Source organism: Podarcis muralis, chromosome 9, assembly GCF_964188315.1.
Source record: "Podarcis muralis chromosome 9, rPodMur119.hap1.1, whole genome shotgun sequence".
Taxonomy (NCBI): domain Eukaryota; kingdom Metazoa; phylum Chordata; class Lepidosauria; order Squamata; family Lacertidae; genus Podarcis; species Podarcis muralis.
Window position 1 is genome coordinate 34,622,893 of NC_135663.1, and position 72,089 is coordinate 34,694,981.

A 72,089-nucleotide genomic window follows, 5' to 3' on the forward strand; every position below is an offset into this window, starting at 1 on the left:
ACCTCTGGAATAAGCAACTCTGCTGAATGCATAAAGGACTTGGCAGGAAAGGAATCTGCAGCTGAAACAGAAGTGATATCTCAAGAATTGGAGGAGAAAGTACAGATGGGAAATACCAACAAAAAGCCTACAATGGTGGAGTGCAAAGAAAAAGACTCTTGGAGCACATGGATTACAAATCTGCAAAAGATGTTAAAGATGAAGGAGGGGGCCCCTGAAGTATCTGGAATACAGGAACTTAAAGGAAATAAGAAATATGACTGGGGCTCCCCTTTTGAATATGAAAGACTGGTTGATTCTTGGCAGCAGTTGTTATCAAGTATCCAGGTGGGAAGAAAAACTGGAGTGACGGAGATTGAACTGCTCCGAGACCTGACGACCAATACAAAGGATTTCCAACAAAACCGGCGGAGAGGAACTGAAAGAGATCGGAAAGCCTCGGACGTGAGGAATCCAGGCTAAAAACTATTGCTGACTTTTATTTGAGAAGGGACTAGAACCGGGGAAGGGGGGGAGGGGAAAGCAGAATTGTAAGCATGTTTATGAATTTTGGGTTGGGTGAATAGGGCCTATATCTAATATAAAAATGAAATCTGTGGAAGGGAACTTGGGTCGACCTTAGGAAAGAATCTAAATGTTTATAAGAGATGGGGATAAGAGAAATGTGGCTAATTAGGAAGAGTTATATCAAAAATATTAATCCATAGGTTAAGGAAGAGAAATTAGAACTTGCTGAACTAATTATGGGAATAGGGATGTATGAAGGGGGGTGGGGGGGAGTCCAGGGAATAAGGTTAGGAAAGTAAGGTTCTCAGAATATGCTTGTTTTGTTTTGTTTTGGTTGTTTTTTTGTGTGTTTGTCTTTAAAAATTGTGAAAACCCAATAAAATTTTTATTTAAAAAAAAACAAAACAGAAATTTTAAAGTGGTCCATGGGGTAAAATAGTCGGGGAGCCACTATCAGAGCACCCATACACTAAACTGCAATCCAATAAAAGCACAACTGGTTGAATGATGTGCAAAATTGATGTCTTGAAATCACAGACAGGGCTCATGGCTTCTTGTAGGAAAGGTGGGGTGCAATCCTTTTGGGAGAAGCCTTGGCATTAGTGATTGAAGTGCATGACACTTAACATTCCATAGACTTCCAAGATACCTATAAGACATTATTCTCCTCTGAGCTCATTCAAAGTGCCTTTGAAGAAATGCACCTGAGTGCATTTGTTTTTCCATTTGTCTCTTCTAGCTCTTTTCTCTTAAGGATCAGGTTAGCTTAACTTGAAACATAGCTGTATCTGGTATCAAATCTATGGTTTTATATATTCTGTAGATTGGGCTTGCTGCACATCTTTGGCAGAACAAAGCACCCAATTTTTTTCTAGCACACATGGAAATGAGCATTACAGATTCGTATGCCCTGTAAACACAATGGGAGGGACATTCGTTGTAGAAATGCTATATCTAGTTGAAACCATTTTATTTCAACAAAGCCTATTATATATCATAATTGCTACCTAGCCAGTTGGAAGTATGCACGGTGCTGGTATGAAACATTTTTGCTTCTGTACGGCTCCATATTCCCAGCATGAGGTTTCCCCCCTCCCTCCCTCTTCCTCTTCCCATTTCACTTTTATGTAGCCAAGTTCCTTGCAGTTTAGTCCCTGAGGCAATTTCTTATATTCCATAGCTAGATCATGAAAAACTCACACCCTTTCTTCAAAAATTGTGCTATTCCCTATGTGAGAAACAAGTGAGCCAAATGAACAATACCAGTTGATGCACTTCAAAAAGCCTACACATCTAGATCATACTGTTTGATCACTTCAAAGACCAATGCATTACCTTGACTTACTCTGGTGAACGCTACTGAGGGTTGGGGGGGGGGGGGATTTATGCAGTGTGAACAATCTTTAAGATGTGGAGAAAAGCAGGCAAAGTAGAATAGAGTCTTGATCCTATTGTAAACTCTAATCTGTTCCCAGAACAATGGAATAATTTCATCTTGTTTCTATATGCTTTCTATCTTTATCTGAAATGAAAGAATAGCGGGGCAGGGAGAGAGGGAACGATGGTGGTGGTAGAATCAAGATGGCAGCCCAAATATAAATGGTGGTAATTAGGCATGCCGTTAACTACATAAAGTGGAACATCATAATTTTATTTTTTTATATCTCCGTAGCATTTCCTTTTCCACATATAGTTCTAATTTACTTTGTTCTGTTTGGGAGTTATCTGTCTCAAAAGAGACACTCAAGGTGGCTTATATCTGTTCAATGTAAACAAAGGATGTCAAAACTGGCCTTCTGAGTGTTGGTGGATTTAAAACACTCCATCATTACTGACCATTGGCCATGCTTGCTGGAACTGATGGAAGTTAAAAGTTCAACAATATCTGGAGGGCCACAGGTTCCCCATACCTGAATTAAATAATTCATAATAGAATCATAGAATTGGATGAGACCATATGGGTCATCTAGTCCAACTCTCTGCAATGCAAGAATCTGTTGCACAATGTTGGACTCAAACCCACGACCTTGAGATAGCCATTGAGACAATAAATTGATTAAAGTATTTTAAAATAGATTACATATGCTTTATAAGACATACAACATCATAGAAAGCACCCCAGAATATGTTGCAGATTGCAGCAGTATCACGACTACAATCTTATGCACACTTTTACAGTAGTTGGGAATAAGCCCTATGGAACTGAATTGGACCTACATTTGATTAAACATCCTAGGATTGGACTGCATGACATTACTTTTAATATACTGAACGACTTTGCCTAAGTCCCTTAATACAAAATAATGAACTTTAAAATAGATTTCAAGCATGGACAATTCATAGTTTTCTGAGACAGGAGAAATATGGGGACAGGATATTTTTGAGACCAAGAGCTTAGCAAGATATTACAGCACTCTTATATTAATATGGATAACACTATCCTGACTAGCTGATGCTTAGAATTTTGAAAGGATGTTTGCATCATGCTTTGGAACTAAAAACAGTCTCTACTTATGAGGATTGGGGGTTTGATTTAATAAGGGAATGGGAAAAGAATCATAGTCTGCCATACCCTTTTATGGTAGTTTTAGAACAGGTAAGCCATCTGATGTGCAACTCAAATGTGAACTAGTTGGAGCTCTTGGCCTATTTTGAATAACAATCACTTAAAATGCAGATTTGCTGGTTTAAAATATCAGAAGTATAATCAATTGATATGTTCAGAATTCAATAAAGTTGGATACTTCAGGGGTGAAAAAATAGATTTTTAAAAATGGAAATGTGCACATTTCAGATAAATGATCGGTACAAAGTTCACAATGTCATGGGCAATTTTTTAAATATATATATATATCCCTGAGTCCCATTACATCTAATTAAATGTTCATATAGCTATAATTTTAAAAGAATTGGAATGGCATATCTGGAAGCATGAAGGACCCATTTTGTGCAAATCTGAGACTGTGTGAAATAATGAGTACATTGTTCAGTGTCTCAGTGCTCTTGGCGATGTGAAACTGAGTTTATCACATTGTTAAAATCAAAAATATTATCTCAAACACTGTGATTCTCTCCTGAAGTATATTCTGGTAAATCAGCTCAAGGTCTCTTTAGGCTTTACATATACATATATGATTCTGATTTGATGCCCATATTCTGGTTAGTTTCCTTGAATATATTAGTAAGAATGAGATCATTGGTGAAGTTTTTCAGTTTAAATGGGATTTAAAAACTGAAGTTTTAAAGACCAGGGAGCCCTATTCATGAAGGTAAATTTATGGGTTTCACCATCAGTAAGGTGATGGCCTGTTTACTTAGAGAAGGCTGCACTGTCTACTTTTGTTCCATTTTACTTTTGCACCCACACCAAAAATAATGAGAAAAGACGCCGGTCATTGGGTGAACTAGATCTAAAATTTTAATTAAATTCTACACAAAATCTTCAACAAAACCTAACCTAGTACAGGCAGCACTACTCAGTTGTGACCAAACTATTTATTAGTTAATAATCTCTCCACCCCAGTATCAATACTGTTTTGACCCAGTGACTCAAAACAGCGGCAGGCAAAGAAATCCTATCTGGCCCCTAGGCACTTAATTTTTCTACTAGGTGGATGGGAGCAGCTAAGAGACCCAGATCCAGGAGTCATGTAGACTAACATTTCCTCTCAAGCTCCACCCCAAAATCACCTCCATCAGCCATGTCCCAAATTCTTATGGATTGGGGAGCAGAGTCAACTTATATATATTTTTTGCCCATTATTCTTTTCTGTTGTTGTCCCAACCAATACAGCATGAGCTGGTTGCCTTTAAGGGTGCAAACAGAAATTTTGCCTTGCATTCAAATTGCTTTGGTTTGCTGCAAATTTTACTAACCCTGCTAAAGCAGAGACAATTGGATCTCATGGTATGTGAATAAGGTTGCAATTGGTAAATTCTGTTGCTCATATCAACCAGGAATTGTGTCAATGGTTTTAAAACTATAGGGAGCCAGGGTGGTATAATAGGGTTCGAATCCCCACTCAGCCATGAAGCTCACTGATTGACCTTGGGCCAGTCACTATCTCTTTCCCTAACCTACCTCACAGGGCTGTTGTGAGGATGAAATGAGCGGGAGGAGAACCATGTACACCACCTTGAAAATACAGGTGGTATATAAATGTAATATACTCACGCGAGAAGCGAAGTTACAGGGAACCAGGCAGAGGAGAGGGCCTATTCAGTGGTGGAACGCCCTCCCTTCAGGTGTCAAGGAAATAAACAACTATCTGACTTTAAAGAGACATGTGAAGGCAACCCAGGTTAGGGAAGTTTTTAATGTTTGATACCATATTGTGTTTATACTATTCTCCTGGGGAAACCCAGCCAGATGGGTAGGGCAATAATAATAATAATAATTGCCCAGATAGTGCAAGGTGTACAGAAGAGTGGGCAGCTGATTAGCCAATACAGACTAGTGTACAAATATATTGATTTGCTATTTGGTCACCTGGCAGGGATGTGTGGGGAAAGGAAGAGGAATAGGGGAGCATCCTGGGGTACCTTTACAGGTGGGTAGTGATTCCTGGCACTCACACCCAGGGCTTTGGGATCTGTGGGCAGAGGAGAATCTACAGGGCCAATCAGTGGGGAGGGGGCAGGAAGGTCACTAGGCCTGGACCTCCAGCTCATAGCTCCCCTTCTCAACCCAATTTAGAAACTTGTTAATTTTTGGCAACTTTTTTTGGGTGTGCATTGAACGCAAATCTGATTCTATTTCTCTCTCAGCTTAGAGCTGCAAATTTAAGCAAATGCGAGCTGTGGTTTGGTAAAAGGCATACCTTTTTTGTTAAATGATACAGATTTTGTCATATGAGATAGTTTAAAATGTTCATAAAAGTTAGTAAGAAATGTATTGGTTCATGATGGCACAACACAAGATCATGAGGAACGTGTTCTCTCAGACAAGCCGCTCAAACCTTTTGAGGTGCTGTGTGTGTGTGTGTGTGTGTGTGTGTGTGTGTGTGTGTTGTCATTTTTTTAAAAAAAATGTGTTATGGCTAGAAACTTCCAAAGCTGGAAGTGATCTGGGTCTCTAAGAGGGCTTGCTAACCTGTATCACCCATTTGGAGTTGTAGGACACCAAGGAGTGTGAAACAGGAAAGCCTCCCTCCTCAATGAATGAGGTGTGTCTTTGGGAAGCAACAGCATGTCCACCTCATCTTCAACAACCTAGATGGCTTGCCCATGATACTAATTAGGTAGGTTCCCCCTACAAAAAAATAGGTACCTGCACATGTACACTCCATGCAAATCCATCTATTTATTAATAAAATGGCCCTAGTTTATCCCAACTACAGTTGACTCTGTCGTTATTTTCTGCCTTCATTTGCAATTTGCGGTGTTCTCTATAACACAACCTCTAGTCAGGAATGATGCAGTTAAATTTGCTGCATGCTTCATTGTATTTCAAGGTGAAAAACTTTCCCTCCCTAATCGGATGAATCGAAGCTGCTAACTAGGAAAGAAAGTGAAGTGACACTCTGGGCAAAGTTATTAATGTAAACATATTCAGTGAACAATCCTGCAAAGGTCTCTTTTGAATGTTGTACTTTGCTCCAAACGAGACAGTTCATTTGTGTTATCACTCATGGTGTTAAAGAGGCTCTGCCAACTGTGAAGCATTCGACCTTCATCGAAAAGAAAATTCAGGCACGCTATAAAAACAATAACACTTCAATGAATTCAAAAATTAGCTGCATACATTAGGACTTGTGATCAAAACACCTCTGTCATTATAACACTTCTGCTGCTAAACTGCTGCTAGATTGTGCAAGGCATTTTTATCTGAGCTGGGGCATGTGTTGTATAATTATTTTGTTTCTGCAGTGTAAATATAAACTACATTTTTGCCTTCATTAGACACATTTGAAGGGAAAGCCTGAGAGGATTAGACATTATTTTAATCTCATAGATTGAGCAGTTGGAATGTTACCTTTATTGCTTGCTTTAGCACTCCCCGAGTGATTTCATTATTATACTTCACTGAACCTATCTGCATATTGTGGGCTGTAGTTTAAGTTTTCAGTCCCTAGAGGTCTCTACATATCACAGTTTGGATTACTGATATCATCTCAGCTGCAAACAGAAATTCGAAATTCAGTATTTCACTCCTAAACTGCACTGTTCTTCTTTAAAAACTCATGCCCCTACTACTGATGAGAATGTTGATTAATCCAAAAATCATGCAAGTGGACTTCTACTGCTGCAACTGTACTTTAATCTCTTGTCCGAGCAGTCCCTGCACACACATACCCCCTGCTCCAGGAAGCCTACAACCCTCCAGAGCCCAGAAATGGGATTGATCCTGCAATGGCATAAATTAAAAAGAAATTTCTCTTTTTCTCCTCCCCTCTGATGTTTTGTCCAGATGCAAGGAATGCTGGATGAACCAGCATGGAGTGTGGTGCTAGGGGGAAATTTACTATTCCTAGCACCAGACATGCAATGATAGCCTTGCTGAAATTATGTTTAATGTTACGTAAAATGCTGTACTTTTCATTGCATTGTGTTCAAGTTGCTGCAAATACTTTGGGCCTGTAATCAATATTTTTCTATAGGACTATGGTTTTTCTACTCAAGGGTGGGGTAGGCTACTTTGTGACTGAGTTTTATATTTGGATCAGGAATTGAATCACAAGGCAGTGGTGAGAGAAAATGTAACCTCAGTGTCTTTACTGGTGTTTATATATGCAAATGAAGTTGCTTGCATCACACAAGCAAATAAATGCACATAGCTGTTGGCATAGGTACTGGCTTCTAGGGACCAAAGCATTTTTGCCCCCCCCCCATGTTTTTGTTAGGGGGGGTCAGGCACCCACAGTTCAGAGGGCATTTGTCTCTGTCCCCCAGGCTCCTTGCAACATTGCACACAATATATCAGTTGGGTCCCCGAAATCACCCTGAGAAGCTGGTGTTTCGGGCAGTGGGGATTTTGAGTATTGGCTAGTATGCATGCAGGAGAAGGAGGAGACATAGTGTTTAGTAAAATATTGTTAAAGGCTTGCATTGGGACCGGTGTGAGGAGGTTTGTAAAACTGATAACAATGTATCTTTGTTATTTCACAACATTCAAAATTAAGTTCAGCAAGTAAAATTTTGAAACTTTTTGTTTCAAAACTTACTGTAACAATTTTAAGGTGGTTTATTTCAGGTCAAAGATCTTCCACTTTTTACAATACTCAACAAGCCAATCATTATAGGAGGAGGAGTGATGAAAGAGATCCACCCCACCAGAGCTCACACAAAATAGGAGGAGGTGGTTTGGAGGAAAAGGATATGAGTGGGAGTTATGGAGGCTGCCAGTTGTGGCAGGATTAGCATCACCTCCATTTGGGCCATATTTCAAATGGCATGATCCAATGTAGGACAGAGAAAACTCAAGAATGTGCATTGGAAATAGACAGAAGGATATTGTAAGTAAAAGTTGAGAATCCATAGTGTGAGCGAGTTTGTTCCAATGGGCTAAACAGGAAGTGTTGGTTGGAGGGAATCAAGTTGAGACAATTTATTGATGAAAGTGAGAGATAAAGAGAAGGTTGGTGGCAGCTTAGCTGATTAAGGAAGTCGGGTGACAAAAGTGTAACATGTCTAGTGACATATCCAGTCATGTTCGTCCCACAGAAATCAGTGGGACTTGGATAAGTCTTGTCTAACTCCTCCTGCTGATTTCTATGGGGATAAAACAGGGCTTGCTAAGGTTGCAATGCTATACACATTTATCTGGGAGAAAGTCCAAATGAAGCCAGTGAGGTTTAGACCTGAATAGGCATGTATGCAGTTGTGCTGATAGTCTGGATCGAACCATGGTAGCCCTAAATCCTATGCCCCAACAAATCATGTTTAATAGGCCACACATTCCCTAAGATTCACTTTCTCTTGGGCAAATGCCACCTTAACAACAAGGCCATTTTGAACTGTCAAGTATAAAATGACCAAGTAGCTGCTAAAACAAATACATTGTTATTAATTCAGAACTATTGACATTTGTGTCTGTATGGATTTCATTCACCTCTGCTCTTACAGTAGTCATACAAGCCTCCTACCACTTGAGGGAGCCATCTTCACTTATAACTGGAAAGTCACTAAAAGAAAGGTAACTGGGAAAGGAAGAGGGAGAGAAATAAACCAAATTATTTCACTGTTTAGAAGAGCTTTCCTGACATTTTCAAGCCCAGCTCTGCTTTTCTGTTTGTCAAGCAAACAGAATGGAATGTAAGTGGTTCCTAAATGCCTTCTAAAGAAGGCTTTGTAACTTTTTAAAGTGCAGGACGTTGGTTTATGTTTTGTTGTATAGACTATTGTGTTTCATTACTGAAGAATTGCTAGCATTGTTTATCAATGACAGGCTTATGTATTTTTTAATGACCAAGCATTCTTATCAAACTGGATGGGATTTTGCATGACAGATTAATAATACATTTGGATGGATTCTACATTGGATTACACTGAGTGCAGTTCCCCTTACTAGACTGCATGTGAATGACAACTGTGTGAAACAGATATAGTGTATTTACAAGGTGCATGTCACATAACATATTGTAAAAATTATAGCCAATTCACTGCACTGCTTCCAAAAAAGGTGCAGTGTATGAATGCCCCTTTCATACCTAAGAGATGTTCTTGAGCCTTATACTAGGATCAATGTATGTAAGAATAGAAATGTATAAATGAGATACTGTATCATTTTTTTAAATGTTTAAGCCAAGCTTCTGTAAGCAAAGCTTTAAAGCTTATTCTTTTTGTGCTGAGAATTAATTCCTACACAAGAAGTCAGATTAGAGATGGAACTTTTGCTGTGACATGGAAGAGACAGGAAAAAATATTGAAGTTGGGTTGGCTAGGTGCAGCTACTGGCTTGGAACTGGTGCAGAAAATAAAGGATGGAACCATCCCCCGCAACCCACTTCCTTCCCAGGGCAGTGTGAGCAGCATGGCCTCAGATGTGGCAGTACTTCCGCAGCTGCAGTCAGCCCCATAGATCCTGGATGAGAATTAGAATTGCTCTCCTTTTTCTCACCACCCAACTCCTTCAATAAACTCTCTCTGTATCCCGGGTTTCAATTTATCTCCCTTGCTCCAATCTCTCCCCATCCATTTCCTTGCCATGCTTCTCTCAAGCTTCTCTTCCCAACCCTCATGTTTGCAACCTTCACTCCTACTACACTTCCCTCTCTTTCCATCACTTGTCCAGTCACTTCCCTACAAACCTCTGGCCTCCCTTTCACCGCCCCCAGCCAAACCTCTCCCTGCCTGTACATATTCTCTCTCCCTATTTCTTCCCTCAAACTCACCCTGCACATTCTCTCCCCACCTATCATCACATCCTCCTTCTCCAGTATGTCCAGCCATTGATAGAAACCAGGAATCTTTCTCTCTTTAAGGATGGAAATCCCCACTGAGAGATGTGTACACTTAAGGTGTTGATACCCCTGAATCCAGCTGTCTTCCCACAGTTCTTTAAACTGCCCGAGGCAGCCCATCTTGAAACTTAAAAGATAATCGGGTTTGGCAGCATGAATGCTTGAAATCTTGCATTCCCCAAGGCTAATTTCCCTTCAGTCCAGCAGCAAGCTGTAAGAGCCCAAGAATGTAAGAGTCCTGCTGGAACAGAACAAAAGCCCATCCAGTCCACCATTCTGTTCCCACAGTGGCCAACCAACTGTGGCCAACCAACTGTGGCCAACCAACTGTGGGAAACCCACAAGCGGTGCCTGAGTGTGATAGTGCTGAGGACCTCTGTCTGTTTCCCTGGACACAGTGCATCTGCTTCAGGACATTTTGGACATCCTGCCTGAAATTAGGGGGAGCGATCATGGAAGCCAGAAGAGAACAGAGATTACTTAACATAAAAATAAAAGCAGTCCCTTTCTTGCATCATTGCAGAACTGGGCCTTGTTTACTCAGACTCTTCTTTGACAAATCCATTCCTTCTTTCTGAACAGCCTGTAATTTCACCATCTTGCACTGTTGGAGTTAAACTAAGCATAGAGAACACCAGATGATGTATGCTAAGAGAAGAATAAAGAAATTTCTTCCAAATAAATTGTCACATTAAATGTTGGAAGAATGTTAATTTACCTGTCCAACATCACTATTGCTAAGAGTACAGGTAAAAAAATAATAATGTCATACTGTATATCGTTTAACTTGAGTAGCCATTTTCCTTTGGAAAAAGGTTTCCCAGTTATAAAGGCCCAGTTTATTATAGGATTATTCTCCCATGCTGGGATGGCAGTGTGTCCCACTTACAGAAGACAGTCCCCTATTTGAAGGGCTTTGGCATGCAAATATATATTCTAATTATGTATTTTCTTGCATATTCATATGTTTTTTCTTTACACAGTTTTGTGCCTTGTTTTCTTTCTTTTTTTTTGTATCACTCTGTTGCTTTATAATTGAAATATTTTCAATTAAATGGCATTTTCTTGCATTGACTTATAATTATATTAGGAATCCTGAGAAAGATACATAGAATGGAAGAGAGAGAGGACATCCATTATTCTTTAAGTCCCATTAGTAACAGCTTCATCAGTACTGACATCCATATATTATTGAAGGGTAGGAGTAAAGTAGGTTCAATTCACCACACTGAGAAATATGTATAGGAAATCATTCCAATTTATCTAATGATTAACTATCTCATGTAAATAAAGACTGAATCTCTGGTATTGAGATATCTAATTAGTTGAAGGCCTGTGCCAATATCACAATGTGATCCATATACCATACAGCAAATAAATTCTGCATTGGAAGATATACAGATACTATGCATGTTGTGAATGTAGATGAAGGGGGGGGGGGACCCACTTATTTGCATAGTTAAGCAAAGTTGTGTTGTCAGGAGAAGTATTTGTCATCTTCAAGCTAAATGTTAGCACACGTACAAGAATTCTCCGGATGGCTGTGGTATGTTGGATTTTTGTTCCCAACTGAAAAACAAACCCTTGGTTATTAGTGAATGCATGAGTGCCCTGATGATGATTGCTCTGGAAACTGCTCTTGTATTAATTTCGGTACTTTCCATAATGTGCTGTTTTAATCCCCGTCAGATTTTTCGCCCTGGAGGGTGGAAACTTCATATGAAAAGAAAACCTATAGCATTTAACTCCTAGAATATTTGCAGATTTAAGAAACGTTTGTGCAGCTGCCTGGCGGAGTCATTGGGTTCTAGTGGTGAGAGATCACAAGCAACCAATCTCTTTTCCTCTAGTTATAGGTTTACTTCGAGGATTACATCAAAATATTAGCATCACAAAACCACAAAAGGTGCTTTTATGTAGCTCCTTTTAATATAGGGTGATGGTGAAGGAGGCATCAGTGCAAACCATATCACACCATCACCCAATCCCACAGGAAAAGAAAGTTATGAATGGGTGCTTCCCCAGGACGTCATCATGTCATTGTGGGAAAACCCTCAAGGGAACCCCCAGGGGAAGAAGGCTCAGAGCCATGCATCTCCTGCCAATTTTATTCAAACTCACAAGGGCAGTTAAGGTGTCTATACCTGGGAGGTGTGCCATGGGCTTTTGTATGTAACAAATTTCTGGAGAGCTAACAAATAACAATGCAAATCAACCTGGTTTATACAAGATGTTGTCCACAGGTAATACCACCTGGGCGAGTCTTATTAAACGCCAAATGTCACATTAAGTTGGCTCTTCAGATCCAATTTGGCTCAGACCTCCCATTTCATAGGCTTGTATCTAATGCTGCCATTTCCACTCATGCAACAGACTTCAACTTGAGCAATGGATCTTTCCCTTCCTTTCCCCTGTGGACACCTGTCCACCACCCCACAAAGCCTCAAAATCTGATCCAGAGTGTTGAGGGAGCAGATTGGGGTGGGAGGAAGAGAAGATGGAGGTAGAAGTCCCATTGCTTGAGTGGAATGCTCCTCATGCCCTATGATACAGTCCAGTGTGATGTCTTAACTTTCCCTTGGAGTGTTAACTGTCTTAGTCCAGAGTGTTGTAAATTTAAAGTGTGTTTTGGTCCTTACAGTTGCTAGCCTAGATTTCTCTGTGTTTGCTGGGTTCACTCTAAAATTATTTTGAAATACATTTCTGAGATTCAGCTGGAAAACAACAATCAATACCTATCCAACCACTTCTTCTGTGCAGACTAACAGGCCACAAATAATTCAGAACAGCCCATGAATGAAGACAGTCCATAAAAAATATAGCCATTAATCGTCATCATCAGACAGATTTTGGAAATATTTGCCATGTCTTTCACTGCATATGAACAACAGAAATTACAAACTGCATCCAATTATACAACTGAGGCATGGGGTGCGCACCATGTGAAACATTTGGTACCAAAAGTACTTTCTATATGGCAGTAAACTGTGTGGTTTAAATTGGTATGTATTCCATAGACTCCTAATTACATAGGAAGGAACTCAAGAAATGTTTCACACAAATGTTCTGATGGGACTCACTACTTTAAGCTGAGCTAGTTAATAAGAAACATAACTTCTTTTTCCACAGCTTGTTTTAACCAAGGGAAAATAAAAGGGTTATAATTGTAGAAATAATGAGAATCTATTATTAATCATTTGGACTGTATTCCTATACATAATTAGGTACAACTTGAGATCCATAGACGTCAATCTTGTTCATGCACAACTCTGAACAGATTGCAGCTTTATATATCACTTTGAACACACAGCATGGTTTACAACCTTTGTGCTCATCCTCATAACAAATCTGACATCTCATGCTTTCATAATTAATGATTTTAGTGAAAAATTGCAGCAATTATCTCTTGACATCTGCTACAGATAAAGGCTTGGATTTAATGACCTCAGATCTATCATTGCTTGGTTCAAATAATCTGCTTTTCTACAAAAACCTACAACAAATATTTTTCCATTAATAAACATAGTTATTCCCCATGCTCTTGTATAGTGTCATGTTGTAAAACACACCCACCCACACACCCATAGTTAGTGCAGAGCAAAAGGTCTGGCAATTATAATTGGGCATAGAGTAGTCGGACATACTTGGTTTTTCCTTCACATCTTTTTCTTTGGGTTGAAGAACATTTTTATTTTGGGAATCATAGAGCACTGTGATATTTTCTTTATTACATTTTTACCCACTTCATTAAAAACGAAAAACGAAAAGCCCACAGCTTAATTCCTTGTGCCCAATCTAGGCAGCTAATGCAGCCAGGCCACTTTCAGACAGCTTTCTGGATCATATTGCCAATTTAAGCTAGAGGTAATAAAACCACTCCTGTTACGAGTGCTGTAGCTCATTTGAACTGTAAAATAATTAAGTATAGCTACAACAACAACAAAAAATCAAACCCCTATTGTTTCAGACTTCATTACCTTTTCAGGCATACACTAGCTGTAAATAATGACTGTAGAGATGGTGTTAGGGGGGCTCTGTTCCTGATCTTCATATGTTACTTAGAATGCCTTGAATATCTCCCATATATACAGCTAAACACAGAGATGTTTATACACTATTTTTAAAGCCTACCTGCTCACCTTTGCAGTTATTATCCAAACATACTTAATGTCTTAAAGGGGTTATTAACATTAGGTAAAGGGACACCTGACCATTAGGTCCAGTCGTGGCCGACTCTGGGGTTGTGGCACTCATCTCGCTTTACTGGCCAAGGGAGCCGGTGTACAGCTTCCGGGTCATGTGGCCAGCATGACTAAGCCGCTTCTGGCGAACCAGAGCAGCACACGGAAACGCCATTTACCTTCCCACCGGAGCGGTACCTATTCATCTACTTGCACTTTAACGTGCTTTCGAACTGCTAGTTTGGCAGGAGCAGGGACAAAGCAACGGGAGCTCACCCTATCGCGAGGATTCAAACCACTGACCTTCTGATCGGCAAGTCCTAGGCTCTGTGGTTTAACCCACAGCGCCACCCGCGTCCCATGTTATTAACATTAATGATATTATAATCCAGTAAGAGGAAGCTACATTTTCTGTATTTACCTGTTATAGTAGAATAGATACCTATATTACACACACACGCACACGCATGCATGCATACACATGCACTATGCATACCTGTTGTTAATAGAAATACAGTTATGCTAATTGAGTCCATACTCTTGTTTCTGTTAGTCAGAATGATCAGGAAATGAACAGGTGAATGGAATCTCTCCCTCCTCACCACATACTTCTGCTGCTGATCTCCCTGTCACCATGGAGTTAAAGGAAGGGAAGATATCCTATGATTGGGGTGGTAGGGATGGCTTTTGGGGACAGAAAATGGAAATTCTTCTTAGGGATGGGGGAGAAATTTGATTAAGTTTGCCTTTGAAGGCCAGCCTACCAAATTTGTTCTTTATTGTCACAGACAGAGTGAAATGGCCATGCTTTGAAATTTGCAAATCTCCGAATATTGCAATGCAGTTGTCCAACCAATAAATGTATTTAAAATTGGATATACTAAGATAAAGTGCACCCTTTTAGAGGAAACCAATTTGCAAAACTGTCTACATTGGGCAAAATGTAATACAAAAATGTGTTTATTAGGAGATGTTTGCACTAAAATGACGACAATTTTTCATCAAATTGCTGCAGAAAGATGGAGAACTGGATTTAAGAATAGGAATCACAGGTGGGCAGGGCGCTCTTGCACTCATGTCCTGCTTGAGGGATTTTCACATCTTGTTGCTTTACTAAATGGACAGTTGATTCAGCAGGCTCACCTTATATTTTTCTATTCCATAAGCAGGGCATGAGCACAATAGCACTCAGTGCTATTCATTTGTTAGGATTTTTCTTGCCAAGCCAGGCTGCTTAGCTGATTTGTTGAAGCCCAGTAACTCTTTAATGTAGAGGAAAGACCCACACCAGAAGTGGATTTAGGGAAGTGTGAGCCGTTTGCCCGCACTGGACGCCAAAGCAGGAATGCGCTGCCTGGACTGCCACATCAATGGTGTAGAATGGAAGGTGAGAGGTCAGGGGGGTCCCAACTTTTAGTGTTACACAGAGCACTGTTGACATTTGAAAGTCCAAAGCCTGCCACTGCCCACACATGCTGATTGGCCTGCCAGTATCTAGTCATGAAGCACTCTTTTTTGAACTGTCTGGGCAACTTGGATGCTAAAGGTATAAGGAAAGCCCTGCTGGATCAGGTCAAAGGTCCACCTAAAAACCCTCAGTGGGTCAGTAGTAGCCACTGATATTAGCCATTGGTGGAGGCAGAGGAGAAGTCCCTGTAATTAGCTTCTTTCATCAACCAAAGCCTTTAAATTAGGGTTGGTCCTGGAGCCACAATGCAACAATGGGAAAGTCTTAATTCATCATTTCCATTACAGACACAAGGCTGGGTATATTTCTGAATTCCAAACCCAAAGGATAAATGCAGAGGAAGAATATTTTGAAAACATATTTAATTAAAGCTTAGTAGTAGCAGGAGAGCAAGGGGTTTAACAGCTGGAATTAAACTGTTGAGTTCAATGGGGCTTATTGCCAGACAAGTGTGAATACGACTGCAACCTCATGAAGGTAAAAAGGTAAGTTTAAAGAGCTCAAGTAATGACTAGCAGAGCCCTGCTGGAAGTCAATATGATAGGCACGATGAATAGGGCAAAATGCTAAGCTACCTAATACTTGCAGAATCTGCTACGTGAGCATCAAAAAGCAGGGAAGTTCTACTTTGAGAGGAAGCAGTCCTCTTCCTTTTCATTGTTTCACACCTGAGTCAGGAGTACAGAGTAAGCAAGCTGCAGATACTAAACAAACATTAAATGAAATATTAAAATATGTTAAATATCCAAACATACACTGCCAAGAAGAAAAACCTGAAAATGTAAAACTAGAAAGCTATTCAGTGCCTGTAATATGACACTAGTAAACATGAACAGAACAAGTCAAGCCATGCACTTTAAAATTTTCATGGGAAAGCTCATAAGTAAGAGAGTATAAAAAGGCAGTTTGCAGAAACTATATTGACATATATTGAATTTTAGGATGCAAATGGGAGGAAATAAGTCTTATAGGAGGGTGTGCTTAATATATTTCCCATCTAACATTTCTACACTATAGCTTGTCTCCTCCCTTAGATTCCCTTTTCATATGGTTTCAAATGCCTGTTTGGGAAGTTTGCAGCTTACCACGCGCTTTATAACTGGATACTGACATGCCAATCAGCACATGATTGTCCTTCTCCTGCATTTAAGAGTTACTGGGCCTCAAAATATATATTGACTAAGCAGCGTCATATGGCAAGCACCATCCTAACTACCAAATGCTGGAGCATCCTGACATGTTACATAGTTGGAAACTATGGACAGGCCATTTGTCTGACGCACAAGGGCTTCTTATGTTCTTAAGGTCATCCAGTAAGTTTCATGGTCATCAAGGAATATGAAACCTGATCATCCACATCTCACCTCAATCCTCCATGCACTGTACCATGTTACCCCCTATGATAACCCCTTTAAATGTTATGCCTAAGGTCACATAAGGAGATTTTAAGTGTTCATCTTAAAAGTTTTGAGAAATCTAAAGTACTCCTAGAATTGTATCTGAAAAAGAAGGTCAGTCTGTCAAAGACAGGTTTTGATTTTGAAGCTATTTATTGGATGGGTCTATTGACACCTGGAGAGATAACTAGCTCTATCAATTTGTAACCGAGTTGTGTAATTGCTCCATTTCAGATGAAGTAAAATGTAGAAAAGTTACACTTTTTAAAAAGACATCATGAGCATAATATTTCACATCGATTTCCCCCCTTGATGTTCTTGTCTCCTGGTGAGAAAATTTCATGCATTAGGCATTTAAAAAACCATTGTATCTGATCTGACGGAACAGCAGTAAATCTCCATGTACATGACTTCATCTTAACCAGCCACAAATCTGACAGTGTTATCATTCCCTTTATAATTCTTTTGTTACTGTAGTCTTTCTGCCTGCTGCAATTTCTTTTTGCAACATGCCTCCCGTGAACACTTCTTGTACTTTCAATACCTGATATGCAATGTGGGTTTTATGCATCATCTTCAGAAAGTTGTCATTGCCCTGAACATTTCATTCCAAAACACAATAAGCATCTGCCCCCTCAAAACATCCTAGGATTTCAAATGAGTCAAACAATTGACTTAGAACTGTTCCAAGCCAGGGGAAGAATATATCCCTTGGAAATCCTGTACCACACTCTGCTGGAATGATTTGCCTGACTAGAATGTGTCCGGGAAATGGGATAATACCTCATACATACATCGATGAAGACACATATGCATATGCAGAACCCTTTTGTTTAGCTGAAATGCAGCCCCTGTGGGAAAGGACATAGCTTAGTGGTACGAGAGCATCTTCTCTGCATGGAAAAGGACCCAGTTTCTGTGTCTGGCATCCCCGGGTATAAGGCTGGGACAGATCCCACCCTTAAGAGACACTACCATAGACTATACTGAGCTAGACTGACCAATTGTTTGATTTAATATAAAGCAACTTCTTAGGTAAGAGTCACGTCCATTGTGCCATTCACTTTTCTCACTAGTCCTGCCCACCACTGGAATGTGGGACATTAAAGGTTATCTTCAAGGGAATGTGGTCTTTTGACTGAAGAAGTGTTCCCACACCTTACATTGTGAAACAAAGCAATTTCCTTGGTTGCATATGCTTCCCCCCTCTGTATTAGTTATATGCAGTTTACAAGGAGGGCGAAATCCCCTGTGAAATTTGTTGACGCTGAAAAAGTAACAGCTTAATGCATAATGCATCAATTGTAAGTTTCAATTAGTAAATGGTACAGTCATAACTCATAAAGCATCTTACAATATACCACGATTGGAAAATCAAGTTCATATTAAATATATAGCTCAATTTGCAAATTATGTATATCAGCATCAGCTTAGCACACAGCGCGTTACCCCCATAATCAGTTAACGACAAGATTTTATCAGTGAATGACAGTATATCCCATTTTACCAGGAGCGCACACACACAAAATTACTTGAGTTATGAAGGAGAGTGTTAAGAACTGGAATATGAGTGTCAGGATTGAAATATGCAATTGGCCCAGTAAAATATTAAAAGAAATGGGTAAAATATGCAAAAATAAGAAACTCATTTTACCTTGATTATTAAATGAGGCAAATACATTGGCATGCAACTCTATCTGGGAAAGTATGCTAAGTGGAAGAGATACACAGCTCGTTTGGCAAGTCATGTAACTAATTCAGCAATTAATTAGTGAAGGGGAAAATTTTATGACCAAAAAAGGTGGGGGGACGCATGCTCTCCGCTAATGCCTGTGCCTGGAATAATTTTTCTTTAAAACAACGTCTTGTGAATAATTGCATACAAAATTGCAAGCCGCAGGAAAAATATAGACGACCTAATGGTTTAGTGGGGGGTGGGGAGCACACAACTCTTTGAAAACTGGATTATGCATCATCACTTGAATGCATTAAGGCATAAATAATTATAATAAGGTTATTTCCCTCAAGAGGTTTGGTATGATAATCCCAGGTGGCTTTGCATAGTGGACAACTTTTGAAGGAACATGAAGCCAACTTTCTAAAGCCAACTAATAGGCATATTTATCATCTTTAAGATCATACTGTTAATATGTTGCATGGTCTGCTTAATTCCTTAAATTTGCTGGTGAAGAATTGCCCTGTCGGGTTCAAGCAATAATCCATTTAGCAACATCTAATCTTGGCATATGGTTGTGAAAGGTATGCAGCCTCTGAACAGTGATTGGACGATGGGCTATTATAAAGTACTTGCCAATGGACTTAACTTTTCTATGTAAAAAGGATGTATTTCGGTACCTTAAAATGAACCAATTTATTATGGCACAAGGTTTCCTGGAGTAGCATCTACTTCCTGGAGTCATGGGATGTTATACGTACATGGGTTTGGAAAAAAGTAATGCTAGCAGTGATACCAGAAGGACATGGAATGCAAGAATATGGCCTGCGATGACTGTGGCTACATTCACATCATACTCTATGACACCACTTTAAACAGTCGTCGTCCCACTGCCCCTATTCCACTCAGGGGGACGGTTGCCACAGTGGTTTAACAATCAAACCCTCTTCACAGGGAACTCTCAGAATGTAGCTCAGGAAAGTGACTCTGTCCCTTTAACAAACTACAGTTCCCAGAATTCTTTGGAGGATCATAGAGTGGCATCATAGTGCTCTAAATGTATGGTGTGAATGTGGCCAGTGTAGAGTAATTACAGTGACCATACACAAAGTAGTGTTGATGACAACACAAGCATCTTGGCAAGTAACAACTGTGGAAATGCTGGCTGGGGCTGATGGAAATTCTAGTCGAAAACAGCTGGAAGGGAACACTGCAGTCCATTATACTTGCAAGAAGAAACTTTCAGATATTCTTAAACCACAACAGGGGTGTGTGTTTGTGTTTTCTTCCCTGTTAAGTTGTCATCTGAAGTTTAGCTGCTATAGGGAAGAAAATATTTGATTTCCCCATGTATATTGCTGTCTATTTTACTTGATTTATGACCCACCCTTGTTACTGAGGGTAATTAACAATCACATAAACATCACCATGCATAATAAAAACAGTGACATTTGATTATAAATATAGATTTTATTGTAACATTATAAGCCCAGAGTTATATCTGATCTCCCCCTGGTTTTTCCCCCTGTATCTGACAGGAAAGTCTTATATTGTATAGCTTCTGCATTAGATGTAGGCTTGGGAAAATATCAGAATGGAAACGTTAGAAGCACCTCTATTTATCCCTTCAATTTTAAGCATACCTGATATGTTAATACAGCATCTTTGGGTTGAACTTAGGCATTGCAATAGAACCCAGGAAAGAACTCCTTTGTTCATGCCAAGTGCCACCCTGTGTGAAGACTTGCTTCACTCAAGGTTACTTCATGGACAATGCAATCCTATTTTATGGATGGGTGGGTCACGGGAGGTATACTGATGGGTATACTCTAGGACTGGCATACTTTCTTGTTCCAGGGCTGATCAGGTAATACATATGCTTCCCACACGGATCTGATCAGTCACTGTGAGAACAGGATACTGAAATAAATGGGGCATTGGCCTGATCCAGCAGACACATCTTATGTTCTTATGGAAGAAGGGCTTTTGTACCTGGCAGATCCAAAGTTTCCCTGGCCACCTTGGAAATGCCTCCATTTGGCTTTTGCTGCCATTGCAGCAGCACCATCTGTGATATTCAGAGTGGCCTCCAAATATCTGAATTCAGGGGCAAACAACAGGGATAGCTGTTGCTTTCATCACGTGCTTGTGCATCTCAAAAGCATGTTCTGATGATGCCATAGGCAATGTGTCTTTTCTGGTGCAGTTCCTCCTCTGACAGTGGGCCCAGGAGGTCCAGCCCTGGTTGCTGTCCAAGAATGCCAGGGCCTGTGTTACTTTACAGTCAGGTCTTACCACTTTCAATTCTTTTTTTCTTTTTTTTTTCAAAATGGAGGCCAGCCCCTGATCTAGAAAAAGTTCAACTGCTGGAGCCAATTCTCCAAAACATGAGTGAAATATGTGATTCATCATAAGGTCAATTAAATTGTGGCTCCTTCCTATGTAACATAGTCTCTTTGTAGCATTAAAAAACCCAGTCCTTTCTAATTTATCACCTCCTTTCTCCCTTAGGCGTATCTGTAAATTATCAGGTTATAAATTGATGGCAAAGCCTTATGTTTTTTAATTATTGTACAGTTCCTAGTAACTCTAGGTGCTTTGAAAATAAAATATGACGACAACTAGAAGTATGGTTTTGTATCAGAGTGTTTCAAAGAGGGATGTAATTCAATGCCTGTCACTCACTAGATGTGTTATGTTGGTGGCAATATGAAAGTGAGGGATGGATTGCAAAACCGAGGCAAGTTAACTTCCACAAGGCTAGGCATTGCCATTTAAATTTTGTCAAACCTACACAAAATATCACCAAAATGGAAACATCTTAACATGTCAATTGTATACAGCTCGGCATGAAGCCTACGGAAAGTATGACTCCCTCAGCTCTTCAAGACCCTGGCCTCACACAGCTACAGAGTTTAGTTTTAGGAATAAGTAATGTCTGAATTGCATTTGAGTTCCTGTTAATATTGTCTGGAAAGCAAAGCATAAAGTTTAGCGTGAGCAACTGGAGCTTCAAGAAGCTATAGGCATCTTTTGGCTGTCTCTCAACAATCCAAGGCGATATAACATCAGCCCAAACGTCTAAGGGAAGCTTTATGCAAGTTTCCAAAGAAAAGGAAGGAAAGAAACAGAATACATTTAAGGGGTTGGTTCAATGATGTTCTTTACTTCACCCACACATTGCTTTCCTTAACACTGAAAAAGCTCTACCAAAATATATTTTGTATAGCTAAAATATTAGTTCAGAACTTAATGAGGGAAAATGCATTTTTCAACAGCTAACTTGTGGCATTAGGAATGCATTTGACTTAAGAATGTTGTGGACTTTATAATATATAACTTCAGCCTAAGGTAATCATCCTGCATCAGCTAATTAAACTCCAGTAAGCCAACCTCCCCACTGTCCTGAACCCCTGGCCTACCTGGCAGCAAGACATTATGTCAAGTCCCAAGTCCGGGGATTCAAGCCACACAAGCAAAGTCCCAAGTCCAAAGATCAGGAAACGCAATCTAGGGTCAATCCAAGTAGCCAAGTTGGCAGTCCAGCAGTCAGAATACAGCCCCGAGTCAAACCTGAAGCACAATCCCATACAGGTCGAGGAGCATCCAAGCCAAGGCCCATTAACATTGGCAGTTAAGCAGACACAGCTCTGCTTCCCCTTTGCCCTTTGCATGCTGATTGCAGCATCTGGGCTTGATGAGGCATGTGACCCTCACCTGTCATGAGTCTACTCCAGCTGAGGAATCACATCCCTCCTCCTCAAGATAATGAGCCCCACCTGGCCAGCTGGGCTGTGGGCCCTTGCCCGCCTTAGCCTCCTAGAGTACAACTCCCACTGTTCCCTATGCCTCAAAGACCACCGTATGCATAGGGACAGGGCCCCCTCTGGTTTTAGTGATGATCTGGCTTCATCTGGACGAAACAGTCCTTCAGGGATTGTTCACTAGTGAAGGAAGGGTGTTCCAGTGCCACATTAGGTTTTGCACTTGTGTATCCTATGTCCTGTCAGTACAAGGGGCCAAAATGGTCCTACTCTGTTTGGTGCTATTATTAGAGAGTGCCATCAGGCTAAGATTTCATAAAGTTGTCATATGTCTTCCTTCTCCCCTACTAGCTGATGGAGAACCTGGATGTGATGTTAATTTTTCAAAATAAAAGCCTGTCTCATAATGTGAAGTATGCTGCATTGCCTGGGAGTCTGATCCTCCTTCACGTTACTGCTGCTTGTGTTTTGGTGAGGAGAATAGGCCTCTCTCTCATGAACCAGAGAAATATGAAAGGCAGCACTGTATGTGTAGTGGCAGAGAAAATTGAAGGGCCAGTCTGTGCATGTACTACAATTTATTTTATTTTATTTTCTTTCCAGAACAGCACCAACCTGGGATGCGTCAAAGGGTACTTCTGAAAGCTGAAAGCTAAAAGCTGAAAGAAAGAAAAGAAAGGGAACTTGAGAGTGCAACATTGCTTGGAGGGCAGAAGGCTACAGTTCAGAAGAAAATCTAAATTACAGTTTTATCCGCAATCCCTTATGCAGACATAATTTAGGATATGCTCAAAAGTGGGATGAAGTCACCCCAAAGATGATAGTGAATAAAAATGCAATCAGGAAATTGTAAGGCCTTTGGGGAAACAGATGCTAAAAGTTGAAACAGTTACGAGGAGGAGACAGGGGAAAGAGAGAGAGAGAGGAGATCTTAAAGAGAGATACAAAAGATTAATTAGAAGGCTCAGAGGCACCGGTGACACATGCATCATAGTGAAAGCTCGGTTTTCAGCGTGGAGTGTGCTATCAATAGCAGTAAGTACAAATGTTGCTTTTAAAGAATCAGATGTTCCCTTATAATGAATTGAGCATTTTTATTGCACTGCACGGCTGATGCCATAGAGAGACATTGCAAAGAACAATGATAAGATGGTGAAGGAAGGCCCTTTGTCACAGCGAGCGACAGTAAACAACTTCAGCATTGTGCCGCAAAGTTGTTTTGCTTGGCTGGGAACAATAGATTTAACAGGTGTCATGTGGCTCAGACACTGGGTCTATCGCCATCTCCAGGGTGCCAAGGCATTCCTTAAAGTTTCTGTGGAAGGAATTTGTTGGTAGGATTTGGATTGTAAAGGCACGTGAGCATCTGCCGCCTGTTCAGCCTCATTACCATTTGCACAATTAAGTCCTGTCGGTTTCAGCCCACCAGCCAGGGCCCCTTTTGCTTCCCTCTCTCCATGATAAGAGAATCCAGCTCCAATTTACACAAAGCTGGTTTCATTGTCAAGTGAAACACCAGTATTTTAATAGTGTATTAGGAAAGTAGCCAAACAAACATGCATGGTGGGCAATATTAATCGAGTCATTTAAGTGCTTAACTGACGCAGTGCTTTTGTCCTGCTTCTAGTATTTAAATTAGAATCGAAAGCTAACCCAGAATCCAAAGCCACCCTAAACAAAGTGTTGGCAGACATATTTTTTAAAAAATATAAAATCAGCTAAATTAGTAGTCATTAATTCCACATGGCTGAGAGTTTGCCATGTGTGAAGTCTTTAGGAGGTTGACCTCAAACTAGGAATTCATTGAGGGTGGCACAAAGATTTTCTTTTCTGCCACCTACCAAGGCTGTCCCTGAAATCAGAGATGTGGAAAATACAAACCTGGCATATTCTGCTTTCCTCACAGTATAAAATATATTGTCTTTGTTCACGCAGGCAGCTTTTGAATACTTGAGGTTATTTATTTGAGCATTTGTCTAGCTTTATCATGCTTTCCTTATTACTTATACTAATGGATGGAGACTGTCCACGCCAAAACAACTTGTACTTCCCAGTTTGATAAAACCCTTTCCATAATAAAAAAGGTGAGAAATGTCAGAGGTTTATCTTGTCTGAGCATAACAAAATAAGGCATGGTGTCATCATACAGTTTACCAATAAAATAGGTAGCAATCATGGGGGCATCTGGTCTTATTCCATAACAGCAGGTGCAGCATGATCATAATACACAAAAATATATACAGTGGTACCTCGGGTTAAGAACTTATGGTAATTCATTCTGGAGGTCTGTTCTTAACCTGAGGTACCACTTTAGCTAATGAGGCCTCCCACTGCTGCCGCACCGCTGCTGCACGATTTCTGTTCTCATCCTGAAGCAAAGTTCTTAACCTGAGGTACTATTTCTGGGTTAGTGGAGTCTGTAACCTGAAGCATCTGTAACCTGAAGCATCTGTAACCCAAGGTACCACTGTACATAGCAAGTGGTATGTATGTCCATACATTAATGATCTACTCAGGGTTCTACTAAATCCCTGAAAAGGTAGACTCTTACAATTATTACTGGACACCTCCATCAACAGAAACTTGTGGTGCTCGAAACATTCACCCCTCCCAAAAAACAGGCAACCCTCCCCTGCAAAATCAAACATGGTAGAAAGGAATCAGACCTCTCCCTTCCAAAAGGAAAATCCCCACCAAACATCAAAAAGGCGTTCGTTGTTGTCGTTTTTAAACAACAACCTCATTTAATAAACAAAAATCAAAATTTGGGTTGAACAATAGAGCTTCACTGGCACGAAACGAGGTATCTGAGGGTGTTGTGATGGTACAGGCACTACACTGGGGGCTCCAATTCCAGAACATGACAGAGTCCCAACCTTGTTATGTTTCCACAAGCACTCAGCAAGCCATATTCTAATGAGGAAAAACGTGCCCAACTGTCAGGAAGTATAGAAAGGCTCTGGCCATTTCTCACATCCTATATAATGCCCTCAATCCATGCGCACCACCCTATGCTTGCCTGGTGTGGCACCTGCCTGTGGGCAAATGCTGTCGGGTGTGAAGCCTGTACGCATGTGTCCACTGCACTGGCAGTGCACAAGGCTAAGCTCATGGGACCCTTATGGTAACACTCCTCACCATCATCTTTGCATTCATAGGGACATCAGAAGCTGTGTTTGTAGCAGATCTGACTATTTGCCCTTCTTGCCCTTTGTAATTTGCTCTACCTGGCAATGACTCTCTAGTTTTTCAGGCAGAGGCCTTTTGTATCAACTGCTTCCTCTTCCTCATTCCTGGAGATGCCAGAGATTGAATCTGGAACCTTCGGCGTGCAACTCATGTACTCTGCCACTAAGCAACTGTCCCTCCCATTCAGGAGAACTGATACAGGCATAAGGGGAGACCAGATGTTTCAATGTATGTTGTGGAAGTTTAATGCTTATGGAAGACAGTGTCTGCTCTTGCAAAATGAGAAGTGCATCTGCTGGAGCTTTCAAATTAAATAAGCAGGTAGGAGCTGGCATTTGAAATTAGAACAGTGATCTCCTTTGTTATATATCATATATTTACAAGGTCAAACACAGCTGTATTGGTCGCTAGCCAAAAACACATGCAACATGTCATGTTTGAAGGCACTTTTAATTCCAAGCAGAACTTTACAGTGCTAGAGCATGTGCTAAAATCTGATGCATCTGCTCTTCAATGAGATCAGCAATGCTTGTGCTCTAATTTATAAGTCAACTCCGCTTTAATTTATGAAACCAAATATACATTCCTTCTTCCAGGATAAAACTTTATGCCTCTTTGACTGCAAGTATAACTTCTTCACGTGTTATAAAACTGACTGATGGAAAGTTTAAGCCTACTTTATGGCTCCATTTGCAGTATAATACGAACATTCTTTCAGATGTAAGTGTCTATGGTAATCTCTGGTTAAATCCATTCGGAATATGGTAGGCGAGGGCGGAGGGGTGTGTGGAGGTTTTCTTCTGGGGCCAAAGCAAATATATGTTGTTCATACGCCATTTAATACAGGTAAAGACTAAAATAAAGCTGTCTCTATGGCAACAAGTGTTAATTTATTATTATTACAACTACTAGCTGCTCCCTTTCACATCGATTGTTATCCTCAATCTGGACCAATTTTGCAGCCAATAAAATCGTGGAGGAAATATTTCAGGAATGTGTGCAGTTTTACTATACTTCATTAAAGCCAAATGTACACAGCAGGGTGGTACTTTCAACAAAGGCCGAGTGCACACTCTCAATTAAAGGCCACAAACATTGCATTATGGAAAGAATTAGTCACTATTGTGAGTTTTAACCGAGAGAAACCTCCCCCGTCCTCTCCATTGTTAGCGAGAAATAAGAAGAAAGAAAGAAAACAGCATTAAGTGGCTTCCCCACCCCTTTGTTTCACTGTTATGCATTTTTTAAGTAGATTGATTTTTGCGGTCAAATCACTACTTTCTAATCATCCAGGCCCCATTTTCTTTCTGAAAGAGTCTCAACATTCATATCTGTGTTCTGTTTATTGGTTTCTTTGGAGTATAGTGACAGATTCTCTTTTTTTAAAGGGGCAGATTAAGGTGAACTTCAATAAATACTGCAGCACAATAATATATATCAGCAGTTGGAAAGCCCTGGCCTATAGTCCAAATTAGGTCTGATGGGGCCCCCAAAGCAGGCCTACCTGTCCCACACCAGACATCACAAGTGATCTCAGATGTGGGGCAGGTAATCAGTAGCAAAGGAGCTAACATAAGCCTTAAAGTGTGCTCCCAATTGTTCCTTTCAACAGACTTGGGCTGTGCCAGCCATTTTATGCTGGAAACCAAGGCATTTTTATGAAGATATGAGTACTGGCACCTCATTTTTTTAACAACAACACACAGAGGCACAATATTTTTCAGTCAATCAAAACAAACTTGGCCCATTGTATTCTCACTGTACACTGACTAAAACAACAACTAAACAGTGTGAAAACTGATCTGAAATATATTGCTGGTCCTAAATTCTTAGCTTGATTTCTTGTGTTCAAGGACTTCAAGTGAAATGTCATCCAACAGTTGCTTCAGTTGTATTTTAAAGGCATATCTTTTTGCCCAGGCTTTACCTGATCTAGATTCGTCAGATGATAGATTTTGTGTTTTTGTAAAACTGCTTACTGTTTTATATGTTCTCTCCCATTTTAAAATAAAACTGTTGGGTTGTTTTATGTTTGTTTTGTATACTGCTTACAGGGTTCTTTAAAAAATATTAAGTGGTTTAGAAAGGTTTTTAAATAAATAAATAACACGGTTAAATTGACCTTCCATTTCCACTTTCATACAAGGCACCTACTCCAGACTAGTCTTGTTAAAGTTGATAGGGACTGCCTCACAGCAAATGAGCTTTGAAGACCATGCTGCAATGGGCATTGTTTGTAAAACAAACAAGAAAAGGCGCTTTCTTTCAGGAGAGCTTCAACATTGTAGTCAACCATTTCCAGATCTTGGGGGCCTTTCTTGGTCCACCATGACATGTTGTCACCGAGGGTACCTTCTGGAGTTGACACTGTAGGGTCAAAGGTAATCTAAGGTTTACTCAGCGATAGCCTCTCTGCATAATCCACGGAGCAGTGTGCGGGTGCTTTGTTATGATGTCAACCTAAGTAGCTTCAGCATGCTTCCTATTATCTTCTGCAAAGCCTTGATCTTCCAACTTTGTATGTGCTGCACAGTAGGGAGCACGTTCCTTCTGCAACACTTTTCAAGTGCAAACCAAGGTCACCCAGGAAAGGTTAAGCAGAAGGCATTGAGTACCCCATGGCTTGAAAAGTATCAGACACTTTGTGAAATTTTCTCGAAGAGCACAGAGATAGGCAGCAAAATGGACATAAGGAAGGTTAAGTATAATCCTCCAACACAATATCCAACCTTGTTTGGTCAGTTCTCTTATAATGACAAATGTCAACCATGCAGCCAATTCACTGCTAATCCATAGCCAAATTGTCCTGTGGACCTTGTCGTGTAAATCCATGCTTCCCTTGTTTGTAACCATACAAAATTCTATATATCACAAAACCTATCACAAAAATATATTTAAGGTGGAATGGAATAATTGGATGATGCAACTAGGTGCCTACATTTTACATAGCCAAGCGTTTGTAAATCAGTTGGCGTTACAAATGTGTCATGATTAGGGATGCTAGGGAATTCCGATGGAAACAGAATAAGGAACAAAGATTGCCAATGTTCGCTTATGTGTCCCATGTCAGAAATCAATCCAGATAATATGATTGGTATTTACTGTTGTTGTTGCTTTCCATTTGTTAAGGTTATGTAATTGATTAAGTCACCCCACCCCACCCCAAATTTCCATTGTGTTTCTTTTGCATTCAAATGAATGAGATTTTTTGTAAACTCTGTGATTTCATCACAGCATACAGCAAGATGGATAACAGTTTTTGGTGGAAGATGAACTGCAGTAGAATGGAAACATCGATGCATGTGATGAATACAGAATACAGGAATGGAAAATGTCACCTTCTTATATCTCTAGTCATATGCAAGTGGAAACTTCTTCAATAGCATATTAATATCTGCACTAGAAATGTTGCTGCAGACACCAATTCATTTTGCTGTGAATATAGATTTTAATAACTAAAGTCCAAGACTTTCCTAATTGTTCCCTAGGTTCCTAAACCTGGTCTCTTTAATATGTGTGGCTGTATTTTCAGAAGTACTAAGCACCTGCCATCTTTACTGGAAATAGTTAAGCTAAAACACATGTTTCCTCAGGAATCTACTCATAACTCCAAGAGTTTAAATATAGACATGTTGCTTTAGAATTTTGGCTGTGTGTTTGAAAGCCACATACTGTACTGCAGGCCAGCCTGCTTTTGTGTGGTGTTCCATGCCAAACTTGTGTATATTGGAAATGGGCTGGTTTCCAACAGCCCTATAAAAAGAAAGGTCCTTAATGTAGCATCTAGTCCTTTGAGGAAAGGAGTTGAAAGAAGTGTGAGGCAAATGCTGTGAATGGGTTCAAGTAAGCCAAATGTCTGAGTGATAAGAATCTTGCCATGCTCATAGTATCTCATAATTTTTTGCCAATTTTATAAAATAATGCTATAAATGATACAATCAATAGTTGGGGGGGGGGGCTTATTTTTTTAATGCAACTATATGTGAAGTACTTCAATTTGAAAGCAGATTTCCCATCCTGTACTCAAATTTCATCAGAAAAGACAGCAATATGTAAGGCACAAAACAGTGCCTAGGATAAATTGTTCTCACCATGGAACTATTATACCGTTGTATACAGCAGGGATGTCCAACCAGTCCAACCGGAATTGACTGCTCAATCCCCGGGAGGTTTCTGTCGATCACTGTCGATCGCGTGGTCTTTTTCCTTTGCGGAGGCAAAACAGCGCCTGGCCCCGCCCCCTCTCCCCGCCCTTCATTCGCACATGACCGCTAGAACAGAAGACAGAGCTTTTTCTGTGAGACTGATTGTTTCCTGAGCAATTTTTTGGGTGAGCGACTTTCCCCTTTCCCCCTTATAGATAGCTGAACATTTCTGTCTCTCCTCCCTAAAAAACCTCAACTACTTAGACCTGAACCCCCAAAAGGTGAAGAACTTTGACTTTCCTCCCTAAAAACAACAACTGTGACCTGAACCCCTAAAAAGGGGGGGGGGTAGATCACTGCCAGTTTTTTATTCTGTGAGTAAATCGCAGTCTCTTGGGATTTGGACATCCCTGGTATACAGCGTTGCACTGCGGGTGGTATATACATTTCCTTCCAGATACACTCATGTGTATCTCCCCACCCACCACAATTTTATATAGGCCTGGTCTGTTCCAGAGGATTTTGGCAAACACATAGATAGGAATTTTGAATAGATTAATAAACCTATTCCTAGATTTCTTGTCCCTAAATGGTTTGGATTCCTGCACATAAACCTACCTTATTGTCTTGTGGTTACAAAAGTCTTTTCACACATCCAGTGAATGTGTGAAGAGAAGCAAATGGGATTATACATTGCTGTCCCATTTCTGACCTCCAAATATTCATCTGAAGATCTGAATAGGGCCTATATATGCACAAGTTGTGTGCATGTGTGTGCATGGCTGAGGACTTTTCCCAGGCTTATGGTCATGTTGAGAGACATGTTGTATCAACACAAACTCTTTTCAAGACCCCTTTTCAGGCATTATTGGAACTTGTAGGTGAAGGCTGGATCATATGTGGATGATGTCCACACATATAAGTCTGTAAGAGCCCCAGCATCTACAGTTGCACATGCAGTCAGGCGTCTTGCTTTTCCAGGGTTTTCAGTTGCATGAAGAGAGCTGTCCAGGTGCATAGTTTATCACACTCAGGGGCTCTTTCAGACCTTATAGTGAACACATGGAAGATGGACATCCACAATCCTGCAAACACACCCTCCACGCATTCAGGTACAAGCTGCCTTTACACTCATACAAGTGCTTGTGTGTACCCTGGTTGATTTGTATAGCTCAACTACTGTGCACATACCCTACAATTGTTGAACATCAAGCTCAACTGTTTGTATATATATTATGGGTGGGAAAATATTTTGTAGTGCAGGGTCCACAGTCCCCTCAATGCAACCTGGAGGAAGGGAACGGAGGTAAAAGGCAGCACAATTAATGTTGATTTTATCATTGCATAGCAGGCTAGGTCTACATACACTCACACAGCTCCCTCTAGTCTCCAAAATAGCAAGCAAAGTGGCATTGTCAAAGTTCATGTACATATTCCAGCCAGGTCAAAACATTCAAGGAAGGTGAAAGCAGGGCCAGAGAGGAGTGTGGTCTGGGAAAAGAAGGCCTTGGAAGGGTTGTGACTGCCACATACAAAGAACTTGGGCACCTCTGCTATACACACTAAGTGCTACTGGGCCTAGTAGGGCTTATGTCCAAGTCAACATGCATGTAGGCTGGAGATGCAAGTTTCTGGAGTGATTCAAAGAGCATCTACAAAAGGGCTTCTCTCTCTGCCACCTGTACAACTGCTTGCTGAAGGTAAGTCCCCAGGGTATTCGAGGGCCTCATCCAGGGTGCTTTGGCTTTCACAGCTGTAGCCACCCCTGAGAACAGAAGCAGCACAGATCAACTGACAAATTTGAGTGGCCAATATTTTTCCTACCGGTACCATGGCAGAATATACTAATGCAGATGCTAAATTTCCTCAGTTCTCCTCTTTCTTACCATGCTAGGAAACAGTCCTTCATCGATGGGGAACTTGAGGCCCTCCAGATTTCACATGATCTTTGGGGTGTACAGTAGGGTTGCCACCTTTGGTTGGGCAAGATAAGGGACAGCAAACCTGGTTATTGTGATGAACTTTTGGGTCAACAGCTGATGATTGCTGTCATGGGCAGTACATTGACTTGGTACTGCTATCTCTATCTGTCATATCTCTCCTCTGGACTGAGCTCACAGGCTGACAGCTTGAGCCAGTTAGAGGGAAGTGGTACAAAGCAGATGATTGCCAAAGCATACCCACTAACACTCTCCACACAGAAACCAGGCTGCTGCTTGTACACAGGACACACAAATGACAATACTGAGGAGTCATCTTGGATATTTCACTAAAGTATGGGTTTTTCCCTATTATTGTTTATGTGTGGTGGTGGTAGAGGAAAAAAGCAATATTTTGAGCACATTAGAATACCAGCTGAGTAAGTGCAATGCTGTGTGGCAGTATACACAAAAATCTATAAAAAATAAAACAGTAACTGCACCACTACAAATGGTAAGTTCAGAAAGGCTCTTTAAATACATGTACATTTTTGTTAAGAACATAGGAGATTCTTCTGTTGCTTTGCCTTCTTTGCCTTCTGCCACGTATTTCATTTCCTTGTGTTGTATACCATCCTCTGGTCCTATTTCCTTTTTGCTTAACATTTTCTCATTAAATTTTAGTAACCAACTGATGTCTAGAGAGCTTATCACCAAAGCATTTTTTTAAAAAAAGTCATAGACAGCCTTCCAGAGCAGCTGAAACAAAAACCATCCTATGAGTTACATAAAGCTGTGTTTATAGTTCCATCTGTCATTGTTAAGATTTTTTGTATGGAATGGTGATAAGAGGTTGACTTAGATAGTCAAGTAAGAAGAAGAAGAAAATGTTTCATTGTAACTTTCTTGTTTATGCTGTCGTGAATGTAGGTCAAATGGAAGTCCACCATGGTGTGTCATCGTTTCCCTTCTCCGTGTAAGCTTACAACTGATGCCTGTAAGCTATAAATTGTCTCAAGCCGTAGCACATTTTGGCCAGTAGATGTCTCCCTTGTACTCATCCAGTGACTGTCATAAAAACCAAAATGCATAAATTCTAAACGGCCAATAAATACTTTAACAGAGATGCATAAAGTTTGGGCTTTGCTTTTAAAGGAACATATATTTATATTAAAAACAGCACTGTGGCTGCAGATATCCAAGGCCAAAATCTGATACCGCAGAACAGAACATGCAGGTCCCATAACTAAATTTTCCAGTGCATCCTGACCTCCAACAGGAGTTCTCTTCAGAGTTACAACCAGCATTTCTCCAAGAAGTGTTCACTCTCCTTTGTCTCTTCTGGGTATATTTCTTCTTTCTTTTCAGATTTACTTTCCAACACTCAACATTCCATGTCTGCTGAGCATGCTCAGACCTTCTTCAGCAGGGTTTTTTGTGGGTTGCCGCTTTAGATTTTTTTTTTAATGGTTTTTTATATTTCTTGTCTGCATGTCCCAGGGTTCCCTTGAGCCTCCTGTTAATTCCATTTTGGCTGCATTTCTTCTGGCGCTCACCACTTGAGTCTGCTAGTAGAAGGAGTGATGGAATGTTTTGGGGAAGATGAGTTGTTATTCTTAAAATTTCTCAGGGATTAGAAGATGGCATCTATGTCCTTAGCAACCTAGAAAGCTGCCTTATGCAGAGCTAGAGCAATGGCTCATCTAGCTCAGTTTTGCCTATATTGATTTCCAGTATTTCAGGAAGGAATCTTCCCCTACCTGAAGATGCCAGGGACTGAACCCAGGATCTTGTTCCTGCAAAGCCGAATGCTCTTATACTGAGTTACAACACTTCCCCATTTATTATTATGACATCTGATAGTCAGTTGCACATCCCAAACAGGTCAGCTATTGAGTTTTATGACCCCAGCCTAGTTGCCTTGAGATGTCTAATCATAGAATCATAGGACTGTAGAGTTGAAAGGAACCATGTGGGTCATCTAGTCCTGGATGGCTTCAGACTTGCATGGGGTTGGACCATGCCAGTTTTGTCCTCACATGGTTAACATCACATGAGAGGAAGAGCAGGGGTGCACATTCTGACCCTGGCCTCTTCGCCTCATAGCCATCTCCCAGTCTCATCACTTTTCATCTGTTGGAGGTCTGCAGCAGGAAGTCTGTTGTACTAATGTAGGCTCCGCCAATGACTAAGAGCCCTGCACCATCAGGTTTCTAAATCACAAAGGGAGCCTAGGTGCGCTGAGCAAGCTCCATGCTGCTAATTTCACCCTCTGACACCAGAAGGGCAATGGGGCTGGGCAAGAGGCAAGCACAGTCCCACACTCACTTTCACACATTCGGCTCTGGGCACCTGAATAAGGGTTCAATTGATGAGAAAGTGCTGTGATTCACATGCACCTTCCATGGCATTGTCTAAAGAGGAAATGCATGTGTTTCCTTTGAGTTGACAGATGTCTGAGCTGGACCCACATCTGGTGCCTGTGCCTTTCGACACCCGGAAGATGAATGCATTCCAGCTTCAGAGAGTCATAGTACAAGTGCACACAAAACGCTGAGGTTCAAAGTCATGTGTTCAACTTTCAAGCCGAGACCAAATTGGACATTAAAGAAAAAATGTGGGGTCCCAACACTGTCTTTCCTTTATAATGCTGGTAGAGAGAGTGAGAATTTTCAATTGAGAAATAATAGGTGGGAGAGAATTCTTAACACTTCCCCCAGCTGCCAGACTTTCTCTGCAAATGTCCCTCCTTGGTGAGTTTAAATGTAGTTTTGCTCAGCTGGGCTCAAAAACTAGAAGTGGGCAAAATGGTCTTTATGGGGCATTTGGAGGGCCAGATAATTAATGTGGCCAGATTACTACTGATTATTTTGGTCATGGTGTCACTGGGTGATAACAGGAATGTTCTATTTTGGGTGATAACAGGAATGTTCTACTTTTCAGGCTGTTTCACTATTTGTACCTTAAAATACTGTTCTGAAATTGAATGGAATAAAAGTCCAAAGAAAATACTGTTTCCCTAGAACATTCTGCTGCCTGAAGGAAATGCAAATTGTCCCCTCCGCCGCCACCACCCAAGTTATTTTGGTATGTGGGCCAGAAAGTCATACAAATGTGAGTAAAAATACTACAACTACTACAATAATAAACTAAAAAGTAACCTTTTGCTGACCTTTCATGACACCTTAAATCCACTTCCTGAAGTGGCTGCCTCACTCTGCTAACCATGAGAGGAACAGAAAATATCATGAAGGTATTCTGTTAATGCTTAGCTATCTATAAATATTCTAAATGAACGAATAAAGTTCAGCCCTTATGGATAACTCCAATGGACATTGCATTTCCCCTCTATTGTTTTACAGTGCCTTCCTAGCCATATCTAAACAGTCCTGCTGAATTCAGTGGGATTTCCCCCCAAGTAAGTGAGGATGGCATTGCAGCCATAGAGACTCTTCACCAATTATCATCATCACTTAAAAAAATCATCTATGAAGGAGCAGGTGGGAAACAGGTGTTTTATATGAGCATAGTCTGCAAAGAATTAGGATAGGCTGTAGTTTCACTGTGCATACACTTGAGAGCAAATTCAGATTTGCTGCTGTACAGCCCTAGTCCTATGATTTAGCAGAGTGGGGTGTCCACCTCAGGCAGCTGATTTGGGTCATCATGAAATAGCTGCAAAACCTTAGCTATTCAATTTATTATTCTTGCATTTTTACTTCCGGAGAAAGTTCCTTTCTGGATTTTCTGCCTTAAAGGCTTCAATAACTTATCTAGCCTTGGGTGATATATACTTTGGCTTAGGACAGGAAACATTTGCTCCTCTGCCTCAGGTGACAGAATGTCTTGGACTCACCCTGTTGTGGTAGAATGTGTGAAACAACAACCTAATAAGATGTTGGTCCTTTGCAAAATTATGTTCCCTTTTGCATTGCTAGGCTTTCTTCAGCCTTTTTGTTGCTCGGCCTTCAGAAGGAAGATTAAAGAGTCTCTGGACTTTCATGGAGAGTGGCTTGGTTTTCCTCAGAACTCTTGTCAACAAAAAAATACTCTATAGCTATGAAATTTCACAACATTCCTCAACATTGATCATGCTGTTTTGGATTTCATCAGTTCCACTACAATGGAAATCAAGGGCATTGAGAGATACCCTCTTTATATATTAGAAACAAAAACCCCAGGTAACAATATATTTATCTCGCTCATTTTGAGTGTATTCAATGGGGATGGGCACATTTTCTCTTTTTCATCTGATTTCAGCTACAATTGTGTGTGTGGATGTACTTGTAGCAACTTCTATGTCAGTTCCTTTCCCATTCAAGCTTCACCGAGTTAGATACATATGTGATCTCAACAACAGGTTATTTATCATGATGTTTGGTGATGGATGTTGTCGTGATTGCTTCCTATTCTTTCCTGACTGTAAAACTGAATTAGAAGCTACACCGTGGAAAGGGACACAATGCACATTGAAATGGCAGCTGGTGGGCTGTTGCTGGAGCCAATTCTGAGCCTTTTGCTGCTCACAACTTGTGTTTCTTGTCATCCTCTCCCCCACCCAGCACACATGCCAAAGAAAAAGCAAAAAAAAGTACCAGGCATTAGCACCAGCTGGTCTTGTTTCCCTTTAAACAGATATTCATTCTCTCTGCCATGCGTCTGAGTTGCTGAAATCTTCATCAATGCCGAAAGATTTCCATTTTCCCTTTCCATTACATTCAAATAGTTAGAAAACACTAGACACACACACCCACCCCAGGTTTTATGTTCAATACCTTAGTCTGCTTTGGTATATTTATATAATATACTTTAGCTTTATCACTCACACTTACATGCACACAAACACTTCAGTGAGTAAAACCCAAGTTTAAAACTTCTGCATCTTTTCTCCAAAGTGACTAGTCTGCTGGGGAAGAATAAATCAATACCTGTTTACAACTCAAAGAGGTTTAAAAATAAGAAATCCTTTTCCTATTATGTATGTTTCCTGACAACCACAGATGCTGCTAATTGTTATGCACATTTCAGACAGAGAAAGGAAATCACAAGGGGAGCAGATCAAGACTGTGAAACATATAAAAAACATGGTGCACATTAAAAGCAGCAGTCAAAATCCCCCCCTTCTCCTTCCCTCCTTTGTATAGCCCCTTTTTGTTTGTGTTGAGTTTTTGTTTGTGTGTGTGCACACACACACGTGCGCGTTACAGTGCTGAATAACTTCAAGGCTGATAACTCAAAAACTATTTCCAAGAAGGAAGTGAATACAGCAGTTCACTGTTCTATACATTCCAGTTTTTAAAACATATGGGGTGCTTAACCCCCACCCCCCAAAAAACACCCTTAAGTGTTGGAACTTGGTATTTTGGCCCTTAATTTTCTTCACTTAAATATACAACTGATAAATGCATTCTGCTACATGTATGTATTTGTCTATCTACATGATTGTCCTGAGGGATATTACAGATGATGACCAGTTTATTAATTTCCAACCCTTCTGCAAGAATCTAAAACCCCAAACTAAAACAGCCCTCTGCTGAGATGCTCTTTTGCATTTTGTCAAGGAGACAGCAACGGAGCATGGTCTCTTCACCTTTCCCCATTTTCCCATTGAAATGACCTTTTCATTTGAGCATCGCAAATTGAAATGTATATCTGAGCCCTGTGAGATTTTTAGACAGCTGTTTTATGCTACATTTGAGTAGCAAAGAATCCCTCTGTTCCACACATTCATTACTTATAATTGAAAGCACATTTCCTTGAACTCCTTCGATGTCCAGAGCTTCTTAAATGGAATGCTACTTGCTCACTTTTTAAATACAGTGTTAACTTTCCCTGCATGCTTAATGATCTGCATTATTTATGTACCTTCAGGGGAAGGTGCATAAACTGATGCAAGGGGAGTGGTCCCCAGTTGCTGCAACTGCTCCATAGAGCACAAACCTGGGAATAGCTGCGTAAATGCTATATTAGTGTGCGTAAGTCTCCAGAGCTATAGAATCTACTGTTATCTTTCACAATAAAGAGTTAACTTTCTGCCATGTGCATTCCTTGGCTGAGAAGCATCCTTGACACCAGGACAGAACCCTGTGCCACCCTACTTGTCACTTTTTTCAGGATGATGAGGAACCATCAGTGAGCACTCTTTGGGTTTGGTCAATCATAAATCCACCTAACAGGTAGCTCATCTGCCCACATTTTACCAGCTTCTCTGCAAGATTATCAAGTGGGACTGACAAAAGCCTTACAGAAACCAAGATAAACTACATTCACAGCATTCCCCTGATCCACCAAGTTTGTAACTCTATCAAAAAGAGAAGTGTGATTTGTCTGGCATGACTTGTTTTTGAGAAACCCGTGCTGGGATGTAGTAATCACATCATCCTTTTCTAAGTGCTCAAATACCAACTGTTTAATGATCTGTTCTAGGACCTTTTCTGTAATGATGTCAAGCTGACTAGCCAGTAGTTACCTGGGTCTTTTTCAACCAAGGGATTTCACCCAGTAATTCCTTGAGCTTTTGAAAATCAACCTTCCTTGCCTTGTGTATAATGGAATCCCAAGAGGACAAGATCACTTCCTTCCAAGGTTGCCAGTACTTCCACTTTGTCAATCAGTTGGTGATGATCAGGTCCAAGATGCTGTATATGATCTCCTTTTTGCTTCTTCCACCTTCTGGGGAATGAAATTGTCAATGAGTTTGAGTTTAAACAGATATTGGGGTAGATGAAGTCTCCCATGACTTCTATACATCTCATTTTTGAATGTTTGGTCATTTCTCTAAGAAGAAATCATCCAAGTCTTCAGTCACGCTTGGCAGTCTATAGCAGACACCCACAGTAAGGTCACTGTTGTTTCCCTCTCCCATATTTTTACCAGCACCATGTCTTGCACAGGACTGCTTTTTTATGCATGGGTGTGCAGCCATCTTCTTTGAATATGTAAATGACTATCTAGAGTCTAGTTGGGAGTCAGCTTCATGTCTTCAGTCATTATATTTACACAATTTTGCAGACGGTATGAGGGACCTGCAGAAGACATCTCATATCTTGCAAACATAATGCAAAAACAAAGCCTCAATAGCTATTGATCTGAAGAACAGAATTCTGATCAGCTAGGATCTGCAGCCAGTGGAAAGGCTGAATGACTAGGGCTATGCTCAATTTTATTGAACTCTTCTAATTTCTTCCCTTCTTCCCTTTTAACTTTCTGTTTGCTTTCCTAATTATTGCCAGGTACAAAGCTGATGGTTTCAATTTGGGGTTCTTCATCACTGCCAGATCTTTCTTCTCTTTCCAATTGGCATCTGGAATCTGATTTATTAGTTAACTTGGGGAAAAACACATACTTTTGCATTATTAATCCATCCAACTTGGGCTTCTTTGTTTTTAAAGGAAGTTTTAGGCAAAAGGCAACAATACCTTTTTCTCTTGCATGTGATATACTTTGTCCTTAAAAAAGGAGGATTCACGTGTCATCAACCACAACAAAAAAATGGTCTGATTTTCCAATGGAAAGTATTCTTTGTGCTGGTCTGTTGGTAGGGATCACAAAGATTTGAAGAAAGGTGAAACATGTAATCAGATGGAAGACTTGGAAAAGATAGCAAAAGAACAAACATGTCATTTTGCAAGCTTCATGCTGTAAGCTGTCTGTACATGTTTAAAATTTAAAGCAAGGGAACAAAACATTCAGAACACAGAAATAGTAGCAAGCATACTATTCTGTGAAGACAAGACAGCTGGGGACAGCAGTTCCAAAGCTATAATCTTCCCCAAGTATATCTAAAACAGTGTACTCGTTTTTTGGCTTTGACATTAACAAAGTGTAACAGTGATTCACTAAAAGTCTAGGCTTTGTTCTGAACTTCATTCAGCAGATTTTGCTTCATAGTGACAACACAAGAAAGCAGTGTGCACAGAATATCAATCAGATAGTGACTTGGCACTTCTCATAATAGCTCAGAGATAAAAAATACTAAATTATAAACATACCCACTTTTGAAGAGCACAACCGATGCAGATTTTCAGCATGGCTGCTCGAATTCAACCTTGTTCATGAAAAAATAACCATCTACCAGTTCTCAGATTTCATCAAATTCAGTCAAGGATATGGTCCTGCACTTAGTTCTGAGCTGCCTTCTAAATCTTAAACCCAAGTTCTTTGAATTCATGCTCAGAATATTTCAGCAGGTAACCACCTTGAGCAAGGTTTGTTCTGCCCTCAGATGTTAAAACTTTCATGCTGCTACTGGATTCTGGTTAGCCTTCAGCCAGAATCTCATAGTCATGCCCATGACATTCTCATTGAAATAGTTCATAGTCAGGCCCAAGCAGCTACCTCGTCTTGAAGTATAGAATTTGATTACTTCTAGAATATATACAGCTCATCAGTCAACGTATTTTTCCTTCGTTCACAAACATGCCCATGGAGAAAGTCCTTCCAGAAAGAATCAACACCTCATTTTACCTCTTTTCTCTTTCTTGCTGTATTATCTTCTTTGAACTCATCTGACCTTCTCCTTTGCTTTCTATTTTGGGTTGCTAGCATGTTTGATGGTTCTGAGCTGGAAGCAGATTTAAAACTGCGCTACTCAGGGCTTCTCCCTCAGAGCCTCAGGACTCTTCTTCAAGCCCCATCCTTCTGCAAGCTACACCCTTCACTGGCCCTGCTCCATGCCCTCCTTAAGAGCTTCTGCCTGGCTGGGATGGCTTGAAAATTATAATCCCTGGAGAGACAGGTGCAGGGAAAGGTGTTGAAACTGCTGGATTTTGTAGCCTTTGCCTCTGGCCCCATCGACCAATGGCAAGTGGTCCCTAATGGAATGGGAGGGGTCCTCTGCCCTAAAAAACAACAGAAATAAAAGGGAATGGGGAGTGCTTATCATAGAAAGAATATTGACCTCTTTGTTGTTACCCCTTTCCCCCAGTTTCTGAATGTGAATTACTGTTGGTTTTGTAAAAAGAGGAGGGGATGAGGCTATTCCCACTGACTTCTCTAATAGAATACAGTAATCCCTGATCTTACACGAGGGTCTGATGTCAAGGGTAACATATGCAGTTGTCCCCCCCTACCACTTATGCATGATTGGCTCACAAACGGCCGTGTATACCTGTGGTGCCAGGAAATAAATCAATGATTCAATTCAAACCTGGAAATGGTGGGGGAAAGCTGGAAAGTCCTCATGACTCACAAGGAGACCCTCCCCAGGGCCTAAAGAGGACATCAGTGAGGCTGAGGAAGCCACAAAGAGACTGGAGGTGCATCAGGGCTTTGTTTAGGCTGCTCAGCCTCCCCGCCTAACAGCTGATGCACATGGTAGTGCCACAGCAATAACCACTTTGCCGCGCATACTCCAGGCTCCAGAGATGTGGATAATTTTGTATGCAGGGTTTTTGGTCTGGATTTGAGAGAGAGCAGCAGAGAGGGCAATTAATGGGTGTTTAGGGGGTGCTCCCCACGTATGTGATTTCCACTTACGTGCACAGAGACCCAGAACGTAACCCCTGTGTAAATCGGGGGACACTTATACATGCAAAAATAATCTATGGTCAAACCCTTGGAGGCAGTTAGTGGGTGAAGGTGAGAAAAAGAGCATACCTGGCAATCCCAGAGATGGAGCAGCAAGCAAGGCGAAGAGCTTTAAGGCTCTTTTTGCATTGGGGCCACTTGGGTTAGCTGGCATGAAAGAGCTTTTGAGCAATCAGGCTTGTTTGGGCACAAGGCAAGCTCAACATGCCAGCTCTGGAAGGCTAAGGATACTCACAGAATATCTCATGGAAGGAAACATGGAAGTTTTATCTGTGGGTGGTTGGTTTTTCACCCGTGATGGGCCATTCACACGTGTAAGTCATTGCTTGATGTTGCAGCCATCAAGCGATGGCCATGCTTGTGTGAACAGTGAACCAGGCAGGCCTTTGCATTCCATATTTTCAGGACAACCACAATGAGGTCAGCACCCTAACACTGAGTCTAGCTACTAAGTTTTTGCTTCCCCACACTGCCCCTGCATATATTTCATTGCCCGGACTCATTAAAATGTGAATGTCATTTCAAATCTAGAATACTAGGCACTTGCAATCTGTTTTGCCACACACAAATAAAAAGCCTTGCCCTTGAAATCCCGTGAGACTGAAAGCTTTTATTTTTTCCTGATAACAAGAGTAATTGGTGCCACCCATGGAACTCTCTGGCGAGACTTGTAGGGATAAGGAAAAAGATAAAACATTCTACTTAATAAAATAAAAAACATACCTGGAATGTAATGAAAAACATGATTATCACAGATACTGTACAGATAATTTACAACATAAGCAAAAATGTATACATCATCTCTCTTTGTTGTTGTTTGGAACAAAATTTAAATAAACTGCATTTTCAAAGGAGTAATTGGTTACAGAGTGACAAGGAAGCACTTTTTTCCCTTTTCTTCTCTTAATTTAATTGTGGGGAACTGCTGGGAAAACGTAGGTGTCAATGTCTGCCTAACAACACTAGGGCATGATTCTAAAAACCTGCTTTTGCAGTGTCTGTGACTCCAAGGGTTAAAGTCCTTAATTTTGCCAGTTTTATTGACAGCTCCTTTGAACGTGAAAAGGCAGCATTATTTGGTGGAAAGGAGGAGATGGCATCAGAAACAGTACGAGGTTCCACTTTCAAATGAACTGTGCTGGGATGAATCTCCAGACTGCTAACGTCCTCTCTGTGGTTAAGCATCATTAAAAAGAAGTCATGTCTGTGTGAAAGGCAGCAGCAGCAGTGGGAGGGAAGCTGGCTGAATACTCAGCAGCAGATTCCATTCCCATAGATATGGAAATAGAAAGAAAACATGACACAGGATGTTGTGGGCTACTCAGATGATTTGAGGCTGCTCAATTCACAGGACTGTGGGCTCTGGTCTTCTAATAATATGCACTTAGAATGTATTTATCAGGAAGTCCATTTTGCCAGAAACATGAGCTGCCAATCTGCTTCTGCTTGCCACTGTCATAATATTATGATATTATGACAGTTTAGAATGTATTCTGTATGTAGTAAAACAGATGCACAATAAGAAGCTTCTTACATTTGGGGGGGGGGGCACACACACTATCAGTTTGTTGTTCTTCAGGAACAAAACAATGGGTCTGGCCATTTCTACACCATTAGCAGGCAGATTGCTGTCCCAGGATCCCAGAAAGCATGGCTAATGACCAGGGATAGTAAGAGTTGTAGGTCAGCAGCATCTGGGGGACCATATGTCCCCACACTTGATGTAATGTTCGCTTCATCCCATGTCCCTGCCCTATGCTTTCTTTTCCTTACTTTCCTATCTTGATCTGAAGGGGGCTACTTTGCTTGCAGTCAATACTATAGCTTGAGCACAACCCAGCAGCAAAGCATAATGTGCTGTTCTTAAGCATACCTAATTCTGGATGCATTCGGATGTGGGGAATATTGTGTTCGCTTTCCTAATTATAAAGTTAGCTCCTCTGCCCCATTTTCTGATATTCCTTTCACACTGCAGTACCTTTTGTGTTGTAGAACTGCAGCTTTTTAACTCATATTTCATGCTAAATTTCATTCACACCAGTAGGTGTGGTATGACACAACAATGAAGGACATCGGACCACATTGATACTCCTCCTCCCTTTTCACACATGCATGCTTCTGCTCCCCCATGGTTGCCCCATAAAAACAGCAGGAAGGAACCTTAGGCCGGTATACCACCCCAAATATTGTCACTTTGGTCCCACAATCTTCTGGGTTAAAGGGGCTGCAAATGATTTTTTTTTTCTGGAACCAAATAACAAGGACATCAGTGCTAAACATGCACTATATTCTATTAGCATTCTAGAAGTGGCTTTTACATTGCATGAAAGTTCAAATATAATGCCGAAATTTACAGTTGGGGAAATGAAATAAACTGCCATGTGAATGCAGCTTATGTGCAGGAATGTGGCATTAAGGGGTTTTGAAAGCATTCAAGACAGCACACAGATAGCACCTCTTCTACATTCATCATTGGAGATGCTGGGGGTGAGATGCAGGATCACGTTAGAGGCATACAAAGTTGAAATTTTGCAGCCACATTTGAGTTAGGTGAATTTTGCTTTATAATTTTTCCTGCCAAATTCATTCATCTGCACTTTGGATCTATTCTGTTGGAAGTATAAATAATGTAGACCATTTTGTGACATCTTTGGCACTTTGTTGCTCCGAAAACACAGCCAACAAGCATCAACTTTCTGCACGGCAGACATAATTGTTTTTGTTGCTATTCTTCTCATCATCATATGCACAGGGCAGCTTCACATCTGTACAGGCATATTGCCTTATTTATTCCACCTAAGTAACTGGAATAAATATCACTTGAATACATTGCCCAAAATAAATGATCTAATTGCAGGCACTAAGTTGTTTTTCCTGTTCCCTTGCAGAAATACCGTTTTAAAGTCATCAATGGTCAAACTTTAGGTTACTACCCAGCTAGTTTCTTTAGGTATATGTCAGTGCTTCAGGGACCCCAATATGATATCCTGGTGCTCTACTGACTGCAATTCTTCGTGCTGAATCAGAGACCACTCCTAAGATTATCCTAAGTTTTGAGAGCAATTTGTCAGCTGTCAGATGGAACTGCTCTTGGAAGAGGGCCCACAGAGTTAGAAGGGCCAGGGCCAGCTCAAGACATTTGGGCACCTGAGGCAAACCACAAAATGGCACTCCCTACCCACCAGAAAGAAGAGGTGAGTGAAGACCTACATCGGGAACAAGAGGGGAATAAAGATCTAAACTGGAAACAAGAGGGGAGTGCAGTGGCAACAACAGCAGATGGAGCATTCCTTGGATCTGCTGCCTCTATGGATCCTGCCACCTAAGGTGGCCGCCTCACGTTGCTCATTGGTGGGCCAGGCCATTTCACATGCATATTTCTCCACACAACCTTTGATTCTGAAAAAAAGAGTTCTCAAGAACACAAACAAGATGTATTTTAAGCTAATGAAAAAAGGAAACCAGTGGCAGTTGGGGGTCACTGGACCTGGGGGTGGGCTTGGTCACTCAGAAACTCTCATAGGCAGGACCAAGACGGTCAAACTAGGAAGTATGAGAAAATGACATCAAGCTAAAGTTACTATCCCTGACAGTGGCCAACTTGATGCATTTGGACAGCTTACAAACAGAGCATAATGTTGACCATTGTTCCTTATGGTTCATTCAAGGCAAATAAACACAAATATGCTTTTTCTCATTGGAACCCTTTCTAGCTGTCATGGCTAGTAGCCATAATGATATATATCTTTAATGAATTTATTTATATTTATTATTTCTATATACTTTCTTTCCCCCAAACAGTTCAAGAAAATGTGCATTCTAATCCTCATCCTACCTTCATTTTACCCTTAAAACAATGCCGTGAGGTATGTCAGGATAAGAAGGTAGTGACTATTTCAAGGTCACTCAATGATCTTGCCCTTCGTGGCTGAGTTGGGATTTGAACCTGGGTTTGCCCAGTCTAAGCCTGTCACTCTGACGAGGGCACTTCATTACACTTTGATAAGCCCCCTGTGCTGACCATTATGACATCAAGTACTTTTGTCTTTTATAACCCACTTCTAATCACCTTCACTGAAAAAATTCCAAATTCAGGAATTTGCCCCTGAAAAATTACTAAATTGCACTCTTACTGGTATTCTAGTTACAATAAACCCTTTCCACATGGCCTTTAGTCACCCATGCATGTGATGTCTATTACAAACTACACTACTAATGCATTGTAGGAAGAAAGAGGAAGTACAGCATGCACATACTTACATAATTTTTGGTGAAAGCAAGCTGCAATGACTTTTAAATTAATCCCAACACTAGGGAAACAGTAGTATGGGAAATATATGTTGGTTGGAATTCTGGCAGCAGAAGCATTCTGTTTGCCCAGCTGAATGACCTTTCCTCTCTCTCCACACACATACATGCACACTGTTCTGGGAGATCTCCCAACCCTTCTGAGAAAATTTGGGGAAAAACAGAGGTGACAGAGGGGAGAAGCATACTGCACTAGCAGGAGTCCTTGAGCCAATGGAACAGGGTAGCTGAATCTGGCCCGCTACCAGTGAATGTTGTTAAGGTGCATAACACATCTTTACAGCTTCAGTGGGTGACATTCCACTGTGGCAACCCATTTGCACAATAGTAATTTTTTTCTAGCCTTGTTCATAGTTTACGGCAACAGCTGAACCCTAATCTTGAGCTTGCAAGCAATGTTGTGCAACCCTTAGCACTACTACTACTACTACTACTACTACTATTCTCAGTGGCAGTTAAGTCTGTGCACTACCACTTGCCCCAAATACTTGCACAACTCTGACCCCTTGCACTAATGTTTCACTGGATCTTGCTTAGTGGGTTCAGACCTGTAAACTGCCCAGATAGATATTACCTGAATGTATGAAGTTGATTAATATTTACTTATCTGGCCCACTGGTCTGTCTAGTCTAGGATTGTCTGGTTGGTAGTTGCTCTCCGCGATTGCTCTCCAAGATTTTTCTCAGCTCCGGCGACTTCCGGTGCTGCGCAATCGCGTTACAAGCGGGGGTTTTACCGAGAGGGAAACCCCGGGCTATTTTGGAGGATTAGGGGGTGTTTCAGGGCGCGGAAGCCCCCCGAAAATGTCTCTGGAGGGTGTCCAGAGAACCTGGTTCCCGTAGCGACGAAAAGCGAGCGGCGCAACCGTCAGGTAGCTCCAAAATTGAAGCGAAGAGTACGGCGGTGTTGCTCAGCGGTCGAGGGAAGCCATTGCCGACCTCCATTTAGCGAAGCCCCGAGCTTGTGGTGAAAGCGCGGTGCTCTCACTTAAAAGAACTCTGACTCAAAGAACTTTAATTTTGGCGAAAATACCAACAAGGAAGTCGGAAAATAAACGAAGAAGCAAGCGGAGTTCAGCCCGAAAACGGAATCTGCTTGACACAGCGCGACTCCAGTGCTGGGAAAAGTGAAAGTGAGTTGCCTTGGCGGATACCTTGTTTTTCTCCTTGCTTATCTCCCTTGCAAAAGTAACTAAGTAAAGTAAAGACTTAGTATCAAAAGGCTTGTGGGAGGAAAGAGGAGATCAGGACAAACTGGTACAATGAGGAGTCCTTGAGGAACAGAGGCTGAAATACATGAAAGGAGCACTTCTCCCTTTTCCTGAACTTAAAACGCAAAGAGAAGGCGACCGGAAGAGAAGGCTCCATTACTATTAAAAGACCTCGGAGCGTGATGGACTGAGAAAGACTTTAAGGAGGAAGGAAGACAAGGGAAAGAGCATAACCACATCCACTCCTGTGGCAGGGAAAATATAAATATACTCTGGTCTCATTGCAAATGTATCCCCCCCCCCCCATTTGCTCTTCAGGACTGTTTGACAGACAGGAAAGACTGGATGCTTTTGAAGCAGGATATTGCTACGCCCTGGGAAACAGAGTTACTGTGAAGACGACTTGGTGACCTCTAGTGGCAAGACTAAGACCAAATAATTTACAACTTATTTGCTCCCCCCCCCCCCGTTCTTTTGCCTCTCCCCTTTCATTTTCATCTTATCCCACCCTACTTTTCTCTTAACTAATTTTGGACCTTCGGCCTATTTGACTGGGGAGCCGCTCTGAGCGGTAAAAAGACTCCGCTGGGGAAATATTGGATGATTGATAAATGTTGGTAAATATTTGAGTGGAGGGTGGCAATTTTATGCAGAACAAATAGTAAAAGAGGTAAAATTGGAGGTGGGAGGTATAAGTGAAGGTGTTATATGGAACGGGGGGAATAAGAAAAATATAAGAACACAAGATGTCATATACGGTAAAGAAAGGTACGAATGGGGGGACCCCCGGAGAAAGGAGGGGATCTAAACAAGAAACAGACCCTAAGGCAGACATTATGAAGATGCTAGTGGAAATCAAACAGAGCCAAAACAATTTAGAGCACAAGTTAGAGCAGGTAGATAATAAAATTGGAAATATGGATAAAAAGATTGACGAAACAGTAAATGAACTTAAAGGCCAGATAAAAGAAATATACAGAAGAACGCAAAACGTAGAGGAAGGGATGAAGAGGACAAAATTAGAACTAAAGGATATTAAACGGGAAAAGGAAAGAATTAAAGCTGAAATGTCGGATTTAAATAAAACACAAGAGGAGATAAAAGATGTTATAGCAATGAATGAACTCCGACAGAGAGAGGCGAACCTTAGGTTAAGAGCCATCCCGGAGACACAAGGGGAGAACATTAAGGAAAGACTGATAAGAGAGCTTGCGGCCTGGATGGATGTATCAGTAGAAGAAATGGCCGGAAATGTGCAGAGCGCATTTAGAATGCGTGTAAAAACAACAAAAGGGAAAAAATTTACAGGCGACTGTTTGATTACATTTAGGGACAAGGAAGTAAGAAATAGGATACTGCAAAAGAATAGGGGAAAAAGATTGAACATAGGGGAAAATTACATAATTATCTTTAAAGATGTCCCAATTAGATTACTTAAACGAAGAGATCCCTATAAACCATTAGCACAGACTCTGAAGAGGAATAGAATTGAATTCAGATGGGAGTTCCCTGAAGGAATATCATTTGAATATAGAGGTAAAAGGCATAGATTATCAAACCCAGAAGAAACTGGGAAATTTTTGAGGAAGTATAAAGAGTTGAAATCAGAGGAGGGTGGAGCAAGAGAAGCAGAGGGAGGATCACCTAGAAATATAAGAACAGAGGACGAACAAGAAGTGAACGAAAGCGGGTCAGACGAGGAGGCAGAAGAAGAAGGGGAGGAAGAAAGCACAGAAAACTAACAAGGGGAAAAGAGAGGAAAAAAGGGAGGGGAAAAGGGTGAATGTCAGGCACTATGGGGTTAAAAATTCTGAGTTGGAATATTAATGGAATGAACGAGAAAAAAAAGAGGAATAAAATTGAGCAATTCTTGAAAAAGAAAAAGCTGGATATCATCTGTCTTCAAGAGACGCATGTGGCTAAAAAACACAAAAGGCTGTTAATTAATAAAAGATTGGGAATTGAATTCGAGTCCTCTGACAGAGAAAAGAAAAGGGGGGTCGTACTGTATATTAAAAAAAAAGATTGACGCCAAACAAATATTTAAAGATGAAGAGGGGAGGATGGTGGCTGTCCGGATTAATTGGCAAGGCGAGAGTTTGATCGTGATTGGGATCTACGCACCAAATAACAATAAGACTGATTTCTATAAATACCTCGAAGGGAAAATTTTGGAATACATGGATCAGAGAATCATCTTAATGGGGGACATGAATGGTGTAGTCTCCCTAGAAGTGGATAAGCTCAGGGAAGGAGTAAGTAAAGAAGGGAAATTACCAAAATCATTTTTTTCAATGGTGAAAAACTGTAATTTGATGGATATTTGGCGTCTTAGACACCCACTGGATAAGCAATATACATTTCACTCTGAGCCGCACAATTCGATGTCACGGATTGACCAGGTCTGGATATCAAGTGAATTGTGCCCCAGGGTTAAACAAGTTGAAATAAAACCGAGAGTAATCTCCGACCATAGCCCGATAGAATGGGAACTAGAGAGTTATGAGAGAAGAACCTTCAGATGGAGATTAAAAGATTACCTCCTAAATGATCAGAGAATTGTAGAAAATGCGCTTAAAAAGTTATCAGAATACTTTATGGACAATTGGGATAAAGGTATAAATATTAATACAGTCTGGGATGCTAGCAAGGCGGTAATAAGAGGATACTTTATCCAACAGAATGCGATTAAAAACAAGAACAGAGAGAAAGGAAAAGAGGAAATCCTAAAGCAGATTATGGATAGCGAACAGAAATTAATTCGGAAACCCAACTGTCAGAAAATAAAAGAAAACATCAAAATCTTGCAAGCCCAATTTGCTGTGATACTAAATAGAGAAGTAGAATGGAATATCAAAAAACTAAGACAAAAGAACTTTGAATTCTCAAATAAATCTGGAAAGTGGCTTGCGTGGCAAATTAAGAAGAGAAAGGAGCAAGGTACAATAAACAGAATTATAAAAGAGGGAGAAGAGGTTACTGATCCAAAAGAAATTAGGAAAGAGTTTTTAGATTACTATAGAAGCCTTTATAAAAATAAAGAAAGAAACAACTTAAGGAGGATAGAAAGATTTCTGAAAGATAAAATGGTGCAGAAAATCCCAATCGATAAGAAACAACGACTAAATGAGTCAATTGAAATAGAAGAGATAGAGGAGGTAATTAAAGATTTGAAAAGAGGGAAGGCTCCGGGACCCGATGGATTCACAGCGGGCTATTATAAAGAGATGAGATCTGTACTTGTGAATCCCTTGAAGGAGATTATGAATAACATCCTAAGAAAAGGGGAAATCCCGGAGACCTGGAAAGAGGCGTTCATCACTTTCATCCCGAAGCAGGATGCAGATCTAACCCAGGTTAAAAATTATAGGCCAATCTCACTATTGAATACGGACTACAAAATCTTCGCAGGAATTCTGGCGAGAAGACTGAAGTCCCTACTGGTAGAAACTATTCATAAAGATCAGGCTGGGTTCCTCCCAGGCAGGCATATGAGGGACAATATAAGAAATATAATTAATATGCTAGAATTTCTATCGGACAGGATGGACAAACAGGCGTTAATGATGTTTGTAGACGCGGAAAAAGCGTTTGATAATGTGGCGTGGGATTTTATGTTGAAGAACCTAGAATACATGGAAGTGGGTAGAGATTTCTTTAATGGGGTGAATGCAATATATAGAGAACAAAGAGCTAAACTGATTATAAATAACATCGTGACAGAAGAAATAAAGATACAGAAAGGCACAAGACAGGGATGCCCACTCTCCCCGCTGCTATTTATAATGATATTGGAAGTACTTCTGAATTCAATTAGACAAAATGAGAAAATCAAAGGGATAACAATTGGACAACATGCCTATAAGATCAAAGCATTCGCAGATGATTTAGTAATAATGACGGAGGATCCAATAGTTACAATTGAAGAAATCTTGAAGGAAATAGACCAGTTTGGGGAAATAGCAGGCTTCAAATTAAATAAGAAGAAAACAAAGATGATGGTAAAGAATATGGATCAAAATGTAATAGAAATAATTCAGAACCAATCACAGATACAGGCGGTCAAGAAAGTGAAATATTTAGGGATTTGGCTCACACCTAAAAACATAGATTTATTCAAAAATAACTATGAGCCAGTGTGGAAAGAAATAAGAAAGGATTTGGAAGTATGGGGAGGACTGAGACTGTCCCTCTGGGGAAGGATCAATACTATTAAGATGAACGTACTACCGAGGGTACTATTTCTATTTCAGACTATTCCTATAATTAAGGGGACCCGAATGTTTAGAGAATGGCAAAAAGTGTTATCAAGATTTATCTGGCAGGGCAAAAAACCTCGTATAAAATTTAAACTGCTGACAGATAGGAGGGAAAGGGGAGGCTTTGCCCTGCCAGATTTGGGACTATATTATGAGGCATCATCCCTCTGTTGGATAAAAGATTGGGTCAAACTAGAGAACAAGGAGCTACTCGATTTAGAGGGCTTCGACAACAGGTTCGGTTGGCATGCCTACCTGTGGTGCGGCAAGAGGAAAGTACACAAGGGGTTTGAAAATCATATTTTCAGAGGTCCACTCATTGAAATATGGGAAAGGTATAAAAATATATTAGAACCTAAAATCCCGCACTGGCTCTCACCTCTTGAAGTGATGAGCCTTAAGAAAACCAATATGAGAGGTGACTGGGCAACATATGACCAGCTGCTAATGAAAGAGGATGGGAAATGGAAATTAAAACCGTATGAGCAGGTTAAGGAGTATGTGTACGATTGGTTGCACCATTTCCAAGTTAACGAGATGTTCAGAAAAGAGACTAAAGACAGAGGGTATGCAGATAAAGAGTCAAAATTTCAGACGGAAATCATAAACAATGAGGTGAAAATAATATCCAAAATGTATAAGATTTTGTTGGATTGGAATTTGGCAGATGAAGAAGTTAAGACAGTAATGATTCGGTGGGCTAGTGATGTAGGCCATGCTATACAATTCGAGGATTGGGAGAACCTATGGAAAGAAGGACTGGACTTTACTGCGTGTATGACGGTGAAAGAGAACGTCATGAAGATGTTTTACAGGTGGTACATAACACCTGCGAAATTATCGAAAATGTATAAAGTAGACAACAAATGTTGGAAATGTGAGGAGAAGGAGGGTGCCTTCTACCATATGTGGTGGGAGTGTGGGAAAGTGAGAGAATTTTGGGAAGAAGTATATATAGAACTAAAGAAGGTGTTAAAGTATACGTTTATTAAAAAACCTGAAATCTTTCTGTTAGGGATCTTAGGGAACGAAATTAAGAAGAAAGACCATAAATTTGTTTACTACGCAGTCACAGCAGCAAGGATAGTTCTTGCTCAGAAGTGGGAAAAAAAGGAAATGCCAACAATAGAGGAGTGGAGATTGAAGTTATTAGATTACGCGGACTTGGACAGATTAACGGGAAAGATTAGACACCTAAGAGACCAAAAGTTTATCAAGGATTGGGAGAAATATGTAAATTACCTGGAATGTATTAGTAAAGGCCAAATAACGTTAAGGGGATTCAGAGAAGCACTGTGAAAGACTAAGAGGTATTGTTTTAAGGAAAATAGAGGAAGAGGAATGTATAATGACAATACAAACTAGGTAATGTGTATCTTTGATTTTTATTGCGGAAGATTTACGGGCGGGCTGAAGGAAGTCCAGAAAGAGATGATAATGTTAATTTGATAGGCGATAACTTTTTGTAGTATATATTGTGTGTCTACTCTGTGTTTTGCTGTTACTTTTATGTTTGTCATGTTTGTTTTCTGTCTTTTTCTCTTTTCTTTCTGAAAACTAATAAATATTTATATGCGAAAAAAAAAAAAAAGATTTTTCTCAGCTCCACTACCTTTTAACTAGAGAAGTTGGTAACTAAGCCTCCATGTACAACATGAACTCTGCCTTTGAGACCAGAACTAGACAATCACATGAAAAGTGTGATTACATTTCATATATCTGTTGTTATTCAAAATAAAAATAACAACCAGATCATGTCTCTCTCGCCCCACCACACAAGCACACACATATGCCATAGTCCTCCCCTACCAAGCTGCTATTTGCCCTGGGAGTGGGGCAGACGTTTCCCTAAGTTGTTTCTAGGAGCTTTCCTCCCATGAGGGAACAGTGGCTTCCTTGAGATCACAGTATGGAAGAAAGGTTTAAATCCTGCCTCCCAATACAAGTGGTGGCTGCCCCCACAGATTCAGGTGCCCCCCTTTCTATGGCTGCTTTTTTTGTTCAAAAACAGCAGATGCAAAATAAAATATGCACTTCACGTATCATTTAGCTTGGCCCTGCGCTATGACTGACAACCATATGCAAAGCTGTTGAAGGAACAGTGGGGAGGATCTATGGTAAAATGCATTCAAATTTTCAAAATAACTGACTATTTGAAAAGAGGGAGCCTAAAATCATACAAGCCAAAAAAAGAAATCCTTTTTCCCCCCAACCTGTAATCATCTGCTTACAACGTCTCGGGATTCACAGTGTATCAGCTATTAACCATACCATGTCAGATTTGGGCCACATCTGTGTTCAAGTATTATTATTATATTATTATATCATTCAAGCTGAAATGGATGCATGTCAAGAGGAAATACTGGGCCTCATGAACCAAATTCTAGTTGGGTGTATGAGTTCACAATGCAGAATTGTGTTTTTAAACTATCATGTTAACAAAGGTTTGCTGTACTTGATGGGTTGGATCCAACCTCTGTGTGCAGAAGGGGCTGAGATCCAGTGGAGACAACTGTTGGTGGAAGAAAATGTTATCCACCAGTTCCCCATTTCATCCCTTTCACACTGTGCTAGCAGAACTCCCAACCCTCTGGGTCATTTTTTCAAGGGTCAATTGGGCCAGGGTGGGGTTAAGCAGTTGACAATAATTCCTTTCCCCCTCCTTTCTCTGGTAGCAGGGTCTACACATGGAAACTCTATTTCCAACTCATTGCGCTTAATTGCCACCAAGCACAGCAACATCTTTGGATAGATTTTGCAACAGAAGAATGCATTATAGAAGAAATGACAATTTTTTAAAATAAAAAATAGCAATTTCAATCACGACTTTGTACCCAATATCCCTATGCAGATGAGACAGCAAAATCAAACCAGTATCCCAGCTCTTCAGGTAGAGATGAGGTACCACGCTGTTTCATTTTGACAGAAAACAGCACTTTTCTATTTTTAGTGGCAAGTGTCTTTAAATGAATCATTAACATTGGAAAGCTGATGTGAACCGAGCTGAAAAGCATACTAAAATGTGCCTCAGGCATGTTTTTAAATTAAACAGATTATTTTCTCATCCTCATTTTCTCTAGTGTCTGGCAGTTATGGATGAAGTGATAAAGGAATTGTCGCTAAATTCTTTAAAAAGGAGGAGGGAAAAAAACCTGGCCACTAAAGTAATAATGTGAAACTCTGCTCTGTAGCTATGCATTGCCATCTCAAATCCCCCCCCCCCCAATTCCATGCTTTGTCTAGGGTGCTATTTCACAGCAAAGGGTGATGATGAAGAGATAATAGACCCTCTGAGGAATGGGGGAACCCTAAGAATGCCCTTTCTACAGTACTAGTCCCTTTTAATTTCATGGCTGTTGTATTATTGCATCGAGTTCTCACCACCGACCATTGATTACGCTCACAGGAGTGTACCATTAATACTGGTCACTCCTGTATGCAAAACAATAAGCACACACATTCTGCCTAAAACTGAGCAGCTCCTGTGGGTCATTTGAGTGTGGTTCTTTTCTTATTACATGAAGTTTGCATTCATAGCAATGTGGCATATCTGTCTCAGGTCAAAGTTTGGGTTTCACCACAGCAAACACCTCAGCCATTGTTGTTTGTTGTTGTTAATTCGACTCTTCGTGACCTCATGGGACAGAGCACGCCAGGCACTCCTGTCTTCCACTGCCTCCTGCAGTTTGGTCAAACTCAGCCATGGAGTGACTCAAATGATGTAAGAAACTGACCAAGCTTTCAAGCTGGCCAGAGCTTTTCACCTGGGGAAGGACTGAAGCTCAGTAGTGGAGCTCATGTTTTGTATGCAGAAGGTCCAAAGACTTGGAAAAGACCCTTTGCTTGATGCCCACAGAGCCACTGTCAACCAGTGTGGATAACACTGAACTAGATGGTCTGATTCAGTCTATGGCAGCTACCTATGTTCCTATCAGACTGCATATTAAGCAGAGTGGAGGCAGAGGCTGCCTTGTTGTTGAAGCCTTTATGGTTTCAAGATCAAGCTAGTGTTTTCAACTCTTTCCATCCTCTGCTTTGCTTAACAACTAGCCTGCTGTAGCAGCATCTCCCAACAGGAAGGACAAAAGTGTCCAAAAGAGATGGGGCAGAAGTCACAAAAGGATAAGGAGAAAGGAAGAGCTGTGAGGATCATACCCAGTGCACATATACTTTGAACATATACTCAGAAGTTCAGTGTGGCTTACCCTGAGCCCTATTTGGGTGTATTCCCTCATGTGATTACAGACACATAGGGAGAAGCAGGTTAGTCCTGCCTGGCTCTGCATCCTCTTCATTGCTCAGTCCATTTCTCATACTTGGTGGTTTTCTTTTTCTAGGTCTGTGAGTCAAGCACTGGAACTGATCCCATTAGTCTGTGCTCATTATTCCCCTCCTGGGTATAAAGTTCATAGAGGTAGCATTCTGCCAAGGCAGAGCAGAAATGGAATGCCAACCCTGTGATGGGACTCCCTAGGCCAAGACGAAGGAAGACATTCACTACAGCACATCTGTTTGTGAGGTGGGTCTGAAGGCCCCAGACAAATAACAAATGCATCAATATGAGATATGAATCAAGCCATCAGTGCTTTAAAAATAAAGCATGACCAAGTTGTTTTGAAACAACATCAGCAGATACAGCTTTAACAGGCACATTTCAGGGTGTGTTTGCCTCAGCTGACTTTTCTGCGATAAGTCAGTCTTTATTAAGGCCATACTTTTCTTGCTGTATATCCCAATAACAGAAAGTGAAGTGTAGACTTGGACCAAAGGACAGCCTTTCCAAAGGAGGACTAAAAGGAGGACTCTATAAAGAAGGACATGTGACCACCACAGTTTAAAACAATTTACATAAATGCTGAATTTATAAAACATGGTAACCTCACAGCTACACTTCTACTTTATTATAAGAAATGTTTCATTTACAAGGCTCATGGCAGCACAATTCTTTGGGATTAGAAGCACAAGGAGGGCACTCAGTGACCGGCACATCCTATTATGAGCAGATATATTCTCAAAGGATAACAACCTGAAACAACTTGACTCACAACATTAAAGAAATGTCTTCATCTTTTCTCATTCTCATCTGCAACTAGTAACCATTACTGAATTCCCCCTCCTGTATTCAGTGCTTTGTTTCATGTTGGTGCTTATGGACCCTTACTTATGAATAGGGATGTCAGAGAATTCCAATGGAAATGGAAATAAAAGTTGGCAATGTTTACTTATTCATCCCCTATCAGGAATGGAAATCAACCCAGCAGATATGGTAGCTGCTTTCAGACCACAAATGATATATAACTGATTCTCTTTCCCTCCATTTGCAGTGTGTTTCCTTCATATTAAAACGAATGGGATGGAGTAACATATTGACAATACTATTTATGTAACTGACATAATTAATTTTGAAAATTATGTAAGCAATGTCACTTTGTCACAATAGATTAAAAAAAATGGAGCGGAAGATGAACTGCAGCATAACAGAATCGGTGATGCATGCAACAAAACATGGGGGAATGAAAAATGATGCCTTCTTACATTCCTATGTATTAGTAAGCCCTATTGAAAACAGTGGGACTTCTTTGAGTAAAAATGTGTAATGGTGCAATGGCTGTTCCTGAGGCTTTTCTGTTGCTTTTCTGATATATATTTAAAGGTGGTGATAGAAGAAGCTCAGGAAGCAGGATCAGAAAGAAACAGCAGAAGTGTTAAGAATTCTCTAATGCCTCTCAGAAGTTTAGCCTAGTATTGGACCTGCTATCCTCTTCCATTCTGTCAATCTTTGCCAATCCATTTAAACTGTCAGACTTCAAAAGATTAAAAGCAGGGAGTCTTAAAGTAGGGTTCAGTTGTCAGCACACAGGGTACTGTCATGAAAGTTAAAAGAAGAAAGATAAATTCATGGTCCAAAATGCCAAGAGTGACTGGGCCATTTATGGTTAATCTTTCCATTTGACAGTTGCATTAGACAGGAAAGATGAATCATAGCTTTTCCCTTCATTCTAATGGACAGTCTTCAGCTGTCTGAGTGCATTAACTGACCAGACTGTGTCTCCTGCCCAGTGTAAGAAGTGAATGAAAATGTTTAGGAACTTCTTCTTCTTCTTCTTCTTCTTCTTCTTCTTCTTCTTCTTCTTCTTCTTCTTCTTCTTCTTCACATAGCTTTGAAATTCATTTGTCATGTTGTATAACAAATATTTTGTACCCCATTCTAAACTTTTAAACTCAAGTCTGATCAATTTGATCATTTCCAAGTACAGATAGTGCTTTCTTGTGCCTTAAATGCTGGCAGCTGAATTCTTTATTTGTTTAATACAAGCATTTTGTCCTTCAGTCATATTTCTAGGGCAGTTTGCAAAAAGAATAAAACAATGAAGAGGGAGTAAATACAACACAATAAAAGCCACAAAAGCAGCATAAAAGAGTCACCAGGTTTAAAACTAAATATAAGAAGCTCAGGAGAAATGAAAGGTCTGTGATGCTGGAAAGGCAAGACAGTAGCTACCAGGCAAACCTTTCTCTGGGCAGAGCATTCTACAAATGGGGTGAAACCTCTGAGGAGGTCCTCTTTCTAGGAGCAGCTACCTCAACACAGTTGAAAGGGCACCAGCACAAGTGTCTGTCAGTGCCAACACACAACTGGTGCTCTTCCTTCAAATTCACCTCATTATTGACCAACACTGAGTTATGTGCTGCCACTTAGCTTTCACTGAACATGAGTGATACACCCCATGAAGACCTTGCCTACAACCTCTCCAGACAATAGACTGTACAACTTTTTGGGCAATAAGACCCGATAGGTTTTCACATGTCCTCCTCTAATTTTTGACTTTTGGTGCAAGATTTTTCCAACAAAAAATATATTTCTGCCCATGAACTGCTTGAACTTGCCTTGAGAGCTTTGTCAGTGCTTCTGGGGGAAAATAATATTAAGTCTCATTTTCACCAGCTGGAAGGTTCTTTCAGCTTCATTAGCAATTTTAAATGTATGTACTTCACATAATGCTTTTTGAAGATTGGCTGGTTTACTTTGGGCTACCTTTAGTAAGAACATAAGAAGAGCTTTGCTAGATTAGACTAAAGGTCCACCTAGTCCAGCCTTCCACAGATGCCAGGTGTCCTTCCCCTTTTAGAAACCTGCAACCTAAGGAAAATCCATTGTTAATAAGTAATTATGTGCCTTCTATCAGCTTAGGCTGCTGACCACACTATGACAAGGAAAACTTGTCTGTTTGGTAACCTCAAGGTTGAACTATAGCAATGCATGTTACACAGGGCTGCCCTTGAAAATGGTTTGCAAGCTTCAAATACTACAAAATGCAGCTGCCCAACTGCTTGTAAGTTTGAGGTGAAACATCATATAACACCAATTATTTTACAACGACACTGGCTGCCTATATGCTTCTGAGTGCAACTCAAAGTACTAACTTTAACCTATAACACTCTTTACAGCTCACAACCCCAATATCTTCTGGAAAACCTCCCCTGAAATGAATATACCCAAACACTTAGATATTCTTCTGAAGGTGGTGACAACGTAGTGGACCTTTTCAGTCGTGACTCCCTTACTGTGGAATGCTTTCCCCAGCAAGATCCTCCTGGCATCTTTGCTGATGTCTTTTCAGCCCCAGCTAGGCTTATCTTTTCCACAGGCTTTTGATAGATGAAGTATACGTTTTGTCACAAGTATGCTGTCACAGCTTCCTGTGACTATTATGGGGGTTGTTTTGTTCTGTTTTTATGGCATAATGTGTTGATATTTATCTTTTAAATGTCAGTCACTTGGAGAACTTCAGGTAACAAGTGACTAAGAATTCTAGATATCAACAACAGCAGCAATAATATGCACAGTGTAACCAGAAATTACTCAAGAGCACCGGAAGAAGCCTCTAGTGTATACAACAGGAGTGAAGAAACTTGAAGAGATAAATATTGATGCATTCCCTCATAGATAACCTTCAAGGGCCCTATGTGAGTAGAGGGTGTGGACAGAGGTGAAAGTGGGTGGAGCAATGCATGTGACTCTTACATTTGTACAGTAGGCTTCATTCCAACCATGCAAAAGTCATTACATACACCCCTTTTCATCCTCCATCCTGACAAACGGGGCTGAAGAACATATTCCAATCAAGCAAAAGCACTTTAAGAAAGTGAGGAACACAACCGATGAGAGGTGTGAACCCAGAGAAAAGAGTGTGAGCTGGTTTGCAAACTCAGCCCTGGGAGAGTATTGAGGTCCAGACTGAGAGACCTGAAGGGCTGCTGGCACTGAGGGTCCCCACATATGATATATTGAAATTCCATTTCTGAAAGCAGAATATTCTGTGGCATGTACTCAAATTGTTTGAAAATATAGCTGCTATTTTTCTCACTCTAAGAATACAGCTGGAGACTTTTATGTGTGAGAACCCAAAATGTGAATACGTAGGTGTCTTGCTGAAAGTAAAACTTGATATGAACCCACACTGAAAACTATGCAAATGTGTATTTATTTCCATTTTAACTTAATATATGGATGAGGAGATTTACATTGCGTGTCAATTGCAGCTAAAGGAGCCAAAAGTCATTCCAATCCAACATAAAGCACAACCAGATTTTAACATGCATCCAGATGAGAATCGATTTATAGCTCAAAGCATTTCAAAATAACTCTGTAAAGTAAGCTGCTATTATTATCCCAATATTGCAGATGGCAGCAACAAAAGTGACAATATAATGGCTTGACTAAAGCCATCTAGTGAGTGTACTGTTGTGGGTACACTCATTGTATACCCACAATGTTGTGTTGTGGGTACATTTGCCAGCTCATTTGTAAAATTGTCATAAATCAAGCAGCATGTACAGCGACTAGATGACAACTTGTCTCAAATTAAGCGCCCAGTAAGCATCTTTCTGAAACATATCTACTGTCTAGCCCCCTCCTGTGTTACTTGCATCAGGAAGCATGTGAAATGGACTTAAAAGGGCGTACCTTTGTCCCTCCCACCCTGACAACATGTAGCTCCTCCTCTCATCCCTTCCATCTACACTTTAGGATGGATTCCTGAGGTGAGGAAGCCCTTGTGTGTAGACCTCTGTATATTTAGGCTTCCCATGAAGCTGAAAGCCTTTATTGCTCAAGATTCAGACCAAGTGAAGGTTGTACACAGGAATGGTGGGCTGTAGAGGCAGCAGACACAATCCTGCTTTCCCTCCCTGTGTTCAGTGCGCACACGATAATCATAGGAAATTTTCACACAAGAAAGCTGAAATTCTTTGCACATGTACCTGGGAGTAAGTCTCATTGCGTTTAATAGCAGCAGCTGAGCAGGCAAAGAAATGTCTGGCATTTTACTTGCCAGACATTAAGAGAGCTCATGGCAGTTTCCACTATAATATTAGGCAATTATGTTTCTATTCAAGAAGGGGCACTTTCCTTACTACCTCAGCGAATGATTCATTCATTTATTTGTTTTAAAAGGGCTGCCTCTAATATCGTGCACACAAATGATGTTGTTCCTTCACTTTCAAAATGTTTATTTCTGTTTTGCCTTCCCCCCACTTCTTTCTGGCACGCAAAAATAAAACAAAACTGTTAGTCATACCCTCAAACATGCTTCTCTGTGGTTTTATTCCAAGCAATTTAGTGAAGTGGCTTCACTGCTGCTTGACTTAAGCCAACATTTACCTCAAGTTAAAAAGGAGGAAACAAAATGTCACATGAAGAGAATGTAGCAAAATATCAAATGTAGCAAACATGGATGGTTATAGGCAGATCTGGGGAGCATCTTTTTAAAGACTTTACGTTTTGAAAAAGAACCCCCTATCACCTCCTGGTAACATTAAAGCAGCCTTTATTTATGTTTTTAAAAGAAAACTTTCATCACTTGGTTCCATATATGGAGCATTCCATTTCATATAAATTTGCCTCTGTTGCGAGGCTAAACAATGGAGCTTCTATTTTCTGCCATGTTATTTTGTTTAATGTCTACCAGAGCTGTCATCTGAGCAGCCTCTTGGCCTGCACTCGAACAGGTTTATATTCCAGAAAGCCTCTCGCCTGGCCCCCCACCCTCCTTCCCAATGGTGAAAATAAATCAATTTCATCTGCTAGTAGTTTGGGTTTCTTTTTTCTTCTCCTTCTTTTTCCTTACCCCCCCCCTTTCCCTCCCTCCTTTATGTGGGCCTCTTTCCACAATGCCATATGGCAGCTGAGAGAAAGCTAGGGCAACGATCTGCATTTTCATCTCTTAACAAAGGATGCAGTAGTGTCAAAGAACCTCATGAATGCATGAGACACAGTCATGTATAGAGAAGTGCCTCTAGCCCTGTCAAGGAGTACTAAAAAGAAACCTGATAGACCTGACATCGCTTCAGAGTACAGAAAGGCAGCCGTTCTCTCGCTGGCTCATCTCGCTCCCATCCGTCTTCCCCCAGCTCCCTCCTTCCCGCCTTCCCCTTTGGTTCCATGCCAAAATCCCATTAGCTCTATTAATGACATGTGGTCCGAAGTAAAAAGCGTGTGGCAGAACAAGAAAGGCACAAGATCAACCATCTAATCTATTCGTTTCTGATATATGTATCACGAGATAGAAGTATTTCAGGAAGATCTGTGTCACACAGCCCGGCCTTGGGAGCTCAGGCAGCTACACAAACTCTCCGAGGGGTGGAGAAAGCAACCCAAAATGCTGCAAATGTCTTTTCGCCTGTCTCCATTCTCCTCCACTTTCTTAATCCATAAAGCAAGATGGAGAACAATAATTATGAAAACTGGCAAGACTTCTCATACTTCAGTTTGAACTGCAGCTTTGGACTTTGCCCCCCCCCCACCCCCTTCATTCTTGACAAATTTTAGATATATTAAATAGTACCAAGGAAACCACAATTTAGTAAAGAGAATGTACAAAGCACCATTCAGACAGTTGGGGTTTTTTTGCCTCCTCCAAACTTCCAACATATTTAAAGAAATATGACCCATTTTGCCAGACCAAATCTTACAGTTTTATACTAGTCATATTCAAATATTTGGTTCTGTCAGTGAGAAGCTACCTAATGTCTTCAAAGGCTGGCGACTGCTTGAGAGAAAAGTTGCTTTGTTTCTGAGCATTCTTCTTCCATCTTCACAAGCTTACAAAATCTCCTGCTTGCCAAAGTAGTATTCTTGAGGGTGGGGAGACGTAGTAGCCACATTAACAATTACTTCATTGTGGAACTGACCCAAAATGCTTCATCAATAGGCACACTGGTGCTTTAATCATCTGAAAGTTTCAGAAACACAATCTTGCAAATATTACATTTTTAAAAAAAATGTGTTTCAAATTAGCACTGTAACCAGAAAGTTAAGCAGCAAACATATCTGCCGTTTATGTTGTTGTTGTTGTTTAAAGGAAGCAGATTTATAGCAATCTAGAATTTTTTTAAGAAAAAGAAAGAAACATCAGAAGCTGACTTTGATAAGAAAGGAATGGCCTCTGTCTACTCCTGCTTTATAATATGTTACGGAGCATTCCCCCCCCCCCAACATCTGGACATTTGCTTATGTCTAACTTCAAATAATTTGGGGGGCGGGGAGCTGCTGTTGATTTCAAAGAGTCTCAAGGGCAAAAGCATGGAGCTGAATCATTCTGATGGAGCCTGTGCTCCAAAAGGCTGGATGTGTTTCTTGGTCATGGCAACCACTCTTAAAAACGTTCAACTGTCAGTTTGAGCTGAGCTGCACCAGAACAATCCAGCTATTCAGCAATTCCCTTTCTCTTTGTGAACATCTGTTTACATGGCCTATGTCCACTCTACAGGGTGTGGACATTTTATCAGCTACGCAGCCGTGGAGGGCAGCTTTAGGGCCCAACATCTTTTGTCCTTCGTGATCTTTAGCATTCATGTGACACACAAGTTTGGGGATTATTTAACCATGGCATTAGGTCTTATGCAGTCTGCCTTTTGAACTGTTTTTGAAGGTCACGCTGTAGTCAGAATAAGCGTGAACTGCCAAGAGAGTCTATAACAAAACAAGATGTGCCAGAGCGCTTGTCTTTTACTACCTAGTGTTCCTCTCAGACAGACTTAGTACTTACTGTGGTTGTGACATTTCCAATTGGTTTTAAATTTTAAAGACTGTAGTACCTTTGAGGGTCAGACAAAAAAATCAGTTTGAAAGAATCCCTCCTCGAGGCACTTTTTTGCAAACATGGCTGTGCCAAATTTTATGTGAAAAACACCCCCCTTCCCTTCCTTTTTAGTTCTTTGTGGGTTTTTCGACCTTTATGAACAACAGTTTTCAATTACTAAATAGTATTCTCTTATCAGCCAGATAGTGATCTCAGTTCAATCAGGATGAGAGCAATAAATTTACTAGTGCTGCTCTGAATGTTCTCCAATAAACATTTTGCTGCAAAAGGGGGGAGAGTTTTAGTGTTGATGTTCCCCAGAAATCCCTAATGTTCATCTTCTTCATACTCAATTAATGGTATTCACAGCCCTTCTTAGCTGTTGCTCCAACATTATTAGCTAACTTTTTTATTATTATTATTCCTGTGACTGGGATTCCAGTTTGCCTGGGGTCAATTTGTGAACACAACAAGTTGGCTACATGATGACATCAAATGATCTAAAGCAAAGTAAAGATAGCGCCCCTTTCCTCAGTTTGAATTGGCTTCAGGGTGACACCACATAGCCAATCAGATTTGGCTATGTGATTATGACAAAGGCAATTCAGAGTGAGGACAGAAAGAGAGGGACAGGGAGCGTGGCAGAGTGTGGCATGTGGCATGGGACTGCACCACACTCCCTATGTCTCACGCCTCTCAGTAAGCAGCAGTGGCCTGTTGCACTGGGAAGCCAAGGAGGCATTAAAGCCCCATCCATGCTGCTTTACCAGCCCACAGCTGCTTCAAACACTGCATTTCTCCCTGCTCATTCTGAAACATGCATAGGGAGGCACACACACTAATTCATAACATTGGAATGAATGGTCACAGGCCAGCCCCAGGGTATCCTTCTGCCTGAGGTGGACGAAAAGAATCTCCCCACCATGTGCAGAAGCCAACAGGACTGGCTGTTGAAGCTTATCTTAATACTGGCAGCAGGATAGTGTCCCCCCCACACACACACACCTGAGAGGAACAGGCTTGTTATGAGGTTGCAGGATGGGTCATGTGGATGCAGTACACTGCTCTGTCCTCCAACAGAAGGGTGGAGCTAGAGGGCTCATGAGGAGAAGCCATGAGATTGCTGCTCCCTAACATCTACTGATGGACATAGTACTGCCTTGCCTAATGGTAGGGCTGGCCCTGAATGGTTAACCACAAGTATTGAAGTACTTGCATCATCTCTTACAAGGTTCACGGGATCTTTTCCATGATTCTGGCATCTCATCTCATTAAGTGGCACATAGACAAAGCTGTTTTCTGGATGCTATTCTGTAAGATTTTTCACTATGCAGTGGGTAACACACAGCAGTCGAACAGCCATTAGAACTTGGGGCATGCAGGATTCAACTTCTGTTCCCTCTGCATCCTTTACCAATCTTTGTTGGTTTGCATTTTCTCAATAACTGCGCTGTTGTAGTCACAATCATGGCCGGGATTGTGATCACATGAGCAGCTGCAGATGTCAGAAGCTGGGTTCATGCTCACCAAAGATAGCTCCTGCAGTCTAATCTTGTTGACACTAGCTATTAACGTTCTCATGGCTTTTCATTAGCAGCTAATATTTGCATTTTAAAATAGTTAATTACTTAGGGGAGCTTCCCATGGTGTTAGTACTGTGGAGATGGTCTGGGATTTAAAAAATAATAATACATTCCTGTAGACATCACATTGTACTGTAAAAGATTTTTTTTGGGGGGGGGGTGAGATGCTGGAGAAGCTTCAGCTAGAATATGTGAAAGTAAAATGAGACAATGAGAATTCACCCTTTGCAGAAGGACTTACTCTGTGCTCACCATAAAAGTATGACAGGATTTGGGCCCAGCATAATGTTTGGGGTTTTTAAGTCAAAAAAGAGAATGACAACCTAATAATAATAATAATAATAATAATAATAATAATAATAATAATAATTTATACACTGCCCATCTGGTTGGGTTTCCCCAGCCACTCTGAGCGGCTTCCAACAAAATATTAAAAATACATTAAAACATCAGTCATTAAAAACTTCCCTAAGTAGACTAAGTTGCTACAGATAGATCCACGGTGCTAGGTAAAAAAGAACAGTGATATCAGACAGATATCAGCCAATGGGGCTTTTTTAAATATTGACTGTTGCTAAGCTATCTTAAACCACGTTTTCTTGACAACTATAATAGTTAAAGCAACAATTCTTGTTCTTCTGCTTATTTAGTATGTCACTGAATGCAATAACAGGACTCATACTGAGAATTAGGGGAAACTCGGTTCCAAATCAACCTCATCAATAGTTTTGGGCTGGGGTCTGAAGAAGGGAAAGTGATATAATTCAAACCCTTATAACTGACTGTGACCAGACCTGACTAACTGTGGAATGCATTGCCATCCTTTCATTGTGATTAGTAGCCTCTAAAGCCTCTGCCAAAATTTATTTATCAGTTTTATCCTGCCCTTCCTTCAAGGAGCTTAAGGACGCATACATGGTTTCCCTGCTCACATTGTGATTGGGGTTAAGGCCAAAAGATAATTACACTGTGTGCCATGGAATGATGATTAGAATCAATGTCCCCTTTGCCCCTCACTCTAACCACTGCACAACGCTTACTCCCAGTGCACCTCCCATTATATTGGGCTACTTCCCATACTTGGTTGTGTCATGAATTGACAGCATGTAGTGGTGGCAGTCTAGAATGATTCCTGGCATAGAATTACTCTTTCCAGGCCTTTGGTAGCATGTGAAGGGGCCAGTGAGAACATAGGGAGCTGGCCCTGTCCCCTCAACAATGACACACATGCCGGCCATGTTCCCCGCCAACACGTAATCGGCATCAGTCTGAAGGGGTGTACTATGTGAAAAGAGATTCCAGCACATCAGGTCCTATGAGCATAGAAGACTCAGAAGGCTGATCATTCACCAGCTGGAGAATATGACCCATATTCTCAGCAGTGTTTATGAGGGTTAGGGCTAGCTCCATATATTCCCAGTGGTCCCTTCTGGGATTCGTGGGTGCCAAATGCCTAAGGCTAATATGTTTTCTTTTTATTCATCATTGCCTATTCCTCTTGGACAAGCGCGCCTAAGTGACTCAGAAGCAGTTGACTCTGTTTTTTTCCTATAATTACTACTGTGAACTCAGCAGTGGTTAGAGCTGTGACTATCCCCTTCTTTTCTTCTCCCCACATTTATTTCTATTTTGGTGCTGCTGATGAGCAAGTTCGCTGCGTTTTATGCAGGCCTGTATTGTTTTCTTGCTTTCTTTTACTGTGTCTGGTTTTAGAGGGGTATGACTGTTGCAGTTATAGTGTCTTGAGATTTGAACGTTCATATTTTGTTGCCATTGCTATTCACAGTCAACTAAAGCCTTTCTTCTTTGTGCAAGAATTGTATGTGTGACTTTGAGAAGCAGCATTCACAATGTACTTTTCAAGACAATTTCCCAAAGCGACGTGCTTTCATTGATTTATGCAGCAGTCCAGTTCTGATGCAGGTATAGCTATTGTTATGTGGTCACTGGGAAAAATCAAGCTTCTGGACTGAATCCCATGCCTGCCCTGAATCCTTAGTATGCGCTGATGTCTGGTGAATTTCATTTACTCAGTACCTGACTTGAATGTCTGCATGATGCTCTCAGGGTCCTTTCCAATTCTACTTTTCTATGAGTCTATGTGTGGATGTGTATCAGTGTAGTCTGTGATGGAGCATGGTTACAGCTGCATCTCAGATTTGTTCCAGAATTGTATTGGCAAATAACACTGTGACATCCTTTTCTCTAGCATGGTTCCATGTGTTCATGTGCAAAGCCAAATATATTTTTGGTCTCTGTGTTGTGTTTCTGCTTGTCCAGACCATAGCTTTATTCTTGTTCATTTCATGTATCATCTTGCTGTCATGATACAGCTCAATTAAGCAAGCTCTAAAACTCTTAAGGACAGGGTTAAATCTGGACAAATTTAAGTGTGCCTTCTCAACAACAGCAACAAAACTCATTCTGAGTCATAGACAAGCAAGCCTTAACCACACATTCTGAAGGCCAGCCTACTCTTGCATACACACAAACATTTATAATCTTTAGCCCCCTTTCTCCAATATATTAATCCAAGGTAGGCTACTTCATCTTGTCAAAGCGTGAATATTTGAATGGAATCAAAATTGTCACAATGCTTTCTAAAAACTTTCCTATCCTACAAATAAGCATCAATGTTTGACAGTGGCACAAAAAACTCAAGCCAAAAAAGTCCAGTCTTTTATTTTTCCTCCTATGTTCTACTAAACCAGTTGGTGAGTTCAGACTTTGAAGCCTGTAACCAGACACTGTCTTTCTGCCTTTTACTGAAGCAGCCTCTTATGAATCTAAGCAGACAGAAAATGCATTGTCAAAGAAGCAAGTAAGATGAAGTTTTAAACTAATAAATGAGAAGGTGTTAGCTTCATGCCATTGCACTGCTAGGGTCTCCTTCTTCTTTCTATTCTCTGCTGTTCCTCAGTCTCCCGGTTTGTTTTAGGGAGCAGAGTGCTCTGCTCTGTCAAAAGTGGCAGACTGGCATAAAATAGCAAACTTCCTCCTCATTGTTTGGATTAGCAGAGTGAAAGTGAGACCTCAGTGTGAAGTGACTTGAAAGAGGTTCATTGCCTGCCCGCGTTAATAACTGCTGGAGAGGAACTATCTGAGAGAGACTGAGATGAGGGCAAATCACAGGGGTTTTAAGTTTTGGATTATAGAAACTTTCTTGCAATATATCGCTCCCACCCCTTTCCGTTCTTAGTCATAATTTCATACCGCACGGTCAAAATTGAAAGTATGGCACCTCAGGTCTGTATGGCTATAGCAATTTTCCCCTTGCTGGTAACAGATTCATTTCTGTTAAAATTCTATTACTCGGAGCTATTTCTCTCAAGGATTGTACAATTCTTCTGAAAACAGATCAGCAGCTTTCAGTATAATCTCACTTCGTGAGGTCCACTTCGAGTAAATCCTGCAACTAGATGTGACTAGAATAGAAAACTCCATTCCATTTCCTCCTTGCCACCCAGTCAGGTTGTAATGAAAGACATTTGAAAGTTTTCTGACTCCAGGCCTAGTGTTAATCACCAGCTTTCTGTGAAAGAATGCAGTTAATGTTATAAACTTTTTTTTTCTGGCCATGTCAGCCTGTGATATTAAGCAGAAACAGCAGGGGAAGGGTTATTTCTCAGATTGTTGGCTAAGAAATAAAATGGAAGAGGGAAGGAGTACAGCACGACTACAAGGCTCTTAACACACAGTTTAATTAAAAATGCTTTTTTCATTAGCTTTCATGTTTGTGGAAAACAGACATTGTGCTCTGGAAAGTTCAAAGCAAGATGGAAAATGTACATTTTGTGGGCAATTTTGGAAATGTACATGTATGCCACATAAAGCTAATGTTATGAATCGGGGAGGGGGCGGGTTGGCTGTATGTGAGATCCTTCTAACCCCTGAATCCAGTAAGTGTTAACATATAAGCTTGGTGATAGCCTGGGTGATGGGCCATTAAGGGAAATAAAGGAAAGGGGCTCTGTGTGAGACAGCAAATGAGTGAGGCTCCTTCCTCAACTCAGAGATAGTTAGAAGGACAAAGCCAGAGTCTGGAGTTGAGTTGTAGTGATAGGGATCATAAGCAAATCAGCAAGCTGGGGAACTCAAAAGACAGATCAATGTTTGATGTCTGCTTGAATCCAAGGCTGTGGCTATGAGAGAAACAAGGCCATTTTGGGTTGTTCATGATGTGTACCCCTCCATCGTAGGCTCTAATTATATATATGTGCTATTTTTCTAGAAAAAGATATGCGGAGTTCACCATGAGCTTCTCCCTTGTTCTCTTAGAATGGCAATTTAGGGTTGCCATATGTCCTCTTTTCCCAGGACATGTCCTCTTTTTCATGGGTATATAAAGTGAGAGTCGTCATAACGATCCATAGTTAAAAGTAGAAGTTGGCAAATGTGTCCTCTTTTTTTGCTCTTCAAAATATGGCAACCCTAGCAATGGTGCCCATCTGAGAGGTGCTGGAGCTGAGCTCCTGTGTCCGGAACCCCTGGAATCTCACACTGCTCAGAGATAGGGATGGTGTGCAGCAGCAGGGTTGAAGGACTGTGCCAATTAAAAATGCTGCTCTGGGGTAGAGGACTGAGGATTATTAAAGTGAAAATTCTGTGACCAGTTTCACCAAAGAAAAAAATGAACCACCTTGCTGAAGTAATGCAATCATCACTGTTTACCAGGACTGGATCCAATGATATGCCAGTGGCTGACCTATGCAAAAAGCCTCCTCATGAACAATGTAACTTCAGAAATCCATGCAGCTATGATGTTGCATGGAGCATAAGACTAGACTTGGCAGAAGAACAGACTGCTTATATGAGCTGCTTGTTTAAGCAAGCGAGCTGATAGTTTATCCAGATAAAGCATGTGAAGTACTTTAAAACTGTGGATTGCAAATAATAATAATAATAATAATAATAATAAATTGTTTATACCCCAACCCATCTGGCTGAGGGAACTCAGTGGCCCCACCACTGCTCCTACGCTGATTCAGTATGACTACTGCAAGAGCCTATTTGTATAAAATCTGAAAATGCAAATACACTGTAAGCACGATCAGTTATCCTGCACTTTTTAATTTTGGAGGTACACAGGCTTTTTCAGAACTTACATTAAGCAAGTGTCAGGTGATGTTGCAGTTGCTTGTGAGTAAGCAAGCAGGACTCCAACCTGTGTTTTACAGGTTTTATTTTGGTGCAGATTATTTACAGTGAAGAGCCCCAAGGGAAGAGCTCATGTCTGGCTCAATTGCTAGCAGAATCCAGGAGTGGTCTTTTTTTGTACCTCCCCCAACATAAAGGTTTTGTTACCCCCAACCGTTTCCACCCCTCCCTGCGCCCCAGACTATTGCGCAGGATGGGCGATGGCAAGGGCATGCTTCCTCCCTCTCTGGCTTGCTCAGGAGTGGCGTTAAGGCTCTCACTAGTATCCTCTGGTCCTTGCACCACTGGAGGTGGGGCTTTCCTCCTCTCCGGAAGAGGAGCTGCTTCGCAAGATTTTCGGAGGCTCCCTGTAACACAACTGCCCTTCTATTTCTCGCCTCTGAGCCGATGGAGGTTTCCTGACAGCAAGTAACAGTGAAGAGGTAACAGGGCTGATTCTCTTCCTCCCTCCACATCCTGCTTTCTCTGTTTACATACATACTGAAAACTAAAATACCACAATCGTACTGCCGCTGCTACTACGACTACTACAAATAGCAGCGTTATTATTATTAGACTGCCACTGTTTTACTGAGGCGGAGACGTGGCAGCTGAAGAGTGTATGGGACATCACATTGATAAATGTGAAAGCCAGGCAACCTGGAAAGTCTGCTCAATCTGTTCACACTTGGCTGAGTTGCTGCAAGTACAAAATAAATAGCATTCTTCTAGAGCTGAGCTTGTGTGCTTGGACTAACAAATTTTGTTGGGCAGAAGAAAGGGGCATACATTCAATAAATACTTTCCAGACTCTTAATTCAGCTTTCTTACTGCGACGCCAAGGCTGGTGCTGACACAACGATCACTAATGACCCCGCCACAGTCACTGTGTGGCCATTTGAAATCTGGCTAATGACGATCGTAACAGCCAGGGTTCTGCTTGTGTACTGATAGGGTTTAATTTATTATGTGTCTCCTTGCACAAGATTGGAAATTGTACCTGAAAATTATGGAGGCAGGCAAATTCTTTGCTGTCACGAAATATCAGGGGAAAGTTGACCAATTGGACCTGGGGATGCAGTTCTCCGTTAGTTCACTTCATTGTGCTGGAGCTGATAAGCAGACCTGGAAATTAATTTGTAAAAATCACTGCCACAGGATGGGGTAATGGCCACGACCTTAGATGACTTTAAAGGGGGTTTAGAGAAATTCATGGAGAACAGGTCTATCCACTGCTGTTAGCCATGAGAGCTAAACAGAACCTCAGAAGTAGCCTGCCACTGAAGACTAGTTGCTAGGTAACAGACAATGAGGGACAGCTATTGCTTTCATGGTCTCGTAGAAGCATTTAGCTAGCCAGTGGGAGAAAAAAGGATGCTGGACTAGGTGAACCTTCAGCTGATTCAGCAGGTCTCTTCTAGCATTCTTACCTCTGGTTTAAGACACATTACCATTATTTATTCAGGTGATTTTAAGTGAGATTAGGGTTGGAATCTATCAGTTTTAGTACTATCTGTTTCACATTTCCCCAGTCTTAAATTCAATTCCCCCATTATTTCACATCAGTTTGTACTTTAAAAAAGTCATCATGAAAATTCAACGGCATTTTAATGGAAATTTCTCCTTAATGAACACATTTTTGTATGCCGTTTTGATTAATATACACATTTTTGCAAGCAATTTCCCCTAATGGATGCACTGCCACTGAGTGCCAGTTCCCATACAACACCCCCAATTTCATCCAAGTTTACTCCTTCCATGAAAAGATCCCAGTAAGTTTTAACAAGAATGACAAAAATGTTCCCAACAACACGTTTGTGAGATCTGAATGACCCATATTGAGACCCTCATCTTGAAGCACCGCTAATGAAGGAGAGTTTCCCTAAATGTACAACCACTTTCTTCCATGCAGGCAAGGAAGATGAACTGTGACAAATGAATATGTCACCTACAGGGAGTAATTGGAAAAAATTCTCTGTGCAGGAGGGAAGCACGTAACTTGCATGTCAAGTACACTTGCTGAAATCCCCTCTTCTGAACAACTATTAATGGTGCAGGAACCCTGTCCTCATTTTACAGCTGGCCACCCTAGAAGCAGAATAATATGTATTCATAAATGTACATTCCCCCCAGCATATACTACTTCATAATCTATCACTGTATACCTCCTGTGTCTACAAAAACAGCCAATTGATTTTAAAGTTATCTCAAACTCTTTTTTTAATCCAATACTGCTATCCCAGCAAAAGCACTGCTTCACTGAATGACCCAGGTCAATTCAATTAGTCTCCTGACAATGGATTCATTCTCCAGTTCCTGTAAAACTGGAAGGGAAA